This window comes from Scyliorhinus torazame, chromosome 11 (genome assembly GCF_047496885.1).
Source record: "Scyliorhinus torazame isolate Kashiwa2021f chromosome 11, sScyTor2.1, whole genome shotgun sequence".
Lineage (NCBI taxonomy): Eukaryota > Metazoa > Chordata > Chondrichthyes > Carcharhiniformes > Scyliorhinidae > Scyliorhinus > Scyliorhinus torazame.
Genome location: NC_092717.1, coordinates 151,780,450 through 151,852,538, shown reverse-complemented (window position 1 = coordinate 151,852,538; position 72,089 = coordinate 151,780,450). Strand labels below are relative to the sequence as shown.

At 43.7% G+C, this 72,089-nt stretch overlaps 1 protein-coding gene across 4 annotated transcripts; it reads right to left on the bottom strand.

The window, feature by feature from the left end:
• Positions 1-50,621: 50,621 nt before the first annotated feature.
• adcyap1b (adenylate cyclase activating polypeptide 1b) lies at positions 50,622-58,180 on the bottom strand. Of its 4 annotated transcripts, XM_072467900.1 has the most exons (7): positions 56,769-57,140; positions 56,415-56,522; positions 53,810-53,944; positions 53,257-53,364; positions 52,672-52,803; positions 52,115-52,235; positions 50,622-51,022 (listed from the first exon to the last, which is right to left on the bottom strand). In XM_072467900.1, exons 2-7 carry the CDS (start codon positions 56,513-56,515, stop codon positions 51,014-51,016), a joined length of 606 nt encoding a protein of 201 aa, XP_072324001.1. In that variant the 5' UTR covers positions 56,516-56,522; positions 56,769-57,140; the 3' UTR covers positions 50,622-51,013. The 4 variants fall into 4 exon arrangements, with proteins under 4 accessions (XP_072324001.1, XP_072324000.1, XP_072323999.1 ...); XM_072467899.1 differs by lacking the exon at positions 56,769-57,140 and adding an exon at positions 58,162-58,180 and having other exon boundaries at positions 50,622-52,235; XM_072467898.1 differs by having other exon boundaries at positions 50,622-52,235; positions 56,769-57,146.
• Positions 58,181-72,089: the final 13,909 nt, after the last annotated feature.

Below are 72,089 nucleotides of genomic sequence, written 5' to 3'. Positions count from 1 at the left end.
GACAGAGTCTTTACTTGTATCAGGTGTAACATGTTTTGAGAGTGAACATTGTACATTTCCATTTCCCCGAGCTGCAGATTGTGACCCCTCCCCCCACCCCCCAGTGCCCATTCAGTGATCCTCAATCTTTTTGATCTTTCATGCTCTACTGCTACGCCTAGGTGTGTCCACAGGATGCACATCAGAGGTGGAGGCAGCCTGCTGCATTCCATGCCCTGTGGCCTTTGATGCCCTTGGCAGACGTACTCTGGAGGGCCGGGAACCGGACAGCCCCGACCAACATACCCGTACAACTGACATCACCATATTGCCATGTTCTAACCACCACCCTTGAAATGCGCCGGTGTCAGGAGAGGGGAATTTGAACTGAAAATCGCCATTGTCTACTTGGTGGCATGCTCCGGGTTTGCCTCCAGCATTTCCCCCTCCCTAGTGGTAGGGCCCTGGGGGTCTCCATGGGACGGGGGGGAGCTGGAATGAGCTCCAGAGGCCTCTGCATCATCTGACTCTGCCAGCTCTGACTGCTCCCCATTGTCTGCCCCCTGGTGTCGACGCCCTCAACAATGCTCCTCAGTCTGGGACAAGTCCCTCATCGACTGGGACATGATGTTGAGACACTTAGCCATGGTCGTCACAGACTGAGCCATGCCTTGGACACCACACTCAAGATGCTGACCTCGCGTTCCAGGCTTTCTACTGTGGTCGCCACCCTAGCAAAATGGGCCTCAGTGCTAAGCATTGTCAGCATCACCTCCTTCGCCCGTAGCTGTTGGGACTCCTCCAATCGGCTATCCTCTTGAATCTCACGGCCGTGTCCTAGCATCTGCATCAGCTCTGGGATAACCTTGTCCAGAGCTTCAGCATCTGACTGGGACCCAGCTGAGTCCAGGAATCCAGCAGACCTCCGATTGCGGACTCCCTTGGAACCTTCCTGCCGCCACCTGATGTGCATCTGCTCTGTGTGGTGCAACACATTGTGCCCCAGAAGTCTGTGCACTAATGTCACCCACTGAGGTGTGTATCTCTGCGCTGGTGGAAGGAGCGGGTGACAGTTGTGATGCCTCAATGGTGGTCTCCTCGGAGTTTGCCTCCAAGGCGTTCTCTTGGGTGGCGGGGATGGGGGATGATCCCAAAGGACCCAGCCCTATCAGATGGATATCCTGTGAGTGAATGGACATGTGGTCCATGAGAGGGAAGGATCATTTTGTCTGACATGAACAACTCACTTGAGACCGGTCAATAGATCCTCATCTCAATGGTGCAGACCAACCTCACTGTCGGTGACTGATCTCTCCCCGGTCAACCCCACGATCTCCAGGGCCTGTTCCTCAAAGGGGGTGAGGACTCAGATCACTGGCACTCCCCCTCCCCCCCCCTCCCATCTTGGCCCTTACTTATTATGAGCTATTTTCTCCTGCGGGTCAAAGAGAGGGCTTTGTGAGCCGCGTATTTGATGGATCAGGGGAGTCTATGGCAGGTGGCATGTGTGGGCACCTCAAATAAAATTTGAAGGGTGGCAGGTGGAGCTGACGCCAGGACAGAAGTGTAACCTACTCTTGCAGCTCAGTGGAGGTCGTTGGTCTTCTGTCTACATTGTACGGCGGTCATCATGGTCATGCTGCCTGCACTGATAGTGCTGCCGCTGCCTCCCAGGCGGTATTGGTGACTCTGTTGCTGGTCCTCAGTGGAACAGGATGTCCCATCTCGCATCCACAGCATCAAGACACTGAGGAGGGGACAGTCTGGCCCTTTCCATTGGTGGAATCCTCCAGTCCCTCCAAAGGCGACACCCACAATGTGTTCCCCAGAAATTGAACGGCAATCTACCGCTGCCAGTAAACACGCCACGGGTGGGTCGGAAAATCCAGCCCTGACTTAATTAAGGCGATATTAGGGGAGATGACCAAAAGATTGATCATAGAATTGAGCTGCCGCCACAACCATGTGTACTGTCTGCATTACTTTAACGGGCACAGTGTAATTGTGCATCTCGATTCAGCTGCCATTAAAAGGCCTTTTTTTAGCCTAAAGATTTTACAACTCCCTAGACAGGAGATGGAATGAAGCATTTCAAAGTGTTGAAGGTACAAATGCTGGAAATCTGAAATAAAAACAGAAAATGTTGGAAGTGCACAGCTTTTCAGAGCGTTACCATGACAGCATGGTCTATCGATTATATTGGAAGGGTACCTACTAGAACAAAGAACATAGAACAATACAGCACAGGAACAGGCCCTTCAGCTCTCCAAGCCTGCGCCAACCATGGTACCTGCCTAAACTAAAACCACATGCACTTACGGAGGTCGTATCCTTCCATTCCCACCCTATTCATATATTTGCCTATATGCACCTTAAATGCCGCTTTCGTACCTGCTCCCACCACCTCCCCAGGCAGCGCGTTCTATATATTTACCACCCTCTGTGTAAAAAACTTGCATGGAAGCTTTTATATGATTATTATGAAAATTATATTTGTCAGAAAGTTGAATCATAAGTCCACCCTGAGAAATAATGTAATTTTAAATGCAATTTACGCCGAGATTGCTGATGCACTCAAAGTGGAAGCTCTTTCTTGATATAGCAACGTATATACAGAATTGTCCAAGTGGCAGATCCCAGTTGTTTTCCCATTGGTCTGTAGTTTCCCACATTCTGCCTCCCTCCCTTTTGAATAAGGAAGTTACGTTAGCATTTTTCCAATCCACTGGAATCTTTACAGTGTCCAGGGAATTTTGGAATATTAAAACCAATGGATCCACTATCTCCACTGCCACTTCCTTTAACACCCTAAGATGTAGGCCATCAGGCCTGGGGGACTTGTCTGCCTTCAATCCCAAGAGTTTGTTCAGTACCGTTTCCTTATTGAGCTTTGACAAAGGGTCACCTAGACTCAAAACGTTAGCTCTTTTCTCTCCCTCCAGATGCTGCCAGACCTGCTGAGACATTCCAGCATTTTCTATTTGGTTTCCGATGCCAGCACCCACAGTAATTTGCTTTTATTTAAATTACCTCAAGTTTGTGGTGGTAGCATGTGAGAGACTGGCCAACAGTGTATTAGAATAATCAAGTCTAGAGTTTACAAAGGGTTGGATGAGGGTTTCAAGTAGCAGATTGGCAGAAGGACAATGTTATAGTGATCGATAAATGCAGTCTTATCTCTGCTATGGATGGATGGTAAGCAACTGATTTTGGAGTCAAATATAACAGCAACGAAACAATCTGCTTCAACCTTAGACAGTTGCCAGGGAGGGGAACAGGACCAGTTGTGAGAAAATAGAGTTTGTAACGGGGGGCAATATTTTCCATTTTTTTTCCGAAATGTTGGCTCAGGCAAGAATTGCGGTGGGTAGTTCGCCAGTTGCACAGCCAGCTTTTCCCGCCATATTTTTTAATACTTCTGAGGAAAATAGTGCTGGAGGCATGGCTCATGCTGCCACATTCATGGGGCAGGTCTGGAAAAAGCAGGCAGCCAGGTATCCTGAGATCTGGATGCCATTTGTAAAGGGCACCCCGATCTCTGATATTAAAAAAAAACATGTCCCCCTGGTACAAGAGGAAACACACACCCCTCCCCCAGGAGCTCCGCAGAAGGCTCATCCCTGGCACTGCCCCCGGCACCCTGGCACTGCCCCCAGGCTGTGAAAAGCAGATGTAAACCTCGCCGGTGTCGACCGGGGGGATTTCCAAAGGTGGGGGTCAATATGGCCCACTAATTATATTAAAATGTATTAAAATATGTGGAGATGAGGTTCCCACCCTTCCTGGTTCCTGGTAACTTGGTTATGTCACTGACAAGGGGCAGGGATAATCTGAAAACAAGATCTCGGTGGTGAGATTCACATTTTCCGAGTCTCGCGAGGTTTTGTGCCCACGTTGCTGTTTGTACTCGAGGCAATTTGCGGCCAGGGACTAATGTCAGTGGCTTCTGTCTTCCCAATGTTTAACAGGAGGAAATTTCTTCTCATCCAGTACTGCACATCAAAAAAGCAGCCAGGCAATTTAAAGGCAGGAGTCAAGGCAGCCAGCGGTGAGGTAGGCCTGGGTGACCTCAGCGTATATATAAAAACTGATGAGCACATGCATCACTTTGGGAGCTGATGCGTCTTCTGCCAGCAGTCACTTCCACCAAAACGTGATGTAATACTGAGTGTATCCGACTTACATCCTGAATCCTGCTCCCCTACTTTTGCACCAAACAAATAAGTTGATTTGCCAGAATCCCTGAACACAAATTGGCTTACTTAACCAACCTAACCTTTGACACTTTAGCGAACTGATTTTGGTTGGTGATGCTCCAATGGGAAAATAACTGGGTTCTTCCACTTGGACAATTGTGTATATACATTGCTCTATCAAGACAGAGCTTCCGCTTTGAGTGCATCAACAATCTCAGCGCAAATTGCATTTAAAATTACATTATTTCTCAGGATGGACTTATGATTCAACTTTCTGACAAATATAATTTTCATAATAACAATATAAAAGCTTCCATGCACCAGAAAATGTAATAGAATGCAACAGTTTATTTTTGCACTTAAAAGTGCTAACCTAAGTCAATTTTATTGATGGAGCCAAAGAAGGGTTTTAAAACTACTCAATCATTTCCTCATTTCATTTGTTACAGCAGAAAGTTTGCTTGAAAAATTTTTTTTAAAAAATATATATAATTAAAAGCTTATAAAATATCCCATGCGCCTAAAAGATGAGCTAATTGGAAAAATCTCCTCGAGTGATCACAAATGGGTGCAATCGACAAGCAGCCAGACTCGCCATGCCCATTTAGTGAGCGGCACAGCAGCACAGTGGTTAGCACTGTTGCTTCACAGCATTAGGGTCCCGGGTTCAATTCCCAGCTTGGGTCACTGTCTGTGCGGAGTCTACACGTTCGCCATGTGTCTGCATGGGTTTCCTCCGGGTGCTCCGGTTTCCTCCCACAAGTCCCAAAAAACATGCTGTTAGGTGAATTGGACATTCTGAATTCTCCCTCTGTGTACCCGAACAGGCACCGGAAAGTGGCGACTAGGGTTTTTTCACAGTAACTTCATTGCAGTGTTAATGTAAGTCTACTTGTGACAATAAAGGTTATTATTATTATTTCAACCTAGGTTGCGATCAGTGTTCTGTGCAGGAGCGACTTCCAGAGCAATATGTTTTAAAGCCAGCATTAAAGATCAAGGAAGTTCCACTGCTGTAAAATGCACTTAAAATTTCATGATTTTTACATGGTCTGGCCAATTTCAGATGGACTGTACACCATCTGGACCATAGCCTACAGGCATTTCAATATGACACCAGGACAGGGGGCTTGAGACAAAGCATTTGATTTTGCTGAATTTTAGTACACATAACGATTTGGGGCGGGATTCTCCATCCAGCGACACTGGAATCACAAAACGCGATTGGGCAGAGAATCACACATGAGGAGAAAATCATGGCCACGCTGGGCGCCTGATGCCATGCTCCGGTGCCTTGACAACAGCGTGAATGCATTCTACTCCGCACGTACAGTAAACGCCATTGGCATATCATTAATGGGACTGACCCGGTATTCTCTGGGGCCTCTGCAATGTTCTGCCTCCATCAGGAGGAATTACCAACGGCGGGTTTCAATTCTGGTTTTAAAAATTAGAAAACAGGTGCTGTGGCTGCTGAGGGAGAGAGAGGAGGTGGGACGTGTTCCCATAAACGCAACCGTGGACTGCTGGACCTGCCACTAGCATGGCTAGCTGTAGGGGGGGGGGGGGGGGGGGGCCATGGGGGGAATAGCAGGGCCTGACATGGGAAATGACCAGGGGATGGTCCCTGGGGTCAGGTTGATGCCCTAGGACCGGGGTGTCCAGGTTTGATGGTCACTGCCGTGGCCTGCATGGGAACAGTGCAACATATCTGCCGGTATGGTGAGGACACCTGCTCCCGGTGGCCATCAAGGTGACGGTCACCCTGAACCTTTATGCCACGGGGTTCTTCCAGGTGCTGAGTGGGGGACCTGTCTGGGATCTCACCAATCTCAACGCACAGGTGCATTCATGCCGTCACAGAGTCCCTATACAATGGCACAGTAGCACAGTGGTTGGCACTGTTGCTCCACAGCGCCTGGGACCTGGGTTTGATTCCCGGCTATGGTCACTGTCTGAGCGGAGTCTGCACGTTCTCCCCATGTCTGCGTGGGTTTCCTCCGGGTGCTCTGGTTTCCTCCCAAAGATGTGCAGGTTAGGTGGATTGGCCAAGCTAAATGGCCCTTAGTCTCAAAAGAGGATAGGTGGAGTTACTGGGTTACGGGATTGGTGGAGATGTGGGCTTAGGTAGAGTGCTCTTTCAACGGGCCGGTGCTTACTCCTTCTGCACTGTAAATTCTACGATTCTATGATATGCCCGGTCGGCACAATACATCAACCTGAATATGGATCGAGACTACCAGGATGCCTGGGCAGCAGGATTCACAGCCATCGCCGGGATACCCCCCAAGTCCAGGGGGTGATCGACGGGATGCATGTCTCCCTACAAGCACCAGCTCATGACGGCCGATCTTTACAAACCAGAAGGGGTTCCGCTAGATGAACCTGCAGCTGGTGTGTGGCCATGAGCTGCACATCATGCACGTCTATGCCCAATACCCAGGCAGAGTGCACAATGCCTTCATCCTGGCACGCTCTACGGCTCCTGACACCTTTGAGACACACCCCTGAGTGAGAGGTTGACTCCTGGGCGACAGGAGTTATCCGCTGCAGTCGTGGCTGATGACGCCTACCTGGAGGCCACAGACTGACGGGGAGACCTGCTACAAAGACACTCATGCAGCGACCGGTGCAGTGGCATCCTGGAGATGCAGTTCAGATGACTGGACCACTCTGTAGTGGTCCTCCAGTATAGTGCTAGGTGAGTCTCCCACATCATGGTGTCTGCTGTGTCCTCCACAACATTGTGCAGCAGTGCAAAATGTGCTGGAAAAGGGAGATGAACGGCAGGCCTCGTCTGATGAGGAGGATGCGGGGGAGGGCCAGGTGGTACAGGGCATGGGGCCCAGGCAGGCACAGGAGGCCGCACAATGTGCGCCAGGGCCAGCGCGCATGGGATGCTCTAATCGCCTCCAGGTTCACCGGCCAGGGGACCTGGCCGACATCCCACCCCCACACCCCCCTCCCATGACTACCCTCCAAATACCACCCATCCCACCCCGCCCCACACTCTGCAAACCCGCTCCGTGATTCCTACCTGCCTCACTAACGAGGTGCGGGCCCTGTGTTGGCAGTGACAGCAGGTCTGGTCCATGGAATGGAGGATTATGCCGACCCGCTCTGCGATGAATTCTGGTGCTCCACGTCAGTTGACAATGTCTGACTCCTGCTCACAGTAACTCTTTCCACCGCCCAATTCGGTGATACCTGCGTGAAAGTTGCCCATCAATCACACGGTCTCACCAAACATTTGTGGTGGTGGATGTGGAGATTGGGTGAGGGGAGGTGGGGATGGTTGGGATTGAGGGGGAGGGGGAGGGACGGAATACCGGGTGTCCGACTTTGGGGTGGAGGTGGCCTGCTAAGAATCCCGCCCTTTGACAATGGTCCCCTTTGGCGGGTGTCCTCTGGAGCGACCAGGCCTGGATGGGCCCAGCAGTTGCTTGGGTGTCCCAGGTGACGTGGTGCCACCCTGTTCCATCCGCTGCTCATTGAATGTTCCAGGGAGTCCGAGACGCTGTGGTGTTGCGACATCTCCCCTGTGGAAGTCACCAGCACGTGCCACATCACCTCCTCCTTCCTCGGGGTGCCCGATGGCCCCTGGGCTACTCCTTGGGACAGGGGTGCGACTGGAGCGAACTCCTGGGGCACCCCTGCCACCTGGCGCCGCCAGTCCTGAAGGCCTGCTCTCATCTCAACCAGGATCTCGATGCTGGCCATGGTGCACAGGGACTAGGTCACCTCCCTCTGGGACTGTGGCACATCACTCAGTGACTGTGCCACCTCCCTCTGGGACTGGCGCAGGTCAGCCAGCGTCTGGGCAATGCCAACGACACCCTTAGCCATAACCCGTTGTGATTGTGCCAAACTCTGGAGTGCCGCTGCAATGTCCAAGTGGCCCTGTCCTGTGCTTCGGCCACCGCCCACATAGAGTGCCCAGGTATTGGACATCTTGATCTATGGCCGACACCTTTGTCCCCAAGGCCTCCACAGTGGATGCCACCCGTGCAGTGTTGACCTGCTGGCACACATTGTCAGCACTGCCTCCTGCCCCCTAGAGGTGGTTGGACTCCTCCAACTGCACCTGCAGATGCTGGATGGTTGCTGATAGCCCCTCATGTAGCCCAAGGCTCTGAGTCTGCATCTCAATTATCAATGGCACCACCCTTTCCAGAAGCTCGAGACCCATCTGAGCGGCAGCTAGTCCCTGGGGCCAGGCCGCCCTCCGACCGTGCGCTTCCTCGGGGATTCCTACCTCCACCTCATGTACCGCAGCACGAGTGTGCATCAGATAGTGCCCCAGGACCCTCTTCACTAACCTGCCAACCGAGGTGAGTGTCTCTGGGATGATGGAAGATGATGGAGACAGCTGTGACGGGAAGTCAGTGTCGTCTCTGAACTAGTGCTACTGGTCCATCAGAAGATGGCTAGCTCTGGACACTCAGCAGCCACAAGGAGAGATCAGTGCTGTTAAGTCAGATCTGAGGCTACCTCAACGTGGAGATGCCCATGGGGGCATTATTGAAAATTGAAATTATTAGGGGTGAAGCCGTTAGGCCCCTCTGAGTGAAAGGAAACCCCTTTCAGTGCATCGATTGGGTTGTTGGTATTCCCTTTCCTACTGATGCTTTCCTGCTTTCAGCAGGGAACCCCCCCCTCCCCGGTTACAAAGGCACCCCACCACTGGTCTGCTGCAGGGAGTCCGCCTCCATTGAGTTGGTGGCCTGCAGCCACTGCAAAGGGCCAGTCAGTGGCAGCCAAATGCTGGCACACATGCAAAATTGGACCTAAGTAATTAGCTTAATTGGCAGCCCACCTCTATGGTGTGGCCAGTGGAGTTGGATCTCTGCCCTTGGGATACTTTCAGGTTGACGGAATGCATTGGGAAACCTCCCTATTTGCTTGATCCCTGCACCACCATCACAGGCCGGGAGAATTCAACCCTAGATGTTGGGTAAGGCCTATAAAACTGAAATAGTATAGTGCACTGCAGCACACAGATATTTGCAGAGTACAGCATTAAGCTGCAGTGATCTTATCTTCAGATGTGGGTCTTGCTTCATTTCATAAAAGGTGCAGTATATGAATTGATTTTTAATCAATTAAACTTTACAGAAATAACTCCTATTTATATTCATGTTTGTATTGATTGGATTCCATTTTCCAAAGAGCAAGTATCATCATAACCCTCAGACCAACACTGCAGTGCTGTGAGAGGTTTTAGATTTCATCCTAGTTAGACAGTTAAGAAAAACACAAGGGAGAACCTATTTTAAATGTCCTTATTGCCCCCATCTACCCACCCCTACCATCATCCACATTGGTGACAGCATACTGTGGCATAATGCAAAGCATCATTGTGCTAGTGTTGTATTGTAATGTACATGCAATACATTGTTGTGGCGTATCAAATTTCATCAGATAAGAAATATTCCCTGATCACATGGTGTTAGACCTTGTATTTGAATCACACAAAGCACTAGGATGTATGAATAAAATTGAGAACAAATGGTGATAATCCGTTGGTCCTAGTGGAATTGGGATCATTATCCGGCTCATCATTTATTTAGCTTGTAGAAATCGATACATCCCTGCAGGCATCCATCCTCTGTCTCATTCAAACAACATGTGACAATACAATGTTAATCAGTGTTGCATCCGGTGACAACAGCTCCAGAAGGATAATCAGATGTAAACTAATTCTCCTCCACTTTAAACTATGTGGTAAAGGCTAAAAATATTAGGCAAACTAGTCCTAGATTGGGAGAGGCTCATGGAACTGGAATGAGCCTTTTCGGGCTGGAGAAATCAGTTGCACAATGTTCAACAGTTCAATTCACCCATTGATTGACAAACTAGTCAGTCTGACACTGTGGGCTGGGAATGTTTCTATCTGTGAAGGTGACAGTAATACCATGATTAGGCTATGATGTTCAAGAAGAAGAGCTGCCCCATTTGAATATTAATTTTCATGCTTTCTGTTGGAAGAACAACTGAACCAAGTATTGTGGAATTTTCCTACCCTGGTGGAGATGGGTTCAGGGGTGTGCAGGGTGGGAATGTCCCAGGAAATGTTGGACTCGGATCTTGGCAGAATTCCAACCCTTTCCAGCTTTCTCAGCGAGATCTGAGCCCTGAGGGAACTCTCGTGGGTCTGACTGGAAAGTGATTCACATGATTCAAAAGATACAGATGAGCCATTTTAACCATGAATTTCTTCTATTTCAATAGCTGTGCATCTCCACAATGCTACAGAGGGTGGTGCACAACAAGAATACCTTCCTCCATGAAACTGACAAGCTGGGAAGCCTTTAATCAGTCACACTGAAGATCTGCAGCCATGGCCATTGGGAGATTACCGTTTGAAGTACTTTTCTAAGAGAGAAAGTACAATACCTGCTTGACAAGGCACTTCACCTGTCCAGCCTTTCGCTCACCTTCACTGCTCTTTCCTGCTGTCTACCTTCAGCATGGAATGAGAGCAGTTAATACAGTTCCACCTTTCATCTCTGATAAGCTGAAGAGCAGATGCCGCACCATTGTCAACATCTCCAACAGTAGTGGAGTAACACCACCAGCAGCAACTGCCTTCTCCTCAGCTGCATGTTCCTCCATTGGGAAGAAGGGATGAACACTAAGATCCAGCTGGAAGAAGGTGACATGTCTGGGCACCAGTGTCTCAGGAAGCTCAGATTGTCACATCCTCAGCTGCCCCACCAGGAGAGGTCATGCTGCCAAGGCAGATCGGGGACTAAGAGGATACCTCAGCATGGAGGTACCTTTGAAGATATTTATTGAAGGTTGAAATCATTAGGGGTGAAGCCTAAGAGGGAAAATTCTTCAAGTGCACTGTTTGGGCTGATGGTGTGACCTTTCCTACCGGTGACTTCCTTTTTGCATGTGGGGAAACCCCCAGTTGCAAAGGCCCTCCCAAATGGTCTGCTACAGGGAGACCACCTCCATTGATTGTAGGGGAAATGGTAGTGGGGAAAATTCCAGAATCCATTAACAAAGATTTTATAGCAGAGCACTTGGAAAACAGTGGCAGAATTGGACAGAGTCTGCATGGATTTACAAAACAGAAATCATGCTTGACAAATCTACTAGAATTCTTCGAGGATGTAACTAATAGAGTTGATGTGGGAGCCAGTGGATGTGGTTTGTTTGGACTTTCAGAAGGCTTTTGACAAGATTCCCAACAAGAGATTAGCGTGTCAAATTAAAGTGCATGGGATTGGTGATAGTGCATTGAGGTGGATTGAAAACTGGTTGGCAGACAGTAAACAAAAAGCAGGAATAAACAGGTCTCTTTTGAAATGGAAGGCAGTGACTAATGGGATACTGCAGGGATCAGTGCTAGGGCCCCAACTATTCACAATGTATATTAATGATCTAGATAAGGGAACTAAATGTAATATCTTCAAATTTGCAGATGATACAAAGTTGGGTGGGAGGGTGAGCTGTGAGGAGGATGCAGAGATGCTTCATTGTGATTTGGACAAGTTAAGTGAGTGGGCAAATGCAAGGCAGATGCAGTATAATGTGGAAAAATTGAGGAAGGCAGATTATTATCTGAATGGCTACAGATTGAGAGAGGGGGTATGTTGGCTTTCATAGTGAGAGGATTCGGGTACAGGAGCAGAAGAATAAGGGGGGCGGGGGGGAATCCCATAGAAACCTATACATTTCAAACGGTTAGATAATGTAGATGCAAAAAGGATATTCCCGATGGCAGGGGATTCCAGAACCTGGGGTTCACGGTCTAACGTTACAGGGTAAACCATTTAGGACTGAGATGAGGAAAACTTTCTTCACCCAGAGTATGTTTTCAAGAAGGAGTTAGGTATAGCTCTTGGGATCAAAGGATGTGATGGGAAAGCAGGAACAGGTTTCTGAGCTGGATGATCCACCATGATCATAATGAATGGCGGAACAGGATTAAAGGCCAAATGACCTCCTCCTACTCCTATTTTCTATATTTCTATAGTTGGTGTCCTCTGAGCCAGAAGCTCTAGATTCAAGTCCACACCAGGATGTGATGGCCCAGGGGGGTTTGCTCATAATGTGGCTAAACAGGCTGAGTAGTAATCTCTGATCTGTCCAACATATGCCAATGGCAGGTGGTAAGTGCGGAAGAGATTTCTGATACACCATGTATTGGAAATAAATTGGAATCTCTGCCATCACTATCCAAAGCTCCAGATTACAATATGCATGTAAAAGTGCATGTTTTCACAGCAATGCAAACTGCTTGGAGAGGGGGACAGTTGGCTGAAAGTTGGTATGGATCAGATTGGTGTCAACAGCACAGGGTTTGAACCCTATTCTGGCTGGGGTGAATTCAGAACCTTCCTCCTTGTCCATGGTGGAGGTTGCAATGCTTTGGGCTGAACGTGTCTTTGGGAAGAGAACGGAAGAAGAATGCAAAGGGGATTGTATTGTGAGCAGTGAATACATTATATTAAATTGTAGGTTTACATGAGGTCGTGGTCCATGTAGATACTATTGACATGAACAGAACGAGGAAGGAGGTTCTGCACAGTCAGTTTGAGGAGCTGGGCACCAAATTAAGAAACAGAACCTCAAAGGTAATCATTCCTGCATTATTAACTGAGCCACATGCAAATGGCAAAGGACAAAATGAGATTAGAAATATGAATGTGTGGCTCTAAGACTGGTGTGGGAGACGTGGGTTCCTGTTTATGCGGTATTGGCACCAGTTTTGGGAAAGTGGGATCTGTACCATTCGAATGGTCTACACCTGAGCTCTGCTGAGACTAGTGTTCTAGCAAGTTGCATAACTTGAGAAGTAGAGAGGGATTTAACCTAAATAGTGGGGGAAAGGGATCAAAATTTGAAACATGTGGTAAACCAAAGAGTAGAGACAAGGCAAGAAAGTAAGGTACTAATATAAGAATTGAGAAATAGACTGTGACAGGAAGGGACAGAGAGTATAAATCTAAGATTAAGGGCACAATTGAATGGCCACGTTGCACTCAAAACCCAGTGCGCCACAGCGCAGCGTGGTCAATAGAAGCTGGGGGTCCCCGCTCCCGGGATCTACCAGGCTCGCAATTCTTCACATTGCAATGTTAATCCTGCCCATTGTGGCTGAGATCACTTTTAGGAAAATCTGCATCTTAAAGCGAGACAGCTAGTTTCAGTTTAATGTGCAGATTCCCGAGGTACCAGAGACGTTGGGATGTATCCCCTTCGCCTCAGAGACCTCGGGTGAGCACCGTTCAGTACTGGTCTCCACAAATGGGAACCAGACAGAACTGCACTTGCCGGGGTCTCCCAGGGGATTGGAGGCCCCCAGGGGCATGGACTTTGTGCAGAGTGGTACCCTGGCACCCTGGCAGTGCCAAATGTGTGCCAGCCTGGCAATATGCCTAGCTGACACTGTCAGCTGGCAGCAGCACTGCCAGATTGGCACTAACAAGGTGTCAAGCTGGCATTGTTTGCACTGAAGCAAGCGGGCTGCGGGTGTTAGGGGGTGCAGTTGCAGTGGTGGGCCTAGGACCCTCCCAAAATATGTTGGGGCTTTGGGGAAGCTAAGGGATCGCTTTGGGGGTTCCAGAGATCGGGACACCATTTTTAAATGGTGTCTCGATCTCTGGCTGCACTGAGGAGTTCCGGAAAGGGGAGCTCCTCAGTGCACAAAACCGGGCTATGTGTAGCCTCAGCCACACGTTACTTGCTGAGGCCTGCTATCTAACCCTGGTGCTGTTTTATAGCGTTGTGTTTCTCGGCGCTGCAAGCAGCGGGAAACATGCGGCTAAACACGCTCGCTTTGGGACTCTGTTCCTATTTAGTTAAATCACACCCTACATCAACAGATAAGGCTAGATGCAACAAAAATAATCAAAGAAAAAAATTAAAGGCTCTATTTTGAAGCGCATGTCGCATTCAAAACAAAACAGATGAACTGATAGCGCAAATAAAAATTAATTAGTACGATCTGATAGCTGTTGCAGAGGCATGGCTACAGGATGACAGAGATTGGGACCTGAAGTTAGAAACGGTGGAGGTGTGTTTTAATTAATAATGGTATTCGCGCATTAGGGGTGACCTAAGTTCAGGAAAAAAGGATGTAGAAACAGTTTGGATAGAGATATGAAATAACAGCAAGAAGTCACTTGGGGAGTAGTATAAGGGCCCCCTAACTTTGTAACTACATAGTAGGACAGAACATAATATACACAGTAAGTTATGTGTTGATTCAGAAGATGTGGACAAGACTCTCAATGAGTACTTTGTCTCTGTCTTCACTAAGACGAGGATGATGCAGATGTTCTAGTTAAAGAGGACAAGTGTGAAATATTAGATACAATAATGTCATGTAAGAAATGGGTGTTTATAAATGGGTGTGTATATAAATATCTGTAGTGAGAGTACATTTAAGAAATGGGTGTTTACTATTGCAGTGATGTCAGAGAGTGGGTGGAGCTGGGCTAACTGTCAGCTTTTAACTTTCGTTTTTGAGCAGGCTGCAGGGTGTGTTTTAGTTTTGTTTTCAGTGTTGGAGCTAAAGCCAGACAGAGCAGGTGTACTGTTGAACTCTCTGCCTTGAAAAGACTATCTCTTGATCATTTGGTGAATTCAGAATTATAAATGTTCTCAGTAGTGAATGTAAACCTAATGTGCCTCTGTTAAAAGGTGTTTCTTAAGTCTTCTGGATGTTAAAAGGACAGTTTACGGTTTACTTAGTGTTTTATTCTTTGGGGGTTGTAATTGAATTAATGGTTGCTAAGTTGTTCACTGTATGTTTTAAAAAGGTTTCCTTGAGTTCATAGAATAAACATTGTTTTGCTTTAAAAAATACTTTTCCATTTCTGCTGTACCACACCTGTAGAGTGGGCCATGTGCTCCCCATACCACAATCTATTAAAAGTTGTGGCTCAGGAGAACTCCATGATACACTTTGGTGTTCTCTAAACCCAGGCCCAATACAAATTGGAGGCTCGAGGGGGATAAAAGTCTATCTATTGGATTGGCTTTGTGAACTTAAAGACAGTGGGGAGTGAGCATATTGTGGTTGCTTTTCAGGTGTGGTATTTTAGTGTAAGTAGGGAGTGTGTTGCGGCCAATGGCTCTTTCAGAGGCTCAGAGGTTTTGGGGGTGGAGACGGTCACACGCAGTACCTTACGGACAGAGACTAAAAGCAGACTGTTAGATTTGGCAAAAACATTGCAGTTAACATTACCTGACAAAATGCGAAAAGATGAGGTAATTATGGTGGTAGCTAAACATTTAAAGTTGCCTGAGATAGAGTCTGACTCATTAGAAATGGCAAAGATCCAGTTGCAGATTAAGCAACTTGAACATGAAAAAGAATTAAAGCAGCTTGAATATGCAATGAGAGAAAAAGAAAGAGAAAGGGAGATACAGATCGGGGGGAAAGAAAAGGAGAGAGAAGAAAGAAACAAAGAAAGAATAGCCCTAGCAGAAAAGGAAAGAGATAGAGAGGAAAGGGAAAAAGAGAGCGAGTTTGAACTTCAGAAAATGGCTATGAAACATAACAGTCAGTTAAAATTGGCAGACGTAAAGGGAAACGTACAGTTGGAGGATAGTGATGAGGATAGTGAGAAAGAGCGCCAGAGTCGAAGGCTTGGTGGGAATCTATTTAAATATGTCCAAGCATTGCCAAGGCTTGATGAGAAGGAGGTAGAAGCCTTTTTCATTTAATTTGAGAAGGTAGCTAAACAAATGAAATGGCTACAGGACATGTGGGTATTACTGATACAAACAAAGCTGGTAGGTAGGGCTAGTGAAGTGTTTGCATCACTACCGGAGGAGGTATCTGGGACGTACGAGGTGAAAAGATCCAGCTTAGGTGCATATGAACTAGTGCCTGAAGCCTACAGACAAAGGTTTAGAAATTGAAGGAAACAATTTGGTCAAACATACATGGAGTTTGAAAAGGTCAAACAGAGTAATTTTGATCGGTGGATAAGGGCTTTGAAAATAGACCAAACGTATGAAGCTCTGAGAGAAATTATACTTTTGGAGGAGTTTAAAAGTTCAATTCCTGCTGTAGTGAGAACTTATGTGGAAGAGCAGAGGGTTAAAACTGTGAGGATAGCAGCAGAAATGGCAGATGATTATGAATTAGATCATAAATCAAAGCTTGGTTTCCGACATCAGTTTCAGCCTGTGAGGGATAGAAACTTGGGACATGAGAAATACCCAAGCGGTAAAGGTAAAGGTGATCTGATGGGAGATAATAAGGAGAGTGTACCTCAGATTAAAAAGAAAATCCAGGAGGGTGAAAAAGAAATGAAAATTTTCAAATGTTTTCACTGCAATAAACTAGGCCATGTAAAGTCACAGTGTTGGTGGCGGAAGAAAAGCACTGGGAAGGCTGATGTGGTAAAACAGGATAAAAACAGGATAAAACAGGGTTTGTTAAAGTGGTATAGGAAAGCCCAAGTGAAGCGAAGGAGGTGCAAAAGATTGTACAGCCTGATCAAGAGGTGATTGATAAGAAGGTGCCAAATCTCTTTAAAGAATTTAATTGTGTGGGTAAAGTTTACTCATGTGTATCAGGAGGAGCAGGTAAAGAAGTCACAATTTTAAGAGATACGGGAGCTAATCAATATTTAATGGTAAGAGATGAGGAGTTATGTAGTTTGGGAAGAATGTTGCCAGAAAAGGTGGTAATATGTGGAATTCAGGGTGAGAGGAGTAGTGTTCAATTATAGAAGGTAAGGTTGGAAAGTCCAGTGAAGAGTGGTGAAGTGGGAGTAGGAGTAATAGAGAAACTAGCTTGTCCAGGAATACAGTTTATCTTGGGTAATGATATAGCTGGATCGCAGATGGGAATGATGTCTACTGTGGTTGATAAGCCAGTGGAAAATCAGACAACTGAAGTGTTGAAGAATGAGTATCCTGGGAATTATCCGGATTGTGTAGTAACAAGGTCGCAAAGTCACAGGTTAAGACAAGAGGAGAAATCAAAGAGTGAAGATGAAGTTGAAGTGCAATTATCAGAAACGATTTTTGATCAGATGGTTGAAAAAGAACAAGAACAGGTGGAGGATGAGGTGGATATTTTTAGTTCAGGAAAATTGGCAGAGTTACAACAAAAAGATGTAGAAATATAATGGATGTTTCAGAAAGCATATACGGAAGAGGAATTTGAGTGAATACCAGAGTGTTATTACCGTAAAAATGATGTCTTGATGATAAAATGGAGACCTTTACATATGCAGGCGGATGAAAAGTGGGCAGAAGTTCATCAAGTAATATTGCTGGTAGGGTATAGAAAGGAGGTGTTGCGAGTTGCACATGAGGTACCAGTGGGGGGTCACTTGGGAATAAGGAAAACTCAAGCTAAAATCCAAAAACATTTTTATTGGCCTTGATTACATAAAGATGTAGTTAAATTTTGTCAATCATATCACACATGTCAAGTGATAGGAAAATCTCAAGCAGTGATAAAGCCAGCGCCCTTAATACCCATTCCAGCATTTGAGGAACCCTTTACAAGGGTCCTAATTGATTGCGTAGGATCGCTTCCTAAAACAAAAAGTGGGAATCAATATCTTTTTATGATAATGGATGTGTCTACTAGGTTTCCATCGGCCATTCCAGTACGTAATATTACAGCTAAAAAGATTGTAGCGGAGTTACTTAAATTCTTTACTAGATATGGACAACCCACAGAAATACAGTCGGATCAAGGATCAAATTTTACCTCAAGGTTATTCAAAGAAGTTATGGATAGCTTAGGAATAAAACAATTTAAATCAACTGCATACCATCCAGCATCACAGGGAGTGTTAGAAAGGTGGCATCAGACATTAAAGACAATGTTGAGGGCTTATTGTCAAGATTATCCAGAGGATTGGGATAAAGGAATTCCATTTGTACTGTTTGCAATTAGGGATGCACCTCATGAGTCAACCAAATTTTGTCCTTTTGAACTGGTCATGAGGTAAGAGGACCACTTAAATTGATTGAGGAAAAATTGGTGAGTGAGAAATCGGAAATTACATTATTGGATTACGTGTCAAACTTTAGGGAACGATTAAATCGAGCAGGTGAATTGGCTGGACAACATTTAAAAGTTGTACAAAATGTGATGAAACGTGACAAGAAATCCAAAGTTCGTAGCTTTGCCAGTGGAGATAAAGTTTTAGTATTGTTACCAGTGGTAGGTGAGCCTTTAAAAGCAAGGTTTTGTGGACCTTATCAGATTGGAAGGAAATTAAGTGATGTGGTAAAAACACCAGATAGAATGAAGACTCACCGAGTGTGTCATGTGAATATGCTTAAAAGGTACTTTGAAAGGGAAGGAGAGAAAAAGGAGGAGGTTTTAATGATTCTAACTCAAAGTGACGAACCAAATCCAGATGACTGAATTTGACATACCTCAAATTAAATTGGAAAACGAGGATGTTCTTAAAAATTGGGATAAATTGTTGAGTTACCTTCCAGAGGAAAAATGAACTGACCTGAAAGAGTTATTGATATCACATGGGCAAGTTGGTGGAGATAAATTAGGAAGGACTAAATTGGCTATACATGATGTAGATGTGGGAAATGCTGTTCCAATCAAACACCATCCATACAGACTTAACCCTTTAAAATTGGCACAGGTTATCAAAGAGATTGAGAGTATGCTTAAAAATGGCATAATTGAAGTGGGTTGCAGCCAATGGAGCTCACCCATAGTGATAGTACCAAAACCAGATGGTACCCAATGATTGTGTGTGGACTATAGAAAGGTTAATGCAGTTACAAGAATGGACTCTTATCCTATCCCACGTTTGCAGGATTGCATTGAGAAAGTGGGACAATCAGCTTTTATTTCCAAACTGGAGTTACTTAAAGGATACTGGCAGGTACCTTTATCCAAAAGGGCGAAGGAGATTTCAGCTTTTGTGACTCCAGATGGTATATACCAATTCAAAGTTATGCCATTTGGCATGAAAAACACCCCAGCCACATTTCAACAGTTAACTAACAAAGTTGTTTCAGGATTACCCAATTGTGCGGTATACATCGACAATCTGGTAATTTTCAGCCAGACGTGGACAAAACATTTAAAACATCTGATGGAGTTATTCAATCGACTTCAGGAGGTGGGTTTGGTGATAAACCTAGCCAAAAGTGAATTTGGAAAAGCCCAAGTCACTTTCCTTGGCCATCCAATCGGACAGGGTCGAATGGTCACACCGGATGTGAAACCAACAGTTATTGAGGAGTTTCCGATCCCCTAAAGACAAAGGGAAATAATGCGATTTCTTTTCATGAGTGGATTTGATCTAACATTTGTGCAAAAAGTTTTGTAGCGTGATTGCTCCACGGATGGTTTGCTGAAGAAACTTTGACAATTTCAATGGACAGCGGAGTTTCAACAGGCATTTGACTGCCTGAAAGCTGTGATAACCAATGCTCATGTATTGGAGAATGACAAGGGACTCTGTAATCAGATTGAACTAAAGTATCTGACTTTAAAGAGAAATGTCGAGGCATAGAGAAATGGATGGATCGTGCAAGGACCTTCTTGTTCAAAGAGACTGTCAATCGAGAAGGATTTCAGTTGGAGGAACAAGAACAAAAATGGACTATATTATTGTACCTGTTTGCATGTATTGTTTTTTGAAACGAAAAAGTATATTTACTGTGTGCATTTCTTAAAGGATAGTGAAAAGGTGAAAAATGAAACCATCTTGAAGTTGATGGGTTTTTTTTTTCTTGGGGGGAGGTGTCATGTTAGAGTACCTTTAAGAAATGGGTGTTTATAAATGGGTGTGTATATAAATTTCTGCAGTGAGAGTACCTTGAAGAAATGGGTGTTTACTACTGCAGTGATGTCAGAGAGTGGGTGGAACTGGGCTGTCTGTCAACTTTTTACTTTCATTTTTGAGCAGGCTGCAGGGTGTGTTTTAGTTTCATTTTCAGTGTTGGAGCTGAAGCCAGACAGAGCAGGTGTACTGTTGCACTCTCTGCCATGAAAAGACTATCTCTTGATCATTTGGTGAATTCAGAATTATAAATGTTCTCAGTTGTGAATGTCAACCTAATGTGCTTCTGTTAAAAGGTGTTTCTTAAGTCTTCTGGATGTTAAAAGAACAGCTTATGGATTACTTAGTGTTGTATTCTTTGGGGGTTGTATTTTTATTAATGGTTACTAAGTTGGTCACTGTATGTTTTAAAAAGGTTAACTTGAGTTCATAGAATATCATTGTTTTGCTTTAAAAAATACTTTTCCATTTCTGCTGTACCACATCTCTGAAGTGGGCCGTGTGCTCCCCATACCACAATCTATTAAAAGTTGTGGGTCAGGTGAACTCCATCATACACTTTGAGGTTCTCTAAACCCTGGCCCATAACAATAAGCATAGTGAGAAAGAAAGTACTGGATTGACTGGCATTCTTGAAGGTGGATAAGTCACCAGGGCCAGAGTGACTATATCCCAGGTTGTTGAAGGAAGTCAGGGAGGAAATAGCAGATGCTTTGAAGATCATTTTCCAACTCTCGCTAGATACAAGCGAAGTCCACGGCAGTAGTAGGGAAGTTGCTAGAGTCCATTGTCAAGGATTTCATGGCACAATATTTGGAAAGTAGTGATAGCACGAGCAGCACAGTAGCATTGTGGATAGCACAATTGCTTCACAGCTCCAGGGTCCCAGGTTCGATTCTGGCTTGGGTCACTGTCTGTGTGGAGTCTGCACATCCTCCCCATGTGTGCGTGGGTTTCCTCCGGGTGCTCCGGTTTCCTCCCACAGTCCAAAGATGTGCAGGTTAGGTGGATTGGCTATGATAAATTGCCCTTAGTGTCCAAAATTGCCCTTAGTGTTGGGTGGGGTTACTGGGTTATGGGGATAGGGTTGGGGTGTTGACCTTGGGTAGGGTGCTCTTTCCAAGAGCCGGTGCAGACTCGATGGGCCGAATGGCCTCCTTCTTCACTGTAAATTCTATGATCTATATAATCGGACAAATCCAGCATGGATTGATGAAAGGGAAATCATGCTTGAAATGAAAATCGCTTATTGTCACAAGTAGGCTTCAAATGAAGTTACTGTGAAAAGCCTCTAGTCGCCACATTCCGGCACCTGTTCGGGGAGGCTGTTACAGGAACAGATCTGCTTGATAAATCTACTAGAATTCTTTGAGGATGTAACGAGTAGAGTTGAGAACCGGTGGGTGTGCTATTTAGACTTTCAGAAAGCTTTTAACAAGGTCATATAGCAGATTACTATGTACAATTAAAGTGCATGGGATTGCGGGCAGTGTCTTGAGATGGATAGAAATCTGGTTAGCAGATAGGAAGCAAATAATTGGAATAAATGGGCCTTTTTTGATTTGCAGGCAGTGACTAGTGCTGTACCGCAGAGACCTGTGCTAGGACCCCAACTGTTCACATTATATATTAATGATTTGGACGAGGGAAGTAATCTCCAAATTTGCAGCTGATACAAAGTTGGGTGGGAGGGTGAGCTGTGAGGAAGCTGCAGAGATACTTCAGCGGGATTTGGACAGGCTGACTGAGTGGGCGTGTGCATGGCAGATGCAGTATAATGTGGATAAATATGAGGTTATCCATTTTGGTAGCAAAAATAGGAAGGTAGATTATTATTTAAATGGGTGTAAATTGAGAGAGGTGGATACTCAGCGAGACCTTGGTGTCCTCGTGCATCAGTTGCTGGAAGTAAGTGTGCAGGTACAGCAGGCAGTAAAGAAGGCAAATGGTATGTTGGCTTTCAGAGCAAGAGGATTTGAATATAGGAATAGGGATGTTTTACTGCAATTGTTAGGATATTGGTGAGGCCACACCTGGGTTAACGTGTGCAGTTTTGGCGTCCTTATCGGACGAAGGATGTTCTTGCTATGGAGTGCAAAGGTTTTCCAGGCTGATTCCTGCAATGGCAGGACTGTCATATGAGGAGAGACTAAGCAAGTTAGGACTATATTCATTGGAGTTTAGAAGAGTGTGAGGGAATCTTATAGAAAGATATAAAATTCTAATCGGACTAGACAGGGTAAATTCAGGAAGAATGTTCCCAGGGATCAGGGCTGGGACCTTTGCTCTTTGTAGTATATATAAATGATTTGGAGGAAAATGTAACTGGTCCGATTAGTAAGTTTGCAGACGTCACAAAGGTTGGTGGAATTGCGGATAGCGATGAGGACTGTCAGAGGATACAGCAGGATTTAGATTGTTTGGAGACTTGGGCGGAGAGATGGCAGATGGAGTTTAATCCGGACAAATGTGAGGTAATGCATTTTGGAAGGTCTAATGCAGGTAGAGAATATACAGTGAATGGTAGAACCCTCAAGAGTATTGAAAGTCAAAGAGATCTAGGAGTACAGGTCCACAGGTCATTGAAAGGGGCAACACAGGTGGAGAAGGTAGTCAAGAAGGCATACGGCATGCTTGCCTTCATTGGCCGGGGCATTGAGTCTAAGAATTGGCAAGTCATGTTGCAGCTGTATAAAACCTTAGTTAGGCCACACTTGGCGTATAGTGTTCAATTCTGGTCGCCACACTACCAGAAGGATGTGGAGGCTTTAGACAGGGTGCAGAAGAGATTTACCAGAATGTTGCCTGGTATGGAGGGCATTCGCTATGAGGAGCGGTTGAATAAACTCGGTTTGTTCTCACTGGAACGAAGGAGGTTGAGGGGAGACCTGATAGAGGTCTACAAAATTATGAGGGGCATAGACAGAGTGGATAGTCAGAGGCTTTTCCCCGGGGTAGAGGGGTCAATTACTAGGGGGCATAGGTTTAAGGTGAGAGGGGCAAGGTTTAGAGTAGATGTACGAGGCAAGTTTTTTACGCAGAGGGTAGTGGGTGCCTGGAACTCGCTACCGGAGGAGGTGGTGGAAGCAGGGACGATAGTGACATTTAAGGGGCATCTTGACAAATACATGAATAGGATGGGAATAGAGGGATACGGACCCAGGAAGTGTAGAAGATTGTAGTTTAGTCGGGCAGCATGGTCGGCACGGGCTTGGAGGGCCGAAGGGCCTGTTCCTGTGCTGTACATTTCTTTGTTCTTTGTTCTTTGATGGCGGGGGAGTCCGGAACTAGGGGTCATAATTTGAGGGGTAAACATTTTAGGACTGAGGTGAGAACTTTCTTCACCCAGAGAGTGGTGAATCTGTGTAATTCACTGCCATAGAAAGTTGCTGAGGCCTAATTATTGTGTAATTTCAAGAAGGAATTAGATATAGCTCTTGGGCCTAAAGGGATCTAGGGATATGGGGTGGGGGGGGGGGGGGGGGGGGGGGCGGCGAGATCATGGTATTGAACTTGATGAACTGCCATGATCATAATGAATGGTGGAGCAGGCTCGAAAGGCCGAATGGCCTCCCCCTGCTTCTATTTGCTATGTATGTTTCTATGTAAAAACACAAGTTAACATTTCAAGTCCAGTTCTGTAGAAGGGTCATATGAATTTGGAATGTTAACTGTGTTTCTCCTGCTGCTTTTACCCAGCATTTTCTGTTTTTATTTCCAATTCCCAACATCCTCAGTAGTTTTCTTTTAATTTCCGATAGGGCCTGAAATAATCCCCTGGCTGGAGAACCTGGAAATGAAGACTAAAACAGTTCTTATTTGGCTTTCTAATGACTTTAATCATTTACTCAACAGATCGTCTTCAATCCACCAAGCCTCCTTCGACATTACTTGCCTAGCATGCAACCACTACCACCCAGAACAGGATCAGCAGACACATGGAGGCATCATCACCTGCACCTTCCCCTCCAAGTGACCCACCATTCTGACTTGGGACTGTATCGTTGTTTCTTCATTGTCACTGGATCAATATCCTGGAATTCTCCCCGTAAAGTCACTGTGGATATACCTACACCAGTTGAGCTGCAGCAGTTTAAGTTGAAGCTCATCACCACCAGCAATGCTTAATGCAAGTATCATGAATGTTGGGTTCACAGTGCAGCAATGTGTTCACAAATATTCAAAGATCCTTTCTTTTCAACACTTTCATCCATCTGCTGTCAGTTTGAGTGGTAAATGCAAAATGGAGAGAAAATCAGTCCTTTGGCCACAAGTCATTAAAGAGTACTGTTGATTACAGTTTTTGCTAAACTGATAAATAATTATTTAATCCCTTTAGTAGGCCACAGATGACTCCGAATCGAGTGGGTGAAAGAAAACTATGTTTATTGTGAAGCAGTTATATTTACAATATACATCAGATCCCAGCCGGTCTGCGCTGTCGGTTCCATACCCGGCCAACTTATATAGACCTCAATCATGAATGTCCTTGGGCTCTCTGCCCCCTTAGCGGGGGAGTTCATACTCGGCGAGACTTATGTGGAGGCTGATTATTCCAACCCCATAGATCGCGTGAGGGTTATAACAATCCCAAAGTTTTGTGGTGCTTCAGTGAATATTCAAATGCAGTTGTGCAAGGAGTTTGAATGCTGGAGACCAGCACTGATTAGTTCCTGTAATATTTCCAAATCCTACTTCATTGTACATGATGTGCATCACTAAGGTTTTGCCTAATGTTACAAATACCTCATATAAATATTTTCATAAGATTGCATAATGTAATGATTATGATACGCAGATGAACTGCGATGGTGTATCGTGTCTGTCTCATATCTACCTAGTTTGAGTATTTTTGGTTCATTAGTCACACAATTAAAGGTCTGTGCTATCCATCATGATCTAAGAATAGCTCATATTAGTGAGTGATTTCAAGACTATAAGTTTTGCTGTTTAGTTGAAACAATTCCAGTTTTGCTTTTGCGGTTAAATGCCTGCCGAAGATGGTGCTGGAGTGTGGCGACTCTCTGCGAGCGAGCTCTCACAGACCCTCTTCCTATATCTCTTATAACCGTACTAACCTTTTAAAACTTCATTCTAACACTAACACTATACATTGTGTATTTTATGTATGCACTATGTTTTTTCATGTATGGAACGATCTGTCTGGACTGCACGCAGAACAATACTTTCCACTGTACCTCGATAAATGTGGTAATAAACCCAAATCAAATCAATACAATGATTGCTCTGCCGGGAGTACAGCTCTTATCATTTGCTCCTTATTTAATACATTGATACATATTTAGTTGCCTTTTTGCCCATTTTGTTTTCTTTTATAATTTTTATTCTCCTTTTTCACATTTTCTCCCAAATTTACACCCAACAATAAACAATAATCAGTAATGAATTAAGTTGTGATTCTTTAGAGAAAGACTAAAATTAAAATACTTTTTAACATTCTATTCAAACAGCCAAACAGAAAGACTAATTTTCAGATTGATTCCGTTACTTCAAGCAAACATTTTCAAGAGCCGCAGGTTAAATATTAGCTACTGGGAATTTTGTATTGCAGTTTGATTAAATAGTGTGATTTGGAAAGCAGATGGGAAATTGTTTCAAAATAAGATTTTAATGGTGTTGGAATACAAATTTCAAGTCTGCTTATTAGCAAAAAGCCATTGTTGTAAATAACTGAAAATAAATTGAAGATAAAGGATCTTTAATGTTGTCACACAGACAGAATTGAGCATTTCAAACAGCAAATAATGCAACAATAAAGCATAAACAGGTCCCATTTCTAAGTAAATTATATATAGACGATCCATATTCATTTGAAATATTTCTCATGCATCAAATACCTAAATTTAGGATATCTGCATAGCAGTTATTGTGGATTTGTCTTAATTTAATATTTCAAGAGTTATCAAATTAACTTGTTTGAGACATGAATGCGACGCAGATGTGGCAAGGAGATTGCTAGCATAGATCACTTATTTTGTCAAAGAGAAACATGACCACTTCAATCTGCCTCCCAAGAATTAGGGAGAAAGGAGAACAGGATTGTAATGCTTCTTTGCTTGCTATAGCATAGAATCAATTTGTAACAGATTGTTTGTGAGATGCAACAATTGTATTAAATTCACAATTTAATACCTCAGAGAAAACCTCCTCCAGGCAATGCCATTAGATATGGTTGTGTGAGCACTAAGCATGCAAATTGTTTTTATGCGACATGCAGCCCAATAAATCTGCCTTATTTTCCTTATGAAACTTGTTTCTAGCATAGATTCTTCCTTGATAGAAATTACAACATGTTTAAACAGTATAACATTCAAAAACACAAGTAAACTACAGGAAGGTATTGAACCAAATAGATCATTATTCATCTTCATAACATAAGAAAGCATGTCATGAGAAATCACTATATTTCGCTACACAGTCTATTTATACAGTCCATGTTATTATTGGAATGTATCCAATCTATTCAGCATTGAAATAATTACATTGTGTCATTCAAAGTCTTGTAAATAAATGTCTGGCCAATTATTCAAGTTTGTGGCAAATTAAGACGATATTCCCCATTCCTAACCCTTTCTTCATTAATTCGACAGTTGTTTCTGCAGGTGGTGTAAACAAGTTCCCCTCCCCCATTCGGGGCCAACATGGCCTCTTCCTGTTGTGAACCCGCGTGTGTAAGGTGCCACTACCGAGAGCGCAATGCTACAAATTTGGCATAATATTTCCCATGGATTTCGATGCGAGTGTAAAGCCTAATTAATGCATACTACCAAGTAAAAGTAATAGCTACATCAATCTAATGAAAATTAATTTCATTATACTAGTCACAATAGACATGGGTGAGGTGGTTTTCCAATGGCATCATAAACAAGTTCCAGCCTCTTTGAACTTGGAATCTTCTCCAGCTGGTAGTTCAGCTGTTTTGTGCAACTTGGCTTTACGTTGTACACTGTCTAACACCAATTGCAAAAAAAAGGCAAACTGATAATTTTATACTCAACTGTTTAACTACATTGCATAATGTAAAACTACAATTGAATATAAAAGGCACCATCCAATATGATTGTCCGATTTGAAGATCATAATTTTGAATTTTTACTTCCATTCATTATCTTTCACCTATGAGGAACCCCAAATCCAAAGAAGTCATGATGGGTTTAACAGGTTTTGATAGTCTCAGCTTAGTCCACAATAGATTATAATAGCACACTATGATTCAGCTCTGACAGGTTCTTACTGACCTGCAACCATATCTGATCCATGAATATGCAATGCAGTTATTGAATTTACAAGTGGCTGGTTCTCTATTCTACTCCTATCACCCATCTGTCTGACAAGCACCAAACGTTTTCAAGGCATCATGGTTAAAAATACTTAAAGTACTTTAAAATACTTAAAGTACCTTGTAAGTTCAATTCCTGCTTTAAATAATTATATTTGTATATTTCACATACAAATTTCCCATTCAACGCATTTGTACTTTATCTTAAATATTAAATGGGCTAATGTCAAAATCAATCTTTTGAGAAACTTTAATTCCAGGTTGACCTCTGATCAGATTGTGCCTTTCTTCACGTTATTGATAGCTTCACTTTCATTATTTGACATCTCTTCAATAAATGAAGCTATAGCTCTTGTAGAATCCTATCTTTGGCATGAGTTGTAAATATTATAGTACAGTACAAAACATTATCCATATCTGGTAGCACAAGGCACTAATATATCAGTTGTTTATTTTTTGAAGGAACACTATGGTAATGCTCCGTAGAGGATTTATTCAGGAGATACTTCGATGTTAAGGTCTGCCCCCAAGATAGAATCATTATTTTGTTAAACATAACCGACTGAAATAATTTTGAAACTAATTTACTAAATAGCAGCAGATTTCATAAATTCAGATTTTAGGATTCTTTTTCCCTTGAAACTTTGTAAGAAACAGGTCATTGTATTAGATTTGCAATAATTACTCCCAATACAAGTGATAGTTACATCACATATAGACTGATATTGTTTTTTACGTACAATTAAAGTACCAACAGTTGTATTCTTCAGTTGCTTTCCAAATGATCCAGCCATTTCTACCACAACTAAGACTAGATAGTTTTGTTTATTATAATCACTCTCCATTAATAACTAAATATGCTATTTATATAATAATGGATATAAGAATGACAAGGCAGAAATCATTTTGATCATATCTCAAACTGCAACATGACTGGCTTGTAACTAGTATCTGAACACAAAAAGTTATTTTGTAAGGCATTTTAGTACCTTAAAATAATTTCCATGAAAGTTAATTTGTTTTTAGGCAATATATATTCATAGGGACAATTTATTCAGGTTCTTTTCCTAGACGTAGTCGTTGGAGTTGGCGTCAGTAACAGGGATAATTCATAATTGCATAATCACTAAAGGATTAACAACTATTATATGCAGCTAATATAATATTCAGTACATTATTAGAAAATAACCAAAACAATATTATTTGTTGAAGCTAAAACCTAGTGAGTGCCGATAACATGTACTTTGTGACATAACAAAGGTATTAATTGTTTTTGAGAACTGTAGCCGCATGGTAGCACAGTGGTTAGCACTGTTGCTTCACAGCACCAGGGTTCCGGGTACGATTCCCGGCTTGGGTCACTGTCTGTGCAGAGTCTGCACGTTCTCCCCGTGTCTGCTTGGGTTTTCTCTGGGTGTTCCAGTTTCCTCCCACAAGTCCCAAAGACGTACTTGTTAGGTGAATTGGACATTCTGAATTAGGTCAACCCTAACCCTAACCTCAGTGTACCCGAACAGGTGGCGGAGTATGGCGACTAGGAGATTTTCACAGTAACTACATTGTACTGCTACTGTAAGCCTACTTGTGACACTATTATTATTATTGTTGTGGAATACTAATGGTCAGAGATAACTGGGAATGTTATTATTTCTACAGTCAAATTGTGAAATCTATCATATATATATATTATGAAGGCCCAATGTATAAAGGAATACTCACATTTATATCATGCTATTTGTGGCCTCAGGACATTCCGAAGCACTTTGCATCCTGGAAGCGTTGTTATGTGGGAAAGGTGGCAGCCAATTTTTTTTACATGAACTACACAGCACAGAAACAGTCCAATCAGCCCACCTGAGCTATGTCAATCGTTATGCTTCATGCGAGCAATTGGCTCACAGCAAAGTCCCACAAATAGCAACACTACAATGACCAGAAAATCTGTTCCAGTAATTTTACTTCAGCGATTATTATCGGGCAGGACTCTTGGAAGAATGCTCTTGCTCTTCTTAGAAAAAATGCCATGTGATCTTCTACATCCATCTGAAGGCACCTTCGGTTAACATCTCATCCAAAATATGGCGGACGATATCTTACCAAAAATGTCAAATTTTCAGTCCCGGTGAGAAAAACAGAGTGAATCCCGTCAATGGAGTATGCGGGATTTCTCAATGAAACTTGCGCCTCTTGGATAAAAGAGTGGGATTAGTTAACGCCATCACTTGGGCGGGGTGGGGATTCCTCGAGCCGGGAACCGCTTCAAGCAGCATTACAGTCTAACAACCCAAAGCCCACATCACGGAGGTTTAGGGCTCTCCCCCCGACAGTCATCTCTGGCAGATCCTTCCCCGCCCCCCCCCACCACTACCCCCTACCCCCACCCCCGACAGCCGTCACTAGCAGATCCACCGCCCCTCAATGTCCACTCTCCCCCGACAACCCACAACACATATATGCACCCCCTTCCGCCGCATGAGACTCCCACTAGGGTCATGCCCTGGCACTGTCCCCTGGATTAGTTTGGCACAACCGGATTGGCAGTGCCACCCTATGCTAGGGGAAGTGCCCTGTCCCTCTATCCCCCCCCCCCCCCACCTCCTCACTCCCCAGGGGCTATAGTTACCTCTGATTCCCTGGAGGGATCCCCTCGACTGTCTCATGCCTGACCAGACTTGGTGTAAATGAAGCCAGCATGACGTCATGCCGGTGCCAGTTCAAGATTCCATGAGGGGGGAAGGTGTGTGTGTGGGGAGAATGATTGCAAAAGCCAATCGCACCAGAGAGAATCAAGTTTTCTGCTTTTCTCTGGATTTTGAGCCCTCGCCAACTTTCTCACAGGAGATGCCACCAGCACCTCTGACAGTTCATCACCCCCTTAGTAATGCACTGGATGGTCTAGCTTTGGCCCAAACTGAATCTCATGGGTAAACTTGCAGTCAATGCTAAAACTGGGATATAGGTTATATGGAACCAATCTTTCTTATGGATTCTAACACTACCATATGTCTGCTCGCATCAAAATGGTGCTGCCACTGTTTCTTAGAGAGGATAAATGACTAGTGGTCGCTAGTTCAATTAACTGCTTTTGTAGGTGCATCTGTGGAGCTCTGACAATCAATGTATACCTGCAGAACTACAAGGTTGTGAATATCGGTAGAACCCAGGGACATTGGGCACGATTCAAACAAAATATTTCAATGTCCAGATTCGGGCGTGTTTAGCGGGGTGTTTCTCAGTGCCTGCAGTGCCGAGAAAGATCTCGCTATCCAACGGCACTTCGCCATATTTTGGACCTCGGCGTGGAACTCTCTGTCGAGGCCGCATTTATGTAATTTCCTGCACTGGCCAGCTGAGCTCGTCAGTGCAGGAAGACTACTCGCAGATCGGGGCGCCATTACTATCGGCAGCCCGATCTTTCAGCCACTCTCAGCAGCCCCACCGCAGCCTCCGGACACCTCCCCCACCCCCACCCCCCCACTTACCTCTTCCAGGGTCCTCGAGCCGCCCCTCATCTCACCTCTTATCAGCTAGGCACCTCCGGGCCCGACCCCTGGCATGGGCAACCTGGCACATGGGCACCTTAGCACTGCCAGGTCAGCAGTGCCACCCAGGCACCCTGGAAGTGCCAGTGTGACAGTGACAGGGTGCCCAGGTGGCAGTGCCATGGTGCCAGGTTGGCGAAGACAAGGTGCCTAGATGTCACTGGGTGTGCCCGACTACCCAATGGTCTCCAATGATCTGGCAGATCCCCCAGGTGTTGTTATGACTGGTCCACATTTGTGTGGACCAGTACTAAATGGCGCCCTAACAAGGAATCCCGGGTTCCGGGTGAATCTGGCCAAATGCATATTTAAATGAGCCTCATTTAAATATACCTCTCTGGATCTTGCCCAGTGAGAACGAGATCCAGATTGCAATGTCTCACGAGACTCCGTTAAATCTCACAAGATGTTTCAAACATCGCGAATCTTGCGAGAGGCATCACATGAAATTCAATGGCCTCACCCCAACCACAAGTTGAGCGCGATGAGGCCGTTGAAGCGCATCCATTGCCTGCCATTCGATTTTCTTAAAAACACATAGCTAATCATTTGAGCCATTAGACTAAAGAAGCCCATTCCTTACTCCTCGTTTGACAGGTTTCAGCCACACCTACCATTTATCTCCAGAATATATTGCCTCTGACCATACAGAGATTTTGCGTTGGAGCGAGCACGGCCTCAGATTGGAAGCCCGCCCTTGTCCCAATTGAGGCCCTTAAGTAATGGCCACTTAAGGTTTGTTTCCCACCCAACCTCAACATATATGCTGGTGGAAAATTGAACCACCATGGAGGAAGGCCGAAAAGAATCAAAGTTAGATCTTGGGCGGGAAGAAGAAGAGGGTGATGCACCTCCATCAGAATCCCCCTTCTGACCGGTGACAACCACACCTTAAGGCCTGGCGGCCTCTGGCCACTCCCCCTACCCCAGCCTTTCTCCCAAGACCCCGATTACTACCCTTGCAAAAGGCCCAGGCATTTCCTACCCTCCTCACTCCTCACCCTTGGCCGAGATTCTCCGAGCCTCCGTGCCGAAATCGTGCTCGGCGCGGGGGTGGAAAATGGGGTCTCAGACCCGTGGCGCCGGGACGCGGTTCTCCGCGGACTGGAGAATCGCCGCGCATGTGCAGTCGACGTGGCGCCAGTCGGGGGCCATTGAAAGAGGCGATCGACCAGCCAAGTTCCCGCCGAGTTCCGACGGCGTGGTTCCAACCTGGTTCCACCTGGTGGGAGCTCGGACTCGCGGCAGCACTATCCATCCTGGTGAGGGGGAATCAGACTCCGGGGGAGGCCTCCACGACAGTCAGGCCCGCGATCAGGGGCTACCAATCGGCGGGCGCATGCGATCCGGGGGGGCCTACCTTCTTCCGCGCTGGCCTGTTGTGTGGCTCTGCCATGTTGCACGGGGGCCGGCGCGAAAACAGCGCGTGCAAGCGCGGACCTGTGGCCGGAAGTGCAGGGCCTCGTATCGGCAGCAGGAGCTGCGGGGTGCACGCCAGGACCCTGCTATCCCTCTTAAAACCAGAAAACCACTCCGGACATTTTGAAAAAAATCTGAAGTAATTCGCACCCGTTTTCCGGCAGACGTGGGGACATAGCCCCATTTTCGGAGAATCCCAGCCCTTATACTTAGTTTGTCCTCCAGTTCCAGAATTTGGGCTCAGGCAGGTTGATGTAGTTCCACTTTTGTCCACTGCAGCACTGTCTGCAGTAACTGAGGAACTGCCTGCCAAGCAGATTGGTGGGCAGCTCTCCAAGATGGAACTTCCTCCTGAATGAAGGGTGGAGCTCCCACCTGCAGTCAATCAATGCCCATTGGAGAATAAATTGGTTGAGGGGCAGTCAGGGATGTGTTCTTCAGATGGCAAGAGCCCCCCCTCATCTGAAACATTCTGGAGTTGGATTTGAACCCACAATCTTCTGACTCAGAGGCAACAGTGTGATGCTGATATTAATGATCTAGCAACAGTCATACACAGGCAGTCCTCAGACTTACAACACAACTGGTTTCTGTAAACCATGTTGTAAGTCAAAACATCAGTCGGAACTGATTTCCCCATAGGAACAATGTTAAAAATGGGGGTTGTTTCCGTCAGTGGGGCAAGGCAGCAGTTTTACCTCATTACCTCATTTTCTGCGGGTTTTCGACATTCACCCCGATTCATTCAGACCTCTGCCAAAGGGCCACAGCGACGGTTCTCTGTAGCTGCTCAAGCAAAAGGCTTCAGGCCACAGGAACAAAAGATCCCATTGTAATCAATGGGAAATCAGCCAGTGGGGCAAGGCAGAATTTTTACTGGCGAACTGTGGCCTCATTTCCCGGATTTCAAAAACAGTTTCCAGTTCCTGGCTCTAGCTCGGCAAGGCAGCATACTGCCAATGGGCCAGAGACCGTTGTCCCAAGTGACCTTCCAACCCGGAATTACGGCCGAGTGAGCGAAAGGCGCAGGAGGATTCTCAAATTTTCCCAGTTCGTTCAAAATGTATCAAATTTATAAACCATATTTATAAAATTGTAAAAGATGGGTTGGTGTGGCGTCGTGAAGTCAAAGCCAATTTGGTAAATTTGAAACAGGGTGTCAATCTTTAAATGTTTGTACCTCCAATGTGTAATGTTGAGGACTGCCTGTAATGCTGCATCACGTACTGCATATTTGTTTGCAACATTTTGTAACATACATTCATTTATGTTATCCAAGTATTATAGCATAACAAACCAAAAGAAATCTAGCTATTGAACAACTAAGGACAGTACGACGTTATCGTTTTAAAAACAGCAGCTTAGAGCAACTCAAAGACTGTAACAACAATAACTTGAATTTGTATCCTACCTTTAAGATTATAAATCACCGAAGGTGCTTAACATAATATAACTCATGCTTCAAATAGTGCAAGTGCTGATAACTGTTACTTACTCATTTCCATTATATATTTCTAACTGTGTTTTCAGCTCTTGTAATTTGTAGCAACTGAAGCCCTGCTATTCTTAAAACCTTCTTAAAACCTTCTAACTTAATTGAATGATATAGATACAAAATTACTGCAATAAAAAACTGCAGTTATTTTCCATATCCTTCTTTCACATTCCCTCATGTATGCATGACATGCAAACTATTTTCCTTTTTCCATCTATTCCAAAGCCAATCTCAAAAATTCTGATTCCCTCTCAATCACGGATCTCCCCAAACCTCTCTTTGCCATTTCCATCTTTTCACTCCACTTACACACCTATAACTCTGCCCTCACATGCAAAACTCACTACTGTAGTGTCACAGCCCACCTAACATGCACAGCTTTGAAGAATACCACCGTGCTTGGTGGTTTGCATTGATGAATTTAAAAGACAGCACGCTGTGTCTCATAGAAAATATTACTTTCTGTCCATTTAGCACCATTATAGCCCATATCTGGCATAATAAAGAGACATTTTCCACTTGGAAACATGGGAAATTGAGTATATTTCTGCCATGCAACAAAGCAGTAATTGCCCTCTCTGATCTTATAAATCACCACGTCCCCAAAATGGCTGATGATTAACAGCAGTAACAGAAATTAAGAACTATAATGGTAAATATTTCATGATAAAGATCTAAGCAGGTTAAAAAGATAACATCTTAGAGTGACGGGTAAGGCTAGTAGAAGTAGGTAACACTGGCTTAAAGCGCATCAAGATAGACAAATCCCCGGGACCTGATGAAATGTATCCCAGGACATTGTGGGAGGCTAGGGAGTAAATTGCCGCCCCCTAGCTGATATATTTAAATCATCAACAGCCACAGGAGAGGTGCCTGAAGATTGGAGGGTAACAAATGAGCAGGGCTGTAAAGATAAGCCCGGGAACTACCAACTGGTGAGTCTTACTTCTGTAGTGGGTAAGTTGTTAGAAGGTATTCTGAGGGACAGGATCTACAGACATTTAGACAGGCAAGGGCTAATTAGGGAAAGTCAGCATGGCTTTCTAAGGGTAAAGTCATGTCTCCTAAATTTGGATGCGTTTTTTGAAGGGGTAACCAAGAAGATAGATGAGGGCAGTGAGGTCGATGTTGTCTACATGGACTTTAGCAAGATCTTTGACAAGGTACCGCATGGATAAAAAGGTTAAATCTCACGGAATCCAGGAGAAGGTTGCCAATTGGATACAAAATTGCCTTGCCGACCGAAGCCAAAGGGTGGTTGTCGAGGATTGTTTTTCAAACTGGAGGCCTGTGACCAGCGGTGTGCCTCAGGGATCGGTGCTGGGTCCACTGTTACTTGTGATATATATAAATGATTTGGATGCGAATGTAGGAGGCATGGTTAGTAAGTTTGCAGATGACACCAAGATTGGTGGCATAGTGGATAGTGAAGAAGGTTATATAATATTGCAACAGGACCTTGACCAATTGGGCCAGTGGGCCGATGAATGGCAGATGGAGTTTAATTTGGATAAATGTGAGGTGTTGCATTTTGGTAGATCAAATCAGGGCAGGACCTATTCAGTTAATGGTAGGGAATTGGGGAGAGTTACAGAACAAAGCAATCTAGGAGTACATATTCATAGCTCCTTGAAGGTGGAGTCGCTGGTGGACAGGGAGGTGAGGAAGGCATTTAGCATGCTAGGTTTTATTGGTTAGAATATTGAATACAGGAGTTGGGACATCATGTTGAAGATGTACAAGACATTGGTAAGACCACACATGGAATACTGTGTTCAGTTCTGGTCACCCTATTATAAGAAGGATAGTGTTAAACCAGAAAGAGTGCAGAAGAGATTTACGAGGATGCTACCATCCTTGATGGTCTGAGTTATAAGGAGAGGCTGGATAGGCTGTGACTTTTTTCCCTGGAGCGTAGGAGGCTTAGGGGTGAATTTATAGAGGTCTATAAAATAATGAGGAGCATCGGTAAGGTAGTCGACATCTTTTCCCAAAGGTAGAGGAGTCGAGAACTAGAGAACACAGGTTTAAGATGAGAGGAGAAAAATACAAAAGAGACCAGAGGGGAAATTTCTTCACATAGAGGGTGGTGAGCATCTGGAATGGGCTGCCAGAGGCAGTGGTAGAGGCGGGTACAATTTTGTCCTTTGAAAAGCAGTTAGACAGTTACATAGGCAGGGTAGATATAGAGGGATATGGGCCAAATACAGGCAAGTGGGACGAGCTTAGTGATAGAAACTGGGCGGCATGGACCAGCTGGGCCAATGGGCCTGTTTCCATGCTGTAAACATTTCTGACTCTATGACTCTATACAACAATACATAATACCTGAGAAGTTTGTTTAAATTTACAGAGCATGCTTGGAGTTTGGGGAAGGTTGTGAACCATTGCAACTTCCTCTTGCAGATTGTGGCGCCATTCAATCCCCTAAGTATACTGCAGTTTAGCAAGGAATAACCAGCAATCACCATTCTCGATTTTATACTCACTGTTTATGATCAGCATCAGTGAGATCAGCCAGTTATATTGCCAATCAGAAACTGGAACACACTGCAATTTCCCAAGTATCCCAGTTTCACTTGCTCTGATAGCTGAATTAACTGTATATGGCACTTCTCACAAACATGGGGGATGTCCCAAGTTGCTTACAGCCAACTTAGTGCTTTTTGAAATGTAGTCACTGTTGGAATGTAGGAAATGTGACAACCAATTTGCAGACAGCGAACTCAGGCAAATAACAATGAGAGCCGCGATTCAACAATCTTGGTCCTCCTGACACGGGACCTGGTGCAACGGGTAAATTGTGCAAGAGCTCCAAATCGGGCTCTGCGCTGCGCACCAAGCGGATCGCGAGTCACCTGACTCATTCCACCCAGCATGATCTGGATCTCACCCAGATTAGAATATTTAAGTGAGCCCTCAGATTCATCTGCCGCCTGGGGCTCAATGGCCGCTCCTGGGACACCTCGCCAGGGCGCCATTTAGTACTGCTCCACATAAAGGTGGACCAGGCATAACGGCACCTGGCGGGGGGTCTTCCAAGCCATTGGTGACCCCCCCCCAGGTGGTCGGGGACAGAGCTGGGTGGTATTCTGGCATTACCCTGGCACCTGGGCACCTTGGCACTGCCAGCTTGGCACCCTGGCAGTGCCACCCAGGCACCCTGGCAGGCTGGCAGTGTCAGGGTGTCCAAGTGTCAGGTTGACACTCTAGAGGTCGGGCAAGGGAAGCCTTGCCATATGGAGAGAGGATGAGAGATGGTTTCAGGGGCCTCCCCAAGGTTGGGGGGTGAGGGGGGTTAATAAAGCAGGGGGTTGGTGGGGGGGGCCTGAGGGGAAGGGAAAAGATCAGGGCTGCCAGATAAAATGGCGCCCTGATCTGCGGACAGCCTTTCCTCATGACGAGATCAGCTCGCCAGCAGGAAATCACTCTAAGTGCAAAGTGCCATTGGATAGCTAAACGCACCCGGCAGCAGACTTTATTTGAAGTCCGCTGAATTGTGCCTGAGATAAATGATCAGATAATCAGTTTTAGAGGTTTTGGGTGACAGATAAACATTAGCTAGGACACCAGGACAATTTCCCCTGCTCTTCTTCAAATAGCACCAGTGGATTGCTTCCATCCGTTTGAAAGGGCAGATGGAGACTTAACTCCTCATTTGAAAAATTAGATTTTGTTTCCGGGCCATATAAATTATCCTAAAGGTGAGTTAATGGTATCATGATGAAGATGTCATTTCATCACCTCACATATGCTGGTGCTGAGAATTCTGAGTTTACCATTCAAGGCTGATTCAATTATTATTAATTAAATAAAAATATGCAGATGTATCTGGAATGGCCCACATTGTCTAATGCCATCCCTGAAGCACAGACAGTAAATGGGGCACAGACAGTAAATATTAATGGCTACATTAAAATAGGTTAAGCAATGGTTAATTTTGTGAGTAACTTCACTTGTTAGCAGCAAAATTAACAAAAAATGGGTGCATTAGCCATAATCTTCTAATATTAACTGTCAAAGGATTTCCATTAAAATGTAAAAGAACCAAAATATATATTTGAGTTTATGAACCAATGGAAATTGCTGAATATAAGCTGAAAACTACAGGAAGAGTAAACCTGGCAACTGAAACAGTTTATTACTTGGAAGGATTAGAGTAAGCGAGTGAGCATGTACATTACAGACATTCTGAACTTTATTTGGAAAAATGCATAATTAGTGAGTTGCAAAAGAACACGAGTAGATGAAAAACTAGAGGCCATGCGTTTTCCACATAGATTTCGTAGTACCTTGTATGCCTGCTAAGCAACCAATGAGCATCCAGTCTCCAACTTGGTTTGGGCCTTAGACCAACATTTGAAGTGAAACTGAGAAAACATGATGCTATTTTTAAACATTAGATATCGTATCAATCTAACTTTGGATGACAAAGAGATATAACCACATTAATTCCACAGAATGAAATGAATGATCCCTTTCTTTATAGATAGCAATGAGTTTATTTATTTCAAATCTATGTTGTTATCCATTCAATTGTACCAACCAGAGGTTGTACTTGATGAATGAGGAAAACCTTCTTTTATATCAACAACCATAGTAAGCAGGTAAAAAGTAAGTAATCCTAGTAATTTCTCAGAATAAGACTAACACAGCCATCGACACTGCCAGCCTGGCACCTTGGACGTGCCCCTGGCACTCTGGCAGTACGACCTGGACCGGCAGCGTCAAAGTGCCCAGGTACCAGGGGAGTGCCAGGGTACCACTCAGCCCTGTCCCCGACCACTTGGGAGTCACCAATGGCCTGGGATATCCCCCTAAGTGCCGTTATGCCTGGTCCACAAATAGGAATGGGGTGGCACGGCGGTTAGCACTGTTGCCTCACAGCACCAGGGACCCAGGTTCGATTCTGACTTTGGGTAACTGTGTCGAGTTTGCACGTTCTCCCCGTGTCTGCATGGGTTTCCTCCGAATGCTCAGGTTTCCTCCCACAGTCCAAAGATGCACAGGTTAGGTGGATTGGCCATGCTAAATTGCCTCTTAGCATCCAAAGGTTAGGTGGGGTTACTGGGATAGGGTGGGAGAGTGGGCTTAGGAGGGTAATAGCAAATTACTGCGAATGCTGGAGCTTTGACAAAGAGCCATTGGACTCGAAACATTAGCTCTTTTCTCTCCCTACAGATGCTGACAGACCTGCTGAGATTTTCCACCATTTTCTCTTTCGGGCTTAGGAAGGTGCTCTTTGGGAGGGTTGATGCAGACTTGATGGGGTGAATGGCCTCCTTCTGCTCTGTAGGGATTCTATAGTTCTATGAATACTAACCTGAGAGATCAGAGGCAGCAGTCCTCATTTCTGCTGCTTGCTGATGTCACTACTAAAAGAAAATAACCTTTCTCAGTGAGTTACAGCACAAATTATATTCTGTCATATGTAAACATCTCATCGAATCCTATTTGAGATTAAATTTCAGGGTAAAACATACAGCTGCTAATTGTTTGTGCACAAAATAGCGTTAAAGCATGGCTTCGATTTCAAAGGCTAAATGCATTATTACACATTTCAGGTTAATTCTGGAACCTGTGGGTCAAAATTCTCATATCAAAAGGATAGAAATGCTGCCTGAAAGCATGGTACCTTTACCATACAGCATGACATCAGCTGGCTTTAATGGCACTGCTGGCACTCAAACCACCCTGGAACACCACACGTCTGTGATTGTACATGTGTAGAACACCAGTCACTTCCCAATGCCAAGTAAATGTTAATGTTCGGAGAGAATGGACAAGAACATGGTTTTCTGCTGTTATTAAAAGATTTACATTTTTATTTTCAAAGTTCCCATGTGGTCCATTGGATTGCCAGGAAACCAAATAAATTTGGCTCTACCTCAAAGTGTAGTCTTACTATATAGCCTGTGTGGAGCTCCATAAGTCTTGGATTAGCCACTGGAGATGGTTGCAAACTTTGTGCTTTAGCATCGCAACGTCAGACTGTGATACCGACCCCTGAGTTATACTGCCACTTTTGCATGAATACATATCAAAAGCTATTTCCCAGAGATGCAGAAGTGATAGCATAAATCACTCACTAGAAGAAAATCCTCTGTCAATATTTATTCTATTGTAAGTTTTTAGTGTGCATGTGCTAGCACTAATAATATGCAGCCAGTTTACTGAGTAATGACTGCAGCTAAAGATCACTAAGCTGTGAGACACTGAGACAAACGGAGTCTTATGTTTCTTTGTGTAGCCACTAAGTAAAATGGATTGTTGAATTAAATAATATTATGTCATTTGAGCATATTACACTGAAAATCCGAAACCAAAGGTTTAATCATTTTCACTGCTCCGCAAAATATACTAACCATCAGTCCTAGCAGTGAAATGCACTATGCATAAAATCTAGCCATCAGTTGTCACATTAGTAATATTTAGAGCAACACTTTAACCTTAATTGCTATAGTAATGTTATTTCTGTATCTTTGGATGCAGAGCAATAGTGCAAAGTATTTTTTCTGGCACAGCTAATGACGATTATTATTCACACTGGTGAGCTGTCTGGCTATATTTCTGGATGGCACAGTTGCTAAACAAAACATTTCACGCTCTAATTTGTGCTAGCTATTTCCTTTGGCTGATAAATTCTCCATTGTCTATATATTGGGATGGCACGGTGGCACAGCGGTTAGCACTGCTGCCTCACAGCACCAGGGACCCAGGTTTGATTCCGACCTTGGGTGACTGTGTGGAGTCTGCACATCCTCCTCATGTCTGCGTGGGTTTCCTCCGGGTGCTCCAGTTTCCTCCCACAATCCAAAGATGTGCAGGCTAGGTGAATTGGCCATGCTAAATTGCTCCTTCATATTCAATAGTTAGACAGGGTTATGGAGATAGGGTGGGGAAGTGGGCCTAGATAGAGTGTTCTTTCAGAGGGTCGGTGCAGATTTGATGGGCTAAATGGCCTCCTTCTGCACTGTATGCATTCTATGAATTCTATGGGCTGGATTCTCCGATCGCCGATGCCAAAATAGCGTCGGATGAAGAATGTGATTTTATGCTGGAATCGGGGGTGGCACCGTTTTTCCGATGCTCCGCCCCCTCAAAATCAGAGTACTCCTGCACGCCGTTGGGACGGCCTCAGGACGTCATCTGAGGCCCTCCCCCAATGCTCTGATGGGCAGAGTCCCCAACGGAGTGGGGCGCACGTCCTCACAACATTTGGGTACCTCACATGCTGGCTGCAGACTGTGTCCAGCGCCTCCACAGTCGGGGGAAGCCGTTCCGCTGGCAGGGGGGCTTCGGCGGGGGCTGCGGGGCTGGTGGAGGGTGGTCCAGGCTTGGCGAGGGGGGTTACGGGGGGCAGATTTGGCAGGCCGGGTCCACATGCGGCCAGAGCCATGTTGTACGGTGTGGCCACTGCAGGCCGCCGCCGTGTGCATGCGCGGCCACAGACCCGGCCATTCTGTGGCCGTGTCCGCAGATAAAGCCTGGGGCTTTACACGGCACGACTGCTTGCCCCCCACTGGGTGGAGGATCAGTGCGGGGGTGGCGCCGACTTTTTGGTCGTAAGACCAGACAAACCCTGCAGACATAACCACAGAATCGGAGAATCCAGCCCTATATTTTTAGAAAAAGCAAAAAAATTGTGATTTATAATTTAAATATCAGTTATGCTTTGATTGAAGTTTTCCTTTGATAAAGCAACTCAAATTGATATGTGCTGCACTGTAAACTTTAGATATTTTGCTTAATAGCTAAACCAAATATACTGTTAAAGAAATAATATTATCATTAGTAACTCTTTAAAAAAATCAAACTGCTAAAAAGGTACTGTGATTAATATTGATAAATTGTTTTTGTCCTTCTATGTAGATCTTCAATTTTTTTTAGTTTAGACTATGAATAATAATAGTATCTTTGAGGAAATTACCTCAAAGGTATTGCACAGCTAGAAAATATGTGGGAGCTGGATTGATAATAATTGATAGCATTATGCCTCTGAGTGTATCAACATTATTTTAACCTTATATTACAACTGCCATTCATTGCCATTCTGGGAAATACACTGATTAAAATGGTGTCCACCTTTATCAGAAAAGCATCGGGTTTCTTTTTTTAAAAACTTTTCCAAAGAAACGTGGTTCAAGCAAAGTTTGTTGGTGCCGACATGGAAACTCTCAAGTATATTCCTCACTGCCAACCTGCTCCAGTGATCTTAGCAATGGAGACATTTTCTAAGTGTATGTCTTAATTTCTGGGATCCCGCAGTTCCAACCTAGTCTTCAGGCCATTTCAGAGTTGCTGTTTCCAACTCAGCCAGTCAATGAAGTTCCAGACTAGTAATATCATCTTAACAGCCTATCATTGAGGGAAACTCAAATTAGTGTTGTCAATGCTGGTTAAAAAATTACGTTTTTACTAAAATATCAATATGTTCTCTGTGAACTATTATATTTGGCAAAATTGGGGAATAATTTTAATTGCGCACATACCTCAAACCCTCACTTACCAAGTTATTATTCTTTGAGGAACCAAGATAAACAGATGAGCGCAATGTTAACCAAACACTAAACATAAAATTCCTACAATGCTGAAGGAGGCCATTCAGCCCATCGAGTCTACACCCTATACCTTGCCCTATCTCTGTAACCACACCTAACCATTGGACACTAAGGGATAATTTAGCATGTCCAGTCCACCTAACCTGCACATCTTTGACTGTGGCGGGAAACTGGAGCTCCCAGAGGAAACCCCCGCAGACAGGGGAAGGTAGTGCAAACTCCACACAGTCAGTCACCTGAGGTTGGAATTGAACCCGGGTCCGTGATTGCTAGCCACTGTGCCACCCAGTCATTTTTTAATTTTAATAATATGCCTCATTGGATGTTGAAATTACTAAGAGTAAAAGAATGACTAAAAATACTGGACGAAAAGTACATAAGAAGGAAAAACATACATTTTCAAAGCACTTTGATATGCACCTGAACCCAGATTACACAAGGAATTGTCATGTTCAACTATTACATGACAGTATGGTCTCACAAATAACATAAAGATGAATTACTAGTTAATCTGTTTTAGTTGAGGGAGGAGAGTTAGTTTAAACAATAGGCCATCCCCTTCTTTCCTTGACAAATGGGAGTTTTAACATATTTCTGAACAGGGAAGAATGGCCTCAATTTAACATCCTTCTTCTAAAAGATGGAAGCTGTAGTTATCACTGGTGCTTCCGTCCAAGAGCGGGATGTGAACCTTGAAACTCAGAGGTGTTATCAGTTAAACTATGCAAACAGTAATACCATAACCAGTTAAAGATAAGGGGATGTTAACTCATCAATCCCATCCTGCCACTGTAAGTGGGACAATGCAGGATGTCCCAGCGGCCAATGTTCCTGATGCCACCCAGGTATATAGAGTACGTTTAGGATCACATAATTAAAATAAATGAACTGTGCAGCAATGCCAAAATAAACATATCTTATGCTCCTTCTATAAGAAAGCATGTGCAAGATGTAATGCCTAGCAGATGCTGGGTGAAGGACCTTTTTTAGCAAGCTGGAAAATCAATAAGTCAAAAGTCAATGTGTTTAGAATGGGCTGACTGGCTTGTTGCCGTCTCCAGTACTTAATAATATTCCACAACAAGTCAGGCCTGGATGTGCCTATGAGTTCCACTTTATCCTTCTGTTGGCCTAGATGCTGGCACTTGTCCACACAAGATGGCCATTCCACCTGCCCTACTTCCTTTTTAACAGTAGGTCACTTCTAGGATGGAAGGAGATGTTGCTTAACCCAACCACTAACAGGAAATCACAAACCTACCGCTACAAGGCAGACTTTTATGTTGGGATTGTGCCCCAGGCCCTCAGAAAATTCAGAACCAAAGTCTACAGCTATAGGAAAACTACATCATTGGAAGATTTCTACAAGTGAGAACAAATTTTTGGAACTTATGAGTGAGAGCAAAGTAATAAAATTAATCTAAAACATTGAGGTCTGCAGATATATAGCTATTAGATAGATGTGCATATATTTGCTCTCTATGTTTAAGGTAATATACGTAAATGAAGCTTTACAAGGGGAAAAGTTTACATTTTGTTTTAGGTCTACAATACAAGCCAACTGTGACCACCAAAAAAATAATAGTTTACAGCATAAACAATGACATGGGCTCATTCAGACTTTACAGTGGTGACATGTCTCCTCAGTACCAATGCTATTAGTACAGAATTGTCTGAATAAGTGGTGAACTATCAAACTGCATTTAAAGAATATTATGCTTCCATCAACCTTTCTATTGCATTGAAAACAATAGCAAAATATATGCATAAGTCTAATTGATGCCTCTTTCAAAAAAAATCAAAGTTAAAGCAAATTGACATTAATGTTAATACACTTGTTTTCCAACATCGATTGTTCTCTTGAATAACTTTATTTAAACACTGAGCACATGAGCACCATCAATTAAAAGATCAGCATAAAAGTAGGTAATTGAACATTTGGAATGAGTGGTGGTTGGTCTGTATAACAACTCTATATGTTGTCTTGATTCCATACCCCTTAATAACCTTGGGTAGCAAAATATGTCAATCTCAGATTTAAGATTATTAGGTGAGCTATCATCTACTGTTTTTTGTTGGAAAGAGTTCCACACTTCTACCATCCTTTGCGTGAAGAGGTATTCCTAACCTTTGTTCTGCATGGCCTGACCAGACACCCAAAGCAGTGGAAAATGTTTCTCTCTAACTATTGGATCAATTCCTTTCAAATCCAAAAAACACAATCAAATTACCCACTAACTCTCTATATTCCAGAGTATAACCTTAGTTTATCTAATTGTTCCTCATAATCTAACCACTGGAACCCTGGATGGCAAGATGGCATCAGAGCATGGGTACTCTCTGTGAGCTCTCTCACACAGACCGTCTTGCTACATCTCTTCCTGTGTATTTATGTATGTCCTATGTTTTTGTTTCATGTATGTAATGACCTGTCTGGCCTGTACGCAGAATAATACTTTTCACTGTACCTCGGTACACGTGACAATAAAACAAATTCAATCCAATCCAATAATAACATTCTGGTGAACCTGTACTGCACTAGGCCCAGAAATGTACACATTACTCTGGTGGAGTTCATCAGCCTGGAGCATCACTGATTTGATAGGGTAGATATTTAATCAGCAGGGGCGAGGCACTCACTACACATGAAGCCTGTAAAGCAAACCCTGCCAAGTTTGCTTACGGGCATGCATGGGAGGCGTGGGTAGGGGGATCTCATTGATCAGTGGAAACAATCTATCACAATTTACCTTCTGATAAACCTTCACAATCATGTAGATCTACTACCAGTCAGCCCTCGCTTGAAAAAGAGCCCTATCTTCTTAAATCACAATTTATAATTAACCTCATTTTACTGAATCCATACTACGCCTTTTCCATTGATGTTCAAACTTTCTTACAAGGTGGTGCACAAAAACAGAATACCCTATTCCTACCTAAAACCTTACGGCAACTTTTAACTCATCCTTAGGATGCAAGTGACACTGACAAAATTAAACTTTTTGCCTATCCCTAGTTATCCTGAAAAGATGATGGCTGGCCATTTTCCAGTGGTTTTTTTGTGGAATTGAGTGATTTTCTAGCCCACTTGACTGACAACCAGTTGGTAGCCAAGAATTACATGTAAACCAGAATTGGTTGGGGTGGCAGGTTCCCTCTGAAAGTCACTCTCTCTGTCACTAATTCACAATACATCATATTTATTGAATTCAGTATCACAACTCGCATTTATTACATTATTATATTACACTATCATACTCACTTTGTCGCAGTTTACGATACCGCCTTGCTCCTGTATTCTATGCCTACAGGTACAAAACTTTGACTTCATTGATTGGACTGCTAACTTCATTTTCTAAGTACCTGCAAACCAAGATCCCTTTGCTCCATTTCAAATCATACCACTGAAGATTAACTCCCCAGTAAAACATCCAAAATAAATTGCCACATTTTTCCTCATGGAATTGTCCTTGCCAACTTTTTTGCAGCTTATCTATGTCATCCTGTGATTTTTTTTTGCAATCTTCATCAGTTTTCCATAACCTCATATTGATGTCATCAATGAATTTCAAAATTGTTTCCTCAATTCCTAAGTCCACATATCTGGTTATAGTAAATAAATCACCCCCATGCATCCTCCACCCTGCCCCCACCCCCACCCCCCGCACCACCCCACCCATCCCCACCCAAACATGGACCTCCAAAGGGGGACATGACTCATTGTATCTTTCTATTCTAAGAAACTTATTTTGACTCCTAAACATTGGTTTCTACTATCCAAGCATCTCCATGTCCATTATGTGAAAAAGTGAATTAATGGCTTCCCACTCCATTCACACTGGTAGTTCCAATAAGTTATAAAGGACATAAAATCAATAAATGCTGGAAATGCACAGAGGGTTGATCAGCATTCAACCTTAAAAAGTTAACTTACCTGCTTCTCTTCCAAATGCTGCCTGACCTACTGTGCATTTCAGCATTTTCTGTTTTTAACTCAGTTTTCCAACATTGTCAGTGTTTACAATACCACTGTCCTTCGCACTGTCATCCAGACTCACTGTTGAGACAAAAATATATCAGAATGTACAAGAAAAACATGATATAAAAAGTCAGTGGTAATGATATGTAACTGTTAAGTTGTTTTACAGTTTTTGCAAAGAGTACTGATTGCCTACTCCCTAAAAGCTGGAATAATATTGTTCCAAACTGCCACATGGATGTCAGTTTGCAGATAGATGCAATGCCATGGAGTACAGATTTTAATCCATTGGCACTACAGCAGTGTTTTGCAAAATGGAACACATATTGAGTCATTATTGCTGGGACTGTACAAGTGCAATCCTCTGCACTATTCATTTAACAACAGTTGAACTGAAACCGGCCACCAAGTGTGACTCTTATTCATCAATTGTTACATTTCTCTACCTCCTATGTATTCTTTATTTCCTCTGAGCTGGTAGCAAAGAAGAAATTGTCACTGTGCCTTGCGGAACAAAAAAAATCAAAATATACAGTTGCATCGCCTGGTGCTCAGAAGTAGAGAACCAACTGATACCCTGCTACTGTAAGCCAGAAGAAAACGAGTGGGAAGTTTATGCTGCTGAGTAGCAGCATGAAGCAGGTAGCAACTTGAGAGGCTTTGCTTACCTGGGCAACATACTAACACTGTGGGAGATTAACAATGGAAACACTGAAGAAATCATGTGGCTGTGTCAAGAAAGTTCTTCCCCAAATTCAAAAAACAAACAAAAATAATCACATTGCAATATTAGTGTGATGGTAACAGTACTTCCAAATTCATTCTTTCTACATGGCCTTTTCCTCTGCTTTATCTGTATTTCTCATTTGCTTATCCACATAGTGCACAATGTATGGACAAGTGAAAACTAGCTTCACATGAATTCTTTATGCCCCAATTATGTGCATGTCAAACCTGAAGGATATGTCGTCAACTATTCATCCTGCCTTTTTTTGGTTTATTTTCTTCTCTCCTGCTGTCTCTTCAATTCTGTCCTTCTAAATATTTGAGACCTTTGTTTCTGCCTTCCCTTTGTCCACTGTGTCTAACTTTTCCTGATCCTATTGCCTCATAGAATTCCTTATCCTTTCAAGTTCTGCCTTTCTAGATTATACAATTTAAAAAGAAACAATATATTAGAGCTAGTTTAACTTTTACAAAGGCTATTAAGGCATATAAATGTCACCTAGTAATTCACTCACACCCAAAATTAAACAACAGAATGGGACAGAGAACAACATTTGAATTCTCATATAATTATTGTTCTAGTTATTTTTCTTATAATTTACTGTTTTCCAACAAACCATACCTCTATTATTCTTCTGATCTGGGAGAATGGTAGCATAAGGATGGGGAAGGATGGGTGGTGAAGAAAAAGATCATCAATGTAGATTAAAAACTTCAAATTGTTAGTTTGGATTCTTACCACAACCATGCTGTTAACTAAAATGTTGACAACATGAAATAACTGTTATTTTTGTAATTATAATGTTTACATTGATACAAAGCAATTTTGAATGTGCATCAATGAAAAAGCAGTAACATAATCCAGGAGTCAGGTCAATAATGTGACACATTCTCAACCCCTGTTGAATACCAAAAGGAAGGAAACTACTTCAAGATTATTAAGGCGTGTGAACTAGTTATCTAGAGATAGCTTTACATAATCTGTACTCACAACATTATAATCCACTGTCAAATCATGTTTTGAAATGTCAGAGATAGTCAACCAAGATGGAATTTCTATAATAAAAAGAACCTCTTAATATAATATTGCATGTTTTCAACATCGGAACAGAGCTCATCCTGCCATTCATTTTCTCCCGCTATTGAACGACGTTTGTTAATATGCTGACAATACTGACAACCCAAAATCACCTGGAAACTGTAAGTAATACACTGCTTCTGGTTTTGCATCAACATGGAGCAGTTTTGAATTGATATCAATACAGGAATGGCAATGGGAACCATTTCAGCAAGTCTGTTCAACATGTGTACAGCTCCTCTGTCATTTAAAAATAACATGGGAACAAACATGAACATTCAGGCTTGATGAATGTGCACGGGTACTATCCTGAGGAAAGCACCAAATTTATCGATGAGTACTGTAACAAGGAGACTAATTAAAAAGGTGTGACTTTTTAAAAACAATTTGATACAAATGTTAAGTTCAGAACAAACATTTTTCAGGGAATTGATGCATTCACTTAAATACTTGTCGTTTACCACGGAGCTTATAGTTAGTTAAATAGATTGTGTATATCAAATTTGAAATATTCTCTTTATGCCGTGGTAAATTTATGCCAATGATTCCATTATTGAATCATAGAGACAATCACACAACCTAGAAGGGGGACATTCAAGCTATCATGTTGGCTCTATGAACGATCTATCCAATTAGTTCCATCCACCTGCTCTTCCACATAGCACTGTTCGAAATATTGGCTTGAGACAAGTATCTCTTTACAGGACAATTGCTTTTTCATCATTGTGGAACACTTTTGGCTACACATCAATGTAAAAGTGACATTATAACTCAAGAACAGGATTCTAATCTGAGCCCTATATGCAATGCAACCAGCACTTGTAAAATCACTTCTAGTAGATATTCTTGTGACACTTGGGCATCACACTAGGCGTTAACACCAGTCTGGTGGGCAGCCATGTTAAATATGTCACTTGGGGCACTTAGGCATTTCACTAAACTTATTTTTGGATCATTGTAATGTTCAAAGAGAACTTATACCCTTGCCCAATAAAGATCGACTGCTTGGAGAACAATCTTTTTGTGTATGTGTGGATGCCGACATGCAGAAAGTTTTGCCCCATTGATGAAAATGCAATGCCCAACAAGCAGTATAACTCAGGTCCATCAGCTGCAATTCACTCTACAGATACTGAGCTGGGACTGGCCCCTATAGTATGGGAGCTGCCTGAAGAGTGTTGTGAAGCTGGAAAACCAGAACTATACTGCTTGCTTCATCTGGCTTTCTGCCAAGAAAGCAGAGGCTCCGTGCATTGACAGTTGCACAATGGCTCAAACGCCAGTTTAATGTTTTGATATTATTTTAACTTGTTCTTTGCCAACACTCAATTTTGGTTTTCGTTTATTTAAAAAGAGGTCCCCAGCCATTCAATCGATCGCCCGGGTACCTTTTTAAACATCAGTGTTACTGTTTATGCCATTTGTCACCACTTTGCGCCATATTTAACAAGGGAAATAAATTAATTGCCACCATTGCAATAGCAGAATGTTATAGTGCAGCAGATTGAAATCTTCAGGTTAGATTGAAGGATCGCAATAGGGCTAACAGGTTGCACTGGTTGAAATTAGTTTTCGGTATTAGTCGGTATTGAGACCATAGCCACGAGTGGATATTATTAAACGGGCGAAATTTGTTTGATTCAATTTCAGCCAGACCTTAGCTCTTCAGCAGATATTGTTAAGATGTTGTCGGACAGGCAAGATTGCGGATGAACCCATTCGCACTACTGTACCTGCAAGAGTTTGTGGCTATTTAGTTTGCACTCATCTGGTTTGGGGGTTGATGCACTTTACAAATAGTGACTGCGACTGTGTGTTGCCTGCGATTGTTCTCAGGGGGAGTAAGAAATGGGACTGGGTCAATGTCAAACTCACCAAAGCCCGGCAAGTAAGTGCCCAATATTCCCTCCACAGCCTCCCCGGGTCACTCGGAACAGAGTGTTGTATCCGGGCAGTGTGTGAGTCGAATGGAACTGCCGCATGTTAGCCCCTAACTCACTGCGGTTTAATCTCGGTTTGGTGTGAAAATCTTCGAAAATTCTAAATTTCCATGCAAAACCGTGGAAGAATAAATGCATTGGGGCAAATGGGATGAAAGTATTATTAGAGGGTAGTTTTGAATGGCCAATATGTTCACGACCATTCGGGCTATGGGATGGGAATCAAGTTAACTGGAAATTAATCTTTTGATTAAGAGTTCCGATGGTTGATGTGCTATTACAGTGTCTAGTTAAATTGCAAGGTAATTGTTAGACTTCAGAATGCTTTCCATAAACCAGCCCGTGGAGCTTTGCGGTAAGATACCGTATTGTCCATAAACTAATTCTACTTGTACTTCGGCCCCTTACAGAACGCTGAATGAGTTAGAATGAATATAGTTTGAAAGCATTAGTTCTAGCATCAGGGTCAAACCTGCTTGGAGTACGTGCGAAGATGAAGCGAAATATGAAAGTTTATGTATTCGTGTAAACTTTCCCAAGTGTGTTAGGAGACAATGAACCATCGGTTCCTCATCGAAATACATCTGCCTGCCTCGAATCGTTTGGATTCCTTAATTTACCCCACCGTGCAAATAAAAAGGGGTCCAAGAATTGCAGTTTCTATTACTGTTTAATCAGAATCAATCAATAGTCTGTGTAAAGTTTAGTAAGGCATTTGGTGTCCCTATGGTTATACACACAAACAAAAGGTCTATAGGTCACGCGCGCGGACATGAAGGAAGCAACAGCATTTTATTGAAACGTCTAGAATAGTGAGTGATGCCGGCCACACTGAGCGCAGTACACACATCAGCGACTCCACAACTTGCAACGACACACACCACGAGATCGGCGAACTGTTAAAAGGCTGAAATGGAGGGTGATGGGTTGCAGCAATGTAGGGCCACTTTTTTTTAAAAAAGAAAAGGAAAAACCAAAAAGAAACTCTCTGTAATTCATGTCGGTTTACATGACGAATCAAGGCACCAGAGCTGCATCCTGGGTCAATTTGCCTGGAGGAAAATGCAAAATTAAAGTAAGATTGATTTCAGACAGGCATAGATCCAAATGCCTATGAGTTACTAGGATACCGGAAAACTTACGCCTTGCGTGGCGTTTTCTTCCTTATTTCTACAGACAACACCGCGCCGTTTGTGTTGCTTTTTTTAAAACCGTGATCCGTTTAGGGCTCAATGGCCAGGGCGTTTCTGCCGAAGTTTTAAATAATGCACAATGTTTGATCCTTTATACCCAGTGGGGGGGGAGGGGGGGGGGGGCGTTTCGCGTCTTTTGCTGAGGCGGCGTCTCAACTCTCCAAACTCACATGGCTGCTGTAGTCGCCCTGGTCAACTGAAACATCACTCCTCACACAGCCAACCGTTCACTTCAAATTTTTTGACAGCCAGACCATTTTTTTGCTTCGATCATCGATTTTAAGATCATCTTTGCGTACGAAAATCGACACGAGTTTTCAATTTAATCCTCAAACTCATCTAAATTACCACCGCCCCCCCCCCCCCCCCCCCCAACACACACACACATCAATGAGATTACCGGCATTCCGGGTTTGAGCGGAATATCCCACTTTATCACAATATTGCTCCAGAGTTTTGTGAGGCTGCCTCCAATACTGATGGGGAATTCTCAGTGCCTTTCTTTGGAAGCGGGTGCCCCGTAGCAAACACGGAACAAGATCGTGAACTTTTGTATTTCCTGAAGGGCACCCCAATCTGTCCACGCCTTTGGTTTTTTTTGGGGAGGGTTGATCTGCAGTACACGATGTGGGTGTTAAAATGTGGTCCTTGTCCCCGTGCACAGCTGATCCCCCCCCCCCCCCCACACACATCTGCAACCATTCATAAACGGCAGAAGCATCGTTTAACATACATCAAATACCCCGTCAAAGGCTCCTTTTCCCTTCTTCGCCAACACCCTGCCCTTTGGCGCTAGAGATGACTTGGCTGTTTCAAACCTGGTGACTAGGCGCGACATGTGAGTTTGAAGTCGATTGTATAAATGTGCAGAAGCTATTTATTTAGTAAGGGGCGGGGTGGGGCGTGAGTTTAATTTTGTCTTGTGGGAAAGCAGCCTGTGTTGGAACTCACCGACCAAGGAATCTGCTGCAGCAATTCTCCCAAACCAATATCATAATCCCCTTCAAGTAGCCTAAGCAGAGCATCAATGTCTATGTCGTCGAAAATTTGGGTAATATTAATATCTTCAGGGCTGTTGTGGATGAAAAACACTATCCTTTTAATTTTAGTTTGAATACAGCATATGCACACACAAACAGAAGCAATATCCCAACATACCTACACCGAGTATAGCTATGTATTTCATATAAAACCAGCCACGCAGACCGATATTGTTCTTGTGCACGCTTTGTATGAACTGCTCTGTAATATATAACCCAAAAATGAATCGTCCACAAAGTAGATTTGTGCGTTCTTATAGTGTTTTACAAAAAACAATATTTTTATCAAAATATTCGTTTTTAATGGCTTTACTTCATACATAAATACATGTTTAAATAACAGAGGAGCGATGATTATTCAGTCGTTTGGAACGAATCTTGGATGGGGCTGTATACGTCGGGTGGGTGATCACTCGTCGCTACAAATAGAATACTCGGCGTCCTTTATTTTTAACTCTTTGTTTATACCTTTTGCCCAGGACAGCTGCCAGGTATTTCTTGACAGCCATCTGTTTCCTGTAACGGCTGTAGCTGTCGGTAAAGATGCCATCGGAATGTCGCTTTGACAGGGGCTCTGTGTCCTTCTCAACACTGCTGCCACTGCAGATAAAAAATAAAATCAAGACTCCGACACCGCTTGCATATCACATCTACAACTCCTGATAGGTTCAAACGCATCTTGCACTAAAGTTGCGCCATTCCAACCGCGCTAACATCTGGAAAGGTTGAGCGATGAGAGGAGGACGTTTCAGATCAATAGGATTCAGATGAAAGCACTTCTTAGGGGACCTCGCATCATGAATAGTGATGTCCCTGATCTCCAGAACTAGAATGTAAACAGTCCCACTCCCGAGGGGGTGTCCCAAATATGGCTTCAGCTGATTGAGTGGGGCAATGGGGCAAAGACAACTAATGGAGGGAATGGAATGAACGAGGTGGGGATGGCGATGAAGCAGCAACGCAACCTCAGGGAGGTACCAGAAAGAAAAGATGATTCTTTGGAGCGTTGTATTTTTGTCCCTCAATATTAAGATCGAGTGGTACAAAACTTACCCATCGCGTTTGTCAGGGATAAGGGAGTGAACGAACTCTCTTGTTATTTCCTGCGCCAACAACGCCCTGAGGCGTTTATTTAGTAGCCCATCCGCGTGTCTTTGTGTTCTGAAATACACAAAGGCCAATGTACAAGAAAACATCAGTGATCCACCATTAGGACCAAACACATCATTTGTTCAAGATACAAGTCGGATGCGCCGACAATGTGGCTCCGATCCTAATTCCTATTCTCTGTAATGAACGCCGCGAAGATATTGCAGGATTTTGGATCAGTTACCACTGCGGAGCGCCTTGACGATCGGGTCTGGCATGGTAATTATTGAATTGATTAACATAAATTGACACTGTTTTTAAAGAACCCCGTGTCTTGTGCTGTCCTGTTCTGCTTAACCCTTTCGGGGCTTCTTCAATAACTGAGTCTCCTTATTATAAAACGGATATCTGAGAACTAAGTATGCAATAAATAACACATCAGAATCCTCTGATCTAAATAACCGTGTTAAACAAAGGTCGGGTAACATTTCGGGGCCACAAAAATGAAAGGAGTTACCTTTTCTCCGGCGGGTAGTATAACGTGTTCACATCATCGATTACTGATGAAGGAATTCGGATGCCGTTTCGATCAGTTTCGTAAGTCAGATCAGGTAGCGAGTTCCCCTCTTCATCATACGCTTCATCTTCAACCCTGGGGAGGAAGAACAAGATTTTAAAATGTGCGCTCAACCGGAGGGATAAGGAGGTGGTGGAAGAATGAACATTCACTTCTATTTCTCTGGGCTTTTGTTCTCGGGGTTGGCGATTTACTTGGTTCCCGGAGCAGGAGGTGAGCCCTGCTTAGTATTGAGATGAGGCGTCGATTGAAGAGTCTACCCAGACCCGGCAGACGTGAGCAAACTAGCAAGTGGGGCCCAACTTGTTACCGACGTCCTACATTGCCATAAGTAATTCATAGCCCTGTTAATGGAAATCCCCGGACACTACAAGACTTTCTGGGATTGGGCGCTTGACCTATTCTCCCGGGGCTTCACAGTCTGTATGAATAATTGAAACACCATGTTCAAACCTGCTCCATGACTCGTTCTGGCGAGATCAACCCGGCAAGTTCCAAAATGTTCCCGTTTATCCCCCAGGGGAAGAAGGTCAGGTATGTTATGAGACGAAATCTCGTTACCTTCACCGGTTCCAATCGTTATCAAAGGAACCAATATGAAACCAGGACCGTTCTTCATATTTACCCCCCCCCCCCCGTTTATTCACAGAAATAACTATCAGAAAATTAAATAATAACTTGGGTGTTGCCAGTAATCGTTAGAACGACTGACAATCCCCTCGCTCAACATCGTTCACGTTAAACCTCTGACACTGGGCGTTCATCATCAAAATGATGAATTGTCTCTGATGTTGGGGGACAAAATTCATCGGCAAATCAATCATAATTGAAGCAAAATAATGCACAGCAGCAAATAACAGATGTATTCCTAATGTTAAACCCATCATGCTCAGGAAACTAGAGGACATTCGTAATACTAAAGGGCTTTTCACGGTAACTTCATTGCAGTGTTAATGTAAGCCTACTTGTAACAATAAAGATTATTATAAAGATTATTATAAAGCTTTAAACATCCCGAGAATGCAAGTAATCTTCACGACCCGCGCATTAGCCTACCCAACGAAAGGGCTTCTAAGCATACAATTCGCCATCCTATCAAGTGTTAATTTCAGTAGCCATGCCAGTAATGTTGACATTTTTATTTGACTCCTGGATGATTACAGGAACCTCCCGGGTAATAATAATGAAGCTGGCCTCCCGGGTGAGTTCTGGGTCCCTCCCGGTTAGCTGCTCTTTCTGCCAGGGTTTCTTACGGTCCTGATCCAATACACCATTTATCACCGTGCAGCTTCCCAGTGTATTCCAAAGAGACGGCTTCCCGGACTGCAGATATTAAATTTGAAAAAATCACTCAAGCTACAGCATTGCTAAAAACAAATAGACATTACAAACCTGACCAATCTCCCGTCAGGGAAACTGGGGACTTTAAGCAGTTTTTTTCTCTCCCATTTCTCTCTAAATTTCGGCAAGGGCTGGCCTGTAGTTTTCTAAAGTCTGCAGCTCATGCTCCTGATCTGCTGCAGCCTTTAGCAATGCTGCTCCCCCCCCCCCCCCCCTCCTCCTCGCCCCATGACAGTAATTGACGCGATTTTACACGGGGCCCTCCCGGGAATTCCATCAGGCTCAGTCTCTGCATTCGCTCAAGTCCATCAGAGTAAGCAGGCATGCACAAGCTCCACTTCCTGTGCCGTCCGCTCAATCCGCGGAAAGGGCATTTTCTGTGGCCGGTATGGATGCTGAACATTTCTCCCTTTCCCTCCCGTTACTCAGCGTGATTGCGGTGAGCTTCCCTCCCCCCCCCCCCCCCCCCCCAATTAAAGCAGTACTGGCAGACATCGCCCCTCCGGCTGCCTCTGAGAACACAGCCCTTGCTGCAACCTGACTAAGGGGCTCGGATGATGCTTTCCTATCACACGGAGATAGATGAATTACAATCCGGCATCAAACCCACTGTTTGGGGTGGGGTGGGGGGTTTCAAAATCCTACCATTCTCAAAGGCACCATCATCCAACTCCTTCAGCACGTTTCTAAAGGAAAATCAACCTGGCATTGTGGCTCTGCCCCCGGCTGCCTCTTTCACATCCTGCCTTTAACTCGACATCTCCTGCAACTTAGCGCTGCTTCCCGTCTCAATCTATTTGAATGTCACAATTTCTCCCCCCCCCCCCACCCCCCGCCATCCGCCACGACTCTCTGTGTCCCTATCATTATCATTTTCCACCTCTCTCTCTCTCTCTCTCTGCTCCTCGCCCTCACTCACATCCCGTCCTATTTCCCACGCTTCTCAAAGAATGGGAGATCAAAAAATCCCGAGGCTGCGCCGGAGCGGGGCGCCCGGGATCGCGGTCACATCACTCGCTGTCAACAAGTAGAAAGTCTCCACATGCGAAGGGCGGGCGAGCCAGTGAGGAGCAGAGTCAGTGCCCAGGCAAAGGAGAGTCAGTGCCCAGTACAATAACACTGAGGGAAAGGAGGGCTACAGAGAAAAGATCCACATGGGAAAGGTGGACAGAGAAAAGTGAATGGCAGGGCAAAAGACACCTACCTAAATGTCGGGTATTTCCCTCCAGTCGGTGTACAGTAAACACTGCAATGCATTATGATCCCATACACAACCATAAATGCTATCGTCGCGTTGTTGGTCATTCTTAATCTGTAAAGTGAATGAATTTCGAAAGTTTAAAATCGAAAAGCAAAATTATCGCGCCTAATTCTCTCAACAAATTAACTCGACTTGACGAGCACCTCAGCCTGGCATTGAGAAATAAAAAGTTTCTTTAAAAAATATAAACATTGTTCTTCTTTCCAAAATAAAACAAAGCCTAATCTCTCGATCCTATCCTGTGGCAAGGCAGTAGCGCCCAGCAGTTAGATTGTAACTTTGCTGGCTCTCGCATACCTATCGCAGGTTGGTTGAGTGTTGTGCACGATCTGGTCCAGGTTTAGCTCTGGATCTGATAAAAATCTTCCTCACGGCAGTTCACTGAGGCGTCGCTGAGATTCTGGTGCCGTTCAACTTGCCACGGTTCCACGCTATTATATATATGCAATTATCAGAAATCTTCGCAAACACTGTTTGAAATACACATAGCAACAGATGTCTTTGTAAACATTTGTCTACATCTTAGCTTTTTTTTTATGAACTATTGTTTGTTGTACACTTGCACTCGGATTTTTATTCATGAATCAGACTGCTTCCCTTCTTTTCAGAGTCAGTGCAAGTCACGTTAAGACCATGTATCACCAATAGACGTCATCAGCTTGTGCTATTCCTCCCGGAATATAACACTCTTTCTCATCGTTTATCTGGCCAAAGTCATAACCCACTCATAAACACTTAGACCAAATTAAACATTCTATTGCGCTGCTTTTTGTGCCAGGTTTCATCAGGCCACTTTTAGAATTCTCGTGTCAACAAAAACAATAACTCAACTCTGTCACGATGACAAGTAAAGGGAAGTAGATCGCGCGCAAGGTGAACGTGTTGCGACATAAACTAGTATAGAGTCCAGCTGGAATTTGTTGGCCAAAAAAATCTTAAAAGTTTTGGAAATGTGGATTGCAAGTGTCGAAAGGCGCTCGCGCTGCCCACACTGACAAGGGTTGAAATCTATTAAAAGTGGCACCATGGTACAGCATAAAGGGTATAAACAGCATCAATCCGATAAAAACCTGGGCTGAAAAAGACCTAAATGCTGGTGGTAGCAATTTACCCTCTTTATCTTTCTGCAAGACTCGTATTCGTTAGTGAACTCAAAGTATTAGCTAGGGTCCAGCGCCTAACATGGTTTAATACTGTATCAACAGCATATATCTCGGTGTAACCCACAGTGAAAATAATGGCATGCCATCTCCCTTGTAGATTGGAAAGATACCATCCAACATCTGATGGTATTCTACGAACTTTGGTTCGAAGATGATAACCCCCCCAACCACGCCACCCTTTCGTGTGCCCAATTGTTAATAGTGAAATGTCGAACTCCACCTTTGAAACATATATTTAAAAAATCTTTCGAACAATTTAATTATTCCAACAAAACTGAAGCTTGTTTTGGACCCATGGAACTGCAACTAGCTCTTATTTCAATAGTGAATGGTGGTGATAAAACAAACCAGCCCCTGGATTGTTGCTTTTGTGTTCGGGAGGGCATTAGGAAGGGGGTTATTAATTCTAAGCCTGAAACCATACTTCCACAGGATCTCTGAAAATTCAAAGGTGGTGCGTGTCAATAGAAATAAGTGAATCACATGAAAACAGCACTGCAGATTCCACAATACTCAAAGCCTCTCACCGGGGGCATTTCAAATGCTGTTCTCTGATTCTTCCAAGCTGATTTTTCACACAGAGTACATTGCAGGAGCGTTCTCTGAAGACGGTCTCTCAGAGCTGTACTATTAGTTTCTCAACCATGGGCAGCCTTTCATTTATTTCAGGTCGCCAGTAAAACCACTTAAAAATTAAAAACTTGCTTGTAGTGATTTGACCTTGCCTTTAAAAAGAACCCCCGATGAGGGGGCCAGGCCATTCAGCTTGCTCCTTTGTATCAGCCGAAGTCAAATCGCTCTAAACCCATACATGGAGAAAGAACAACATTTTAAAAATCACAATATGGCTGTGAAACCAGTCGCCAAGGGTTGTTTTGTTCACATTTCTTTACGTTCTTTCGATCAACAATTTGAGTTTACGCATGGTGAATTAACTAAAGTAAGACTGTTTTTGTATACTCGCTCGAAGTGGAATATTGACGCCCACACAAGACCCTGGTACGTAGTTAGAAGCAGTACGTTCGTTTGCACTTTTCTTTTAGAAAAAAACCCATCGTGTTTAAAAAGCCAAGCACGTGTTTTTGAATTCATTGTCATATAAACGAGTTTATTTCCGTGCCGATCTGTAAAATACAGCAGCGCACGACTTGGTCACAAAATGAACATCTGAATTCTCATAAATCCTTTTGCACATTTACTGTACGCTGTCAGCGTCTTGAGGGGCAACGGATGATCATTTAGCATTTCCTGTACACATCCCTAAAGCAATTATGAGGTGATTAGTTTTAAATTCGCTCCCGCATTCCCACCCCCACGTCCCGACTGCCGGAAAATGCAAAGACGATATCAGAGCTCCCCCTCGCGTCCAAAGAGAAGTTCGCCGAATTGCCTCATGCGTGTCCAGCACGATAGAGTTACAATAGCAATAGAGATTACTCATTCTTACTGAAATATAAGAGCGCAACTCTCCCCACTAAGAATAGTTTCTAGTTACAGTATAACGCACGATTTTATTCCGCCTGTATTGTTCATCACTCTTTGTGCTGTATGACTCTATGGCTAGCAGCAGAATCTCCCCTGTGAGTTTATTGAATGAATCGTTTTCTGTTCGGTAACTTGGTGAAAAGACATTCGTCCCCGAAGGACGATGACGTGTGTGTTGTGTTTGTTCAAGTTTAATTTTTTGTTCCCGGTACTAGCTGCTGCTTTTCTTCCTTATTCATTCCTGTGTTGTGGTGGGCGTCGTTACAAGGTCAGCAATTATTGCTCATCCCAGATGCCCTGAGCAAGTGCTAGTGGACTTTCTTCATTGAGTTGCTTTCCCTGCGATGAAGGTCTATGTCTACCGAAAATGCTGTGAAGTACAAGTTCCAAGTTTTTAAACCAGTCACGTTGAAGGAACTGGACTGCAACGTAGTTCCATGCACCTGCTGCCGTTGTCTGCCTAGGTGGTGACAGTTGCTGTGTAGGAACCATTGGAAAGTTGGTGCAGTGCATCTTGTAGCATTATCTACACAGTGTACACTGCAACCACAGTAAGAATGCGATGGAGGCCATGGGTGTTTAAGTTAAATTAATGTGCCAGTCAAGGAGACTGCTTTCTCTTATATGGCATTGAGCTTCTTGCGTGTTGCTGCAGTTACGCTCATTCAGGCAAGGGATAAGGGCCTTATAAAAAAATACTTTGGGGAATCAGGAACTGAACTATGCACCACATAATGTCCAGCCTATAATCTGCTCTAGTATCTAAAACATTTATCCAGCAGATCCAGCAAACGTCTTGATAAATGGTGAGCCCCAGGATGTTGATGGTGGGGAAGTTGATCATTGTAATGCCATTAAATGTAATGGAGTGGTGTTTCAGTGAGCATGACTATACAAAGCTGTGGGGTGACGTCTCTGTGGGACAGCGCTCTCAACTTTGGCACCGGTTTCCAGGTGTTAGTGACCAGGACTTTGCAGGGTTGACTGGGTTGATCCAATATGTTGTGCCTGATTCAATGCCGAAACCATAGCTGAGTGATCTGTTTCAAGTCATTTTTTATCGGTGCCCATTTGATTTTTGATCCGTTTATGAGCAGGAACAGTTCTTCCAATCTACTCTGTCCGCCCCCCCCCCCCCCCTCATGATTTTGATCTTTATCAAATCTCCTCTCATCCTTCTTCTCCAAAGAGAACAATCCCAATCTCTCCAACCTATCTTCAGAATTGAAGCTGCTCATCCTTGGAACCATTCTTACAAACCTCTCCTTCAATGCATTCACATCTTTCCTATAGCTTGGTGTCCAGATCTATATACAATATCCCAGTTGAGATTTAACGAGTGTCTTGTATAAATTCAGCATAACCCTCCTTGCTCTTCCATAGAATCCCTACAGTGCAGAAGGAGGCCATTCAGCCCATTGAGTCTGCACAAACCCTCTGAAAGAGAACTCTATGTAGGCCCATTCCCCCTTATAGGCAATGCCCCTATTAATAAAGCCCAGAATACCATATGCATTATGAACTGATCTCTCCACCTGTCCTGCCACCTTCAATGACCTCTGCATATACACCGCTGCTGATTTGCTATCACCCAATTTGCATTGCCACCTTTAGTAGTCACAGTTGAGTCTGGAAAGAAGGGTTAAATGAATGGTTTATGACCAAAAGTAAAGTATTTACAAGTAACAGTCCCAGTGGGGGCTACTCTGCAGCTTGGCTCCTACCTCGGCCGGCTTTAAAGGTCCTGAGTTAACTATTCCACTGATTGGCCTTCACCCCTCAGCAGGGAAACTCGTACTCCACAAAACTCACGGGGAGATTAATCAGGTCATCCCTATGGGTCCCATGGGGTTATAACACCAAACAAGATAAATTTTACCCCAAGGCCTTCTCCCACAATTCCCAAATTTCCAAACCAGTATGGTTTGCCAAGATGTGTTCCAACAGCACCTTCCAAACCAACCACCTCTACTACCTAGAAGAACAAGGCTTTAGGTGCAATGGAACACCACCATCTGCAAGTTCCCTTCCAAATCACACACCATCCTGACTTTGAAATGTATCACAGTCCCTTCACTGTCACTGGGTCAAAATCCTGAAATTCCTTGATTGAAATTCATGTACAAATGATCAAAGCTTGGGTACAAACCAATTGCTTTGCTGACCTGTTTTGGGTGGAAGCCCAATTCCTTAGCAACCACCTCCTGTACCTGTACATGTGCCTGAGACTCGACTAGCCATCCTTCTTTTAAATATGGACTATCTGAAGTCTTGGTACCGAGGCTCCTTAGGCATGGACTGTGAGTGTGTCTTCATTTTCTATTCCTAGCTCCTCCTGGTCACCTCTGTACATTTCACTAAGGCTCACTAACTATTCTTGCGGGTGGGTGTCTGGGGGCTGGTGCTTGGGGGGGAGTGAATGAATAGCGATTCATAAACAAGTTGGGCAAAAGTGTCAAGTTCCTCTTGCTCTCCCTATTAATGTGGTATACGTAAGAAAATATAAAAATGAGAGTGGTACATGAGAAGCATTATTACTGCAGCAATTTTAGTACAAGGTATGAGCTTCAGCATTAACAATGTACTATGATGTTTATTATATGTATACTGTGGGAGCTGAAGGGGCACGAGAAGATGATTAGATAACTGGCCTGCAGCTGCTGCCTTCCTTCCTACTTTCCTAACTTCTAATGTTCCTCCTACAGACCTATCCAAATTCCCGGGAATCCTCTTCATATGTAACGAGAGTCCAGAGACAATGGGATGCTACGCACTTGTGAATGTTCATTAAAATACTACCGACAGTAAAAAGAAAATATATTGTATGAAGATTCTCTACTTCTTATCTCAATCAGTGGTGAGCATTCATTAGTTGGGATGATAACAAGTGTAAGAAGCAAGAAAATACATTGGGCAAATTCTCCATTTGGGAGACTTTGTTCTCCCACCGGAGCTGGATTGGACCTGATTTGCGCTCCTGCTGAGAGCGCAGATCAGGAAGCAATTAACTATCCTTTGTCATACATGGTTATTCATGGTGTGATTCCCGAGGGAATTCTGCTATCGGGCCGCCATTTTACCCCTTCCTGCCCACATCACAAATCAGCCCCTCACCCATATCGCAAACCAGTCCCCCACCCCTCATGGTAAATCAGCCCCCATCCCACCTTAACACTTGAGTGATTTTGAAGTGCTCAGCTGGAAATTGACAGTTCTTAACTCACTTTGAAGTGGTTGATGTTTATAAACATTGTGATTACAGCACCTCTGAGTCATTGAACCATGAAGGAAGATGAATAAAGCAAGGCTCACAGCTATGTGTTTGGAGAAGCTGTCAATTAAGCTCACTAAGGGAAATGAATGAATGGCTTGCAGCTCAAGGATCTGAGGGGTTTTAACACTTTCTCTTTCCAGGAATTGACATGTGGTGCTTCCTCTGTCTGAACCAGCAGATGTATGACCAGGTAAGTGTTGCAACAGTGATTTTTTTTCCCCACTGCCTCTGGACTGCTCCCTAGCTTCCAGACATGGGTCTCTTTTCTGGGGGGCTTCCTGACAGGGGTCTCTTTTCTAGGGGGTGTCCCCCTATCTAGGAGGTCTCTGTGGGGGTCCCCCTATCTAAGGTGTCTCTGTGGGGGGGCTCATTATTTAGGGGGTCTCTAGGGATGTGTGGAAGGGGGGCTGTTGGGAGTGGGTTGGGTAGGTCTGGCATTGTGAGGGGAGAGGGGGGCCCTTGGATGGGCTTTGGGGCAACTCTCTTAAGGATTACCCCCTTGACCCACCGCAAGGTCCACCATATCAGGGTCCCGCTGGGAAATACTTGTAGTGATTCTCGCCCATGTGATTCCCGGCACAGGAGCCAGGCAATCACGTGGGCCAAGAAAATATGGTGTGTCGCCCACTAAGTGGATGAAAATGTGCCATGAAGACATTTGCATCCATTTGCATCCTCCCACTAGTGCGTGGCACAAACCTCCATCCCACGGCAGGCTTCAATCCCATTTTTACCTCGGATACCCGATTCCCCACCTGGGCAAGGTTATCCCAGAGCTAATGCAAATGCTAGGCATGGCCGTGAGATTCACAATGGGATGGCAGAGACACGCCAGTGAGTACATAGCCGATTGGAGGAATCCCAAAGGCTATGGGCACAGGTGATAGCACCGGCAATGCATGGCACTGAGGCCAACACTGCTTGGGTGGTGACCGCAGTGGAAAGCCTGGAGCATGACGTTAGCGTCATGAGTGCTGGTGTCCAAGGCGTGGCTCAGTCACCACCGACCATGGCTGAGGACCTCGACATCATGTCCCCGTCGTTGAGGCATATGTCCCAGACACAGGTGGACATTGCCGAGGTATTGCAGAGCATGGCCCAGTCACTGGGGACTATCGCCTCGGGCGTCAACACCATAGTGCAGACAGCAGGGAGGCACCAGCACCAACAAAGCTGGATGACTCAGATGTCACTGGAGCTCACTCCAACTGCCTGTCCCTCCCATGGAGACCCCAGGGCCCTATGGGCACCATCCGGGAGGAGGGAGTGCTGGAGGCTAACCCAGTGCCTTCCACCGCGGAGATGACGACAATCTCCACCTCACCCAAATTCCCCCTCCCGCCTGACATCAGCACGTCTCAAGGTCAGCGGGCAGAAGATGATGTCAGTGAAATCAGTAAGTCGGCCAAAGCCCCCAGAGGATGCCTGCCAAGAGCATTAAAGGCCACAGGGTGCAAGGAGCAGGAGACTGCCACCCCCTCGCATGAAATGTAGTGGCAAAGCACTGAAGAATGAAGAATATTGAAGATCACTGAGTGGGCATTAGGGGTCAATTGTGTGGGGTGGGGGGCACCATCTGGAGATAGGGAGAATGGGGTTTTGAAAGTTCAACCAAATACCAGCTTGCTGCTGAAGCATTCTGTTCATACTCTGACAAAAGAAGAGGCATTATTAGGTCAAATTATTGGATTTGGATTTTGTTTATTGTCACGTGTACAGTGAAAAGTATTTTTCTGCGAGCAGATCAACAGATCACTAAGTACATGAAAAGAAAAGAAAAGAAAAGAAATCACAAGTTTGAAAGTTATGATCTTTCAAAAGTCACTGGAGTCAGGGAAAGTCCCAGAGGATTGGAAAATCGCTGTTGTAACCCCCCTGTTCAAGAAGGGAACAAGGAAAAAGATGGAAAATTATAGGCCAATTAGCCTAACCTCGGTTGTTGGCAAGATTCTAGAATCCATCGTTAAGGATGAGATTTCTAAATTCTTCGAAGTGCAGGGTCAGATTAGGACAAGTCAGCATGGATTTAGTAAGGGGAGGTCATGCCTGACAAACCTGTTAGAGTTCTTTGAAGAGATAACAAATAGATTAGACCAAGGAGAGCCAATGGATGTTATCTATCTTGACTTCCAAAAGGCCTTTGATAAGGTGCCTCACGGGAGACTGCTGAGTAAAATAAGGGCCCATGGTATTCGAGGCAAGGTACTAACATGGATTGACGATTGGCTGTCAGGCAGAAGGCAGAGAGTTGGGATAAAAGGTTCTTTTTCGGAATGGCAACCGGTGACGAGTGGTGTCCCTCAGGGTTCAGTGTTGGGGCCACAGCTGTTCTCTTTATATACTAACGATCTAGGTGACGGGACTGGGGGCATTCTGGCTAAGTTTGCCGATGATACAAAGATAGGTGGAGGGGCAGGTAGTATGGAGGAGGTGGGGAGGCTGCAGAAAGATTTAGACAGTTTAGGAGAGTGGTCCAAGTGATGAAATTCAACGTGGGCAAGTGCGAGGTCTTGCACTTTGGAAAAAAGAATAGAGGCATGGACTATTTTTAAACAGTGACAAAATTCATAATGCTGAAATGCAAAGGGACTTGGGAGTCCTAGTCCAGGATTCTCTAAAGGTAAACTTGCAGGTTGAGTCCGTAATTAAGAAAGCAAATGCAATGTTGTCATTCATCTCAAGAGGCTTGGAATATAAAAGCAGGGATGTACTTCTGAAGCTTTTAAAGCATTAGTTAGGCCCCATTTAGAATACTGTGAGCAATTTTGGGCCCCACACCTCAGGAAGGACATACTGGCACTGGAGCGGGTCCAGCGGAGATTCACACAGATGATCCCAGGAATGGTAGGCCTAACATACGATGATTGTCTGAGGATCCTGGGATTATATTCATTGGAGTTTAGGAGGTTGAGGGGAGATGTAATAGAAACTTACAAGATAATGAATGGCTTAGATAGGGTGGACGTAGGGAAGTTGTTTCCATTAGCAGGGGAGACTAGGACCTGGGGGCACAGCCTTAGAATAAAAGGGAGTCACTTTAGAACAGAGATGAGGAGACATTTTTTCAGCCAGAGAGTGGTGGGCCTGTAGAATGCATTGCCACAGAGGGCGGTGGAGGCAGGGATTTTGAGTGTCTTTAAGACAGTTGATAAATTCTTGATTTCTCGAGGAATTAAGGGCTATGGAGAGAGAGCGGGTAAATGGAATTGAAATCAGCCATGATTGAATGGTGGAGTGGGCTCGATGGGCCGAATGGCCTTACTTCCGCTCCTATGTCTTATGGTCTTAAGGTGCACAATGTAACTACATGAACACCAGCATTGGGTGAAGCATACAGGGGTGTAGTGTTAATCAGGTCAGTCCATAAGAGGGTCATTTAGGAGTCTGGTAACAGCAGGGAAGAAGCTGTTTTTGAGTCTGTTCGTGCGTGTTCTCAGACTTTTGTATCTCCTGCCCGATGGAAGAAGTTGGAAGAGTGAGTAAGCCGGGTGGGAGGGTTCTTTCATTATGCTGCCCGCTTTCCCCAGGCAGCGAGAGATGTCGATGGAGTCAATGGATGGGAGGCAGGTTCATGTGATGGACTGGGCTGTGTTCACGACTCTCTGAAGTTTCTTGCGGTCCTGGGCCGAGCAGTTGCCATACCAGGCTGTGATGCAGCCAAAAAGGATGCTTTCCATGGGGCACCTGTAAAAATTGATAAGTGTTAATGTGGACATGCCAAATTTATTTAGTTTCTAGGTGCTGTTGTGCTTTCTTGGTGGTAGCGTCGATGTGGGTGGACCAGGACAGATTTTTGGAGATGTGTACCCCTAGGAGGCTAGATCTAATGGTAAGTAATTAAATATTAGGTAGATTTGTGAAATGTCATTAAGCACATAAGGAGCAGTGACCATAATGTAGTGAAATCTAAGGGCCACATAGAAAGGAAAAACATTAGTACAAAAATCAGGTTGGCCGGGGGCGGATTTTCAAAATTTACAAGTGAACCAACTAAAGTGAGCTGGCAAGAGAAATTGATAAATAGAATGGTGGGTAACCAATGGAAAATAAAGGAGATTGTATCGTCCAAAGTGAACATACATCATTAATAGGTTTCAGTGTTCCTTAATAAATTAATAGAATACAAAACTGAAGAAGAGGGCGTATGGTGACAACAGGGGAGATGGTGGCAGAATGATTTTGTTGCTGGACTAGTAATCTAGAGACCCAGGGTAATGCTCTGGGGTCCAAGGTTCGAATTCCACCACAGCTGATGGTGACATTTTAGTTCAGTAAAAACCTGGATGACCATGGAACCATTGTCGATTGTTGTAATGGCCTAGCACACCTCTCCATTTAAGGGCAATTAGAGATGGGCAATAAATGTTGGCCGAGCCAGTGACACCCACATCCCATGAACAACTGAAAAAAACAGTTCTGATGAAAATATGAGAAAACAAGGAAACAAGGGGGCAATATGAGAACAAATCTAAAAAATATTAAAATGAGCAATAAAATATTCTACAAATAAATCAGTAAATGCGAGATAAGATTCCTGAAAGAAGAGAGAAAAAAAAGCTTTCACAGCTTCTGAATGTCCCAAAATGCTTAACAGCACTAGGGGATTTTTGCAGTAACTTCAATGCACAAGTAAGCCTACTTGTGACACTAAGAAAGATTATTGTCTCGTACTTTTGAAGTGCAGCCTTCCTTGTAATGTCAGAAATGTGGCGGTCATTTACACACATCAAGGTCCCATAAATGGCATTATGATAACGACCAAATAATCTTTTCTTGTGTTGTTGGTTGAGAGATAAATATTGGTCAGGATACCGGGGATAAATTCCAAGCTCTTATTTAAAATAGTGCCATGAGGAGATAGATGGTTTAACATTGTTTTAATATTGCATCCAAAAGATGTCACCTCTGACCTTACCGCACTTCCTCAGAACTGCTAAGTTGGTAGAGGTTAAACAGAAAATGATTAACAAGTATTTTACATTAATGTTTACAAAAAAGAAGTATGAGAGGGAGGAAGTAGTGCCTGGATTATTAAAAGCTAGATGAAATATTGCAACTACTAAAAGGTGAGGATAAGAGAAGTTAGTTAAGCTAGAGATGGACCTGAACCTGATAGGAAGCATAGGAAATAGGAATTAGGAGCAGAAGTAGGCAATTCAGCCCTTCGAGCCTGCTCCACCATTCAATCAGATCATGGCTGATTTCTTCCTGATCCCAAAGCCACCTCGCTACCCTTTCCCCATATCATTTAACCCTTATTTTAAAATCAGAAATGTATGTATCTCTCTCTTGAAATCATTTAAGGATTCAGATTCCACTGCACTATGGGGTAGTGACTTCCACAAATTCACCAGCCTCTGCGAGAAGTAGTGCCTCCTCATCTCAGTTTAAATCTATTGTCACTGAACCTCCATCTGTGACCTCTTGTTCTAGATTGCCCCACAAGGGGGAACATTTGGTCTACATTTACTTTATCAATCCCTTTTAGTATTTTATATATTTGGATCAGATCCCCTCTCATCTTTCCAAACTCCAGCGGGTATAAGCCCAAACTGTTTAATTGCTCCTTATAAGTCAACCACTTCATCCCCGGAATCAAACTGGTGAACCTCCTCTGAACTGCTTCCAATGCCACCACACCCTTCCTCAAATAAGGAGGCCAAAACTGGACACAATACTCCAGATGTGGTCTCACCAACACCTTATACAATTGCAACACTTCTCTACTTTATACTCCAGTACTTTTGCAATAAACGCTAACATTATATTTGTCTTTCGTATTACATTTTGTACCTGCGCACAGACTTTCTGTGATTCATGAACAAAGACACCCAGATCCCTCTGTGCAGACGCATTTTGAATCTGCTTTCCATTTAGATAATAATTTGCCTGACATTTTTTTGGCCAAAATGGATAACCTCCAAGGAGTCTGAAAGAAAAGGAGGAAAGAATGAGGCCATAGAAATAATCAGCATTATACAGTGAGTCAACATTTACTTTCCAACTAAACGAATGGGCAGGGGCAGGCATATTCAGCGTAGATGATAACGACAGGATGACATTGTAAGTTATATTTCCAGTTACTTCTCCCATAATGGACACAAGTAATGCCAGGCATTCAGCATTACAGCATTGAAGGCCAGTGAAATGTATTTTAAAATGTAAATACTCATCCTAAAGAGCTAATTGATTCAGCCCTAGCCCGTAAGAATTTTTAATTTTGTGCATAGACATTTAAGCTCTCTTTTGCTGAACCATAGGCAGGTGATAACATCTACCCCTCTCCTCCCAATGCTGAAGACACCAGTGGCATCCAAACCTGACGCCAAACATAGCTCCACAAACCAGTAGAAATCCTGCCAGGAATTCACCAAAAATATTTTAATCGGGCTGACCTTTAGAACATACAGCGGGAAGATACAAAACCGAAGGAAATTCTAGATTAAGTTGATGCATGTTGGGACAGAAACATGAAATATCTGTATACAATTAACAAATGATTTTCATGTGATCATTGACCACGCAAAGTTTCTCATCAATTTTCGCTACTCATTCAGGCAGTTATTGATGTATCAGTAAATGGCTTGAAGAAGAGAAACAATGACACTTAAAGACTTCAGGAGCTAAGACAAGAAGAGAAATCCTGAGTCCCGACCTTGGCTTTATTGCAGAAAAGGCGATTGAAAATAATTAAGTGCAGGACTTTAAAGAGATGAGAGGCACAGATAATGTAGCCAAAGGCAGCAACTAAACTTGCACAGTAATTGAGAAACTAAAACATAAGTACAAAATTAGCTAATTAACATTAGCAAGATTGGTTAGGCTGTAAAGCAATGACTACTGGAGTGAACTGTTAGCAAACATAGCTTATTGGGATCGATCATTTTCTTTAAAAGACGGATAATCTGTTTAAGTGATTGAATAACAGAAAAAACATTCCATGGAGCATGCTGGCCCATAGGCTGGCAAGTTCAGGAGTTAAGTTAATTACAAAATGTGTCCAACCTCAAGTGCCTTATTTGTTGACTACACAATAGTGAAACCTGATTTAAAAACTTGAAGTTTCATGGCCAGGTACAAATTTTAGAATGTTGGGCTCCACCCACAATACAAGATTCACCATTCAAAACTGGAAGTATTGGAATTTTTGTCAGTTCACAGACATTTTAAAGTTTTTGAAATTCTGGTTGCTTCCCTCATCTGTATTATCGTGAGCTTTTTAGCTGCATTTTGGCCAGTGCATTAAATTGTTTTGCTGGATATGCTTCTTCTTTAAATTATCTCTACCATATCTTTTTTCATTATTATTATGCACTGCTACCTTTGATATGTCCTCCCTCCATTATTGCTACAAGTGAGATTTCCATGCAGGAAATGAGCAGTGCCGAGCACTCAGAGGTTTTGAGGCACTGGGAACTGAGTTGAATATGCCACAGCTGATGTCACCCTTGGCACTTGTTAGCACTCTCATCTCTGAGTCAGATAGTAATGGGTTCACTCCCGATAATTGAGCACATAATCCAGGCTAGCACATGACTCGTACTGAGAGTGTGCTACACTATCGAAGATGCCAGCTTTCAGATACAACATTAAAATAAATCTCTGACTACCTTCTCAAGTTGTTACAGGGTATGGTGGTGTAATGTGTATGTTGCTGGGCCAGTAAGCAATCTCCTGATTGTTATTTCATTGCTATCATCCATTTTATGCTATTGCACAAAGTTAAGATCTGCACACTACAAACGTGGAAGAGGATAAACATCAAAATGGACTTATTATACGAAAAGCCCTCTTTCCCTGTTGTGGTTCTTCCATAATTATATTTCACGTAGACCAATGTCTTGTGCTCTAATGGGCTAGTTTGTATAATGAAAAAATGTTCCTGGAGAACCATAAGAGCAGTCAAATTTGTTTGTGAGATGTGAATGACATTGGCTAGACCAGATTTTAATGCCCATCCCTAATTGCCCTTGAAAAGGTGATGATCATCTTGAACCATTGCTGTTCCTGGGATGTAGGTACATACACAGTGCTGTTAGGGAGGAAGCGCTAGGATCTTGACCCGGTGGTAATGAAGGAACTGCCATATATTTCCAAGTCAGGATTGCGTGTGACCAAGAGGAGAAATTGCAGAGTTGCGGATTGGTTGGAATTTTGGAGAGTGCCAATTTTATTCCGTTGCAACACTGGCCGTAACCTTCTGGTAACTCTGCCAGAGGAAGGGGAGAAGTGAAGGTTAAACAGCCTGTAGTGAGGGGGGAGGGGGAGGCAAAGTGGGGGGGTGGGGGGGAATGATTGACTGAGGTGATTATTCTGTTCCTCTCGGCTCCGAGTCAAGGTAAATTGAAAAGTTAAAACTTGCATGTTTTCTGGTGACCTCCAGTGGTCCTTTTAAAGCACTGCTAGCTAGATCTCTAGCAACAAAACAATTGAGCACAGCCTACTAAAACATCCTTAAACAGGCATAAAGCATGTGATTAGCATTGCAAAGGGCCCTGCACCTGGTTCAGATAGTGGCCATGCAGAGACGCCTGAATAGCATCAGAGCTAAAATGGCATGGGACATATTTCAACCCTTAGGAAATAGCCCTAGAAAATGAGTTACATTTGGTGATATTCCAAAGCTGATAAGCAGGCACAATCAGGTCTCATGTCCCCTCTTCTAATGTTCCTGGATACAGACTAAAACAATGGTATTTCTTCGTAAATGGTACAAATACAATTCCACAAAATTCTCCATTGTCCACTGCTTTTCATTCCTTCCAATGAAATAATAATTATTGTTTGAAAAGCAGAAAGTGGAGAATTTTCATACATGTTGTTACTGCCTATTGGGAGTGCATGTTTTCCTCCAGATTTGGTTCAACTGAATTTCCTTGTGTGTTTAAGCCACATGAGAGAAAGATAAAATAGTGAAGTCTGTTAAAAGAAAATAAGCATGGAGCTGGGATTTTTCTACAAAACCTCATAAAGGGAATGATGAACACAGATTATGCCTGTCCCTCAATTAGTTTTGAATGCCTTCAGTCATAACTTGACAAAAAAAGCAATCAAATCACCTCAATAATGATCCATACCAGCTGCTGTTATTGCTGGAGTTGATGCTAATCCTCCCTTTATGACTTTTTATTTTTCTCGCGCAACCATTACTATCTCCACAGATGGAAATAAAGGCCATGAAGTGTTTGCATTATATGGTTCAAAAAGTGTTGCACTGGAATAGGGCCGACAGAAAAGTCTTGAGCCTCCTTTCTACTGGGGTCAGTAGTTACTGATTTTGGTAAAAGCGATTTAGTTGTAACGAGGAAAATATTGCAGATGCTAAAACTCTGAAGCCAAAGCAGAAAAAAACTGGAAACACACATCAGCATTTTCAGAGAAAACAGATACTTTGAGTATGTATCTTTATTCAGAACTGAATAAGAGTAAGATGAAGAATATGATGAAAAAAAGGAAAGTTTTCATATATGTTATATACATATATGTATTGGTGAACTATCTGGTTCACTAATGTCCTTTAAGGAAGGAAAGCTGCCGTCCTCACATGGTCTGGCCAACATATCACTCCAGAGCCACAGCAATGTGGTTGACTCTTAAAATGCCCTCTGAATTGGCCTGGCAAGCCACTAAGATAAAGAACAATTCGGGATGGGCAATAAATGCTGGCCAGCCAGCAGCGCCCACTTCCTGTAGATG

Coding starts and splice junctions, on each gene's coding strand:
- adcyap1b (XM_072467899.1), bottom strand. CDS start 56,515: ATGACCAACAACGCGACGATAGCATTTATGGTTGTGTATGGGATCATA. Junction 53,945..56,414: donor GGGAAATACCCGACATTTAG/GTAGGTGTCTTT, acceptor CTTCCTCCCCAG/GGTTGAAGATGAAGCGTATG. Junction 52,236..52,671: donor GCAGCTGTCCTGGGCAAAAG/GTATAAACAAAG, acceptor CATCCACAACAG/CCCTGAAGATATTAATATTA.